This window comes from Ranitomeya variabilis, chromosome 2 (assembly GCF_051348905.1).
Source record: "Ranitomeya variabilis isolate aRanVar5 chromosome 2, aRanVar5.hap1, whole genome shotgun sequence".
NCBI classification, from domain to species: domain Eukaryota; kingdom Metazoa; phylum Chordata; class Amphibia; order Anura; family Dendrobatidae; genus Ranitomeya; species Ranitomeya variabilis.
In genome coordinates, this window is record NC_135233.1 from 506,315,713 (window position 1) to 506,387,801 (window position 72,089).

At 45.9% G+C, this 72,089-nt stretch overlaps 1 protein-coding gene across 1 annotated transcript; it reads right to left on the reverse strand.

Annotated features, from left to right (window-relative positions):
• Positions 1-40,912: 40,912 nt before the first annotated feature.
• LOC143806958 (uncharacterized) lies at positions 40,913-43,175 on the reverse strand. The gene is made up of 6 exons (XM_077288037.1): positions 43,069-43,175; positions 42,905-42,979; positions 42,711-42,797; positions 42,397-42,610; positions 42,144-42,303; positions 40,913-42,032 (listed from the first exon to the last, which is right to left on the reverse strand). The coding sequence occupies exons 1-6, from the start codon at positions 43,111-43,113 to the stop codon at positions 41,015-41,017; spliced, it is 1,599 nt and encodes a 532-aa protein (XP_077144152.1). The 5' UTR covers positions 43,114-43,175; the 3' UTR covers positions 40,913-41,014.
• Positions 43,176-72,089: the final 28,914 nt, after the last annotated feature.

A 72,089-nucleotide genomic window follows, 5' to 3' on the forward strand; every position in this document is an offset into this window, starting at 1 on the left:
TCGGAGGCCTCTCTTACCTGTCCTAGGCGGAAGAGTTTACCGACTGCTCTGGGCGGGAACGGAGCAAATGGGAAGCATCTCCACAGTATAGGCATAAACCTTGCGTGAACCTCTCACAGCAATGTAGTTCCGCCACTTTGAGACGGTCCACTTGCATAGGTTCAGAAGCTGCTGCGGAAGAAGACACCACAGAACGTGGACTAAGGGGCCTGTGGATGGTGGGGGATGAGCGAATAGGTCTCCTATCTCGAGCAACTTCACGGGTACGCTCCTGGAATCGAACATCAATACGCGTAGCGAGAGAAATTTAGTCCTCGAAAGAGGTGGAGGGCCAAGGTTCCTGACCCCTGATCTTGACCAATGAGCCCATCTTTAATCTGACCCAACAAACCACGCCAAAAGACCCCGACCAGCGCCTCGTTATTCCATCCCAACTTAGAGACCAGAGTGCGAAAGCAAATGGCATAATGCCCAACAAAGTGAACCTTGGCAGAGATTAAAGAGGGACTCAGTAGTAGAGGTTAAGCGACCCGGTTCATCAAACACCCTACGGAAGGTTTCCAAAAATTTGCAACTGAGAGACTATGGGGTCGTCACGTTCCCACAAGGGATTTACCCACGCCAACGCCTCACCCTCCAGATGTGAAACCACAAACGCCACCTTAGCTCAATCAGTGGGGTATTGCTGAGGCGACAACTCAAAATGTTGGCGACATTGATTTAAAAAAAAACCTGCAAAGTTTGAGATCGCCATTATACTGGGGCGGTTTACCAAGGCAAGATGGAGGGTGAGGAGTAGAATTGGGAGCCCGAGAAGGAGCCTGCGCCGAGGCAGCAGACTGTAAGGAGAGCAGGCGGTCATCCACTGAGGCCATATAACTCAATATATGGGCCTAAGTGACACGCTGCTGAGCAAGCTCCTGCAGGAGAATAGCAAGCTGGGAAGCATTCCCCGGATCAGCGGCCTGTAAGGCCAACAAACGAGAATCCATGGATTTCATGAAGGACATAATGCGACTCTGATTCTCCTGCAAATATACCAACTCTTTTTGAGTGGTAGTAGAGGCACCAGCGGGATCCATGTCCTGATTATGCTGTTACGACTCCTGGAGTGGACTCTCTGGGTTGCGATACCAACCGACCCTGAGCGAGCTGACCTTGTACAACCACTCCCTATACAGGGAGCATCAAGGGCAGACCCAGGAGGATAAGGTACTGCGACTGCTGGTACCAGGTGGCCGGCTCGAAGGAGACAGAGAAGGTTATGAAAAACACAGGGACACACACAAGATACAGAAGAGCGTAGTGCGCACACTGGGAAGCGCGCTGGATACAAGCGAGTGCAGAGCACACACTGGAAAGCACGCTAGATACAGGAGAACGCAGAACGCACACCGGAAAGCACGCGGGATACAGGAGAGCGTAGAGCCCACACTGGGATACCACACAGAGTACAAGGGAGCGTAGAGCGCACACTGGAAAGCATGAGAAACTGGAAGAGCAGAGTGTGTATAGGAAGGCACACTGGGACCTGAGAATCAGAGAAGCACCCTCGCTGGCACCAAGACTGGCCCAGAGCAGATGCTAAAGTAATAATCAGGCTCTTCCTGTAGCAGAAAGCGGCCTGATACACCTGTTGCAGCCGCACGTGAGGAGAGCTTCTGGGTTATGCCGTGTAAAGAGCAGAGGAGGCGTGTGGCCGCCGCCCAAGCAGCCTGGTGAGTGTGCGCGGCGGACGTGATTCCCGACGCGACCGCCAGGCCGGAAGCAGAAGATAGACCCCAGGAGGAGCCCGGTCAGCGGCACGCCGAGGAGTGAGGTAAGTATCCCGGGAGGCAGGGGGTATCACAATCAGATAGCATACGAATGGTTCATGTGCCGTCTGCTTTTTTTTCTCACACCTATTGACTTGCATTGAGGAGTTTCGTTCCATATAAGCAGTAGCACTGACTCATTCATTAACATTGGTGCGAGTGCAATGTGATTGTGCAGATGTGAGCGAACCCTAAAACTGACGATTTTGTAGTGAAAACTGTATTGTTAACATTACTTTCATGCTGTGGGTTAACAAAAGTGTTCTATGAAACTCAGGCTTGTCAAAATTTTTGGAAATAGTGTGTTCAGTGAGATATTGATTAAAATCTTTGCTTTGAAAGCCGATTCATTTATACTGAGCACTGTATGTACCTCATTTATGTGTATGTGTGTATATATATTTGTATACCCACACATTCTGTGTATATATTACTTTTTGTACCCTTACTAATAAGTGTTTTCTTTAATTCATATATAGCTGTGGACTCAAACCGTCACGATTCCCAATCTACAAGGAAAAAAGTGCGTTTTGAGGAGAACGCCATATGTACATGTATGTATATTATCATTCCACCTTTTATCATTGGGGCCTATCTGCATTCATTCAGCATGCGAAAATAAAAGGCCTATGCATAAAAGGCGCACACCTCAATGTAGGAAAAATATACAAAATATCTTTATTGACCACAAGAAGCACACAGTAGATAAAATCATGAAAAAGTGACAATTCAACAACCCTGGTACCAGTAAAGTCCATATGGCTATAGATATATATAAGATACAATCCAAAAGGAATATACGCAGTATATAAATAACAATGACTCGAGTCCCAATGTATGTATCAAATGAGAAGATTGTCCCCAATGCTGTGAATCACAACCAAACTGAGTGGGAATATACAGCTCAATAAATACACACAATATGATAATCTATATATGTCCAAAGTTGGGCTTCCCCAAAATTTGTAGACAATAATATACAAAAAGACTCAACAAGGTGTAAGCCCTACTGTATAATGGTACTAAATAAGACAAAAGACCCCACGAGTAATGTAGTGAGCCGTGATATCATATAAGGAATGGGAGTCACAATGAAATAAATAATGAAGCCAAAAGATATGATAGTCTAAGGTGAAAAAACTATATAGTCAAAGCCAAAGATGTAATAGCTGAGATTCAGTGTCCGTCACCATATAAGGCAGCCAAGAGCTCCAGGTTAGATAGTCAGTCCCGGGACCACGGAAGTGTGGGAGACCCCACACGTATCTCTGCAGACCTCAGCTTTGTCAGAGGAAGGCGGCACCTGCTGCCTTGATCTGACCAACTGACTGCCCTATATGGTGACGGACACTGAATCTCAGCTATTATCCATCTTTGGCTTTGACTATATAGTTTTTTCACCTTAGACTATCATATCTTTTGGCTTCATTATTTATTTCATTGTGACCCCCATTCCTTATAGGATATCACAGGTCACTATATTACTTGTGTTTTTTTTTGTCTTATTTAGTACCAATATAGGGCTTACACCTTGTTGAGTCTTTTTGTATATTATTGTCTACCAATTTTGGAGACTCAACTTTGGACATATAGATTTTCATATTGTGTGTATTTTTGAGCTGTATATTCCCACTCAATTTGATTGTGATTCACAGCATTGGGGACAATCTTCTTATTTGATGCATACACTGGAGCTTGAGTCATTGTTATTTATATATTGCATATATTCCTTTTGGATTGCATCTTATATATATATATATCTATAGTCATATGGACTTTACTGGTACCAGGGTTGTTGTATTGTCACTTTTTGACTTTTAAATGTTTTTTTCTACTGTGTGCTTCTTGTGGTCAATAAAGATATTTTGTATATTTTTCCTACATTGAGGTGTGCGCCTTTTATGCATAGGCCTTTCTTTTCGCACTTTGATTTATTTACTTTGCATGTCACGGCACCCTCTTTTCTATATTTCCCTTAGAATTTTGTGTAGTGCACCCCACCTTCTAGTCATATATGTCTGCATTCAGCAATGAATTGCTTAGAATCTATGTATGTATATTATATACAGCTCTGGAAAAAATTAAGAGACCACTGCACACTTTTATAAAAATCAGCTTCTCTACTCGGAGGCAGAGGGCAAACCTGGTAGAGGAATAAAGTGAGCCATCTCAGAAAACCGATCCACAATCACCAAGATTACTGTACAACCAGAGGATAGAGGAAGATCGGTGATGAAATCCATGGCTATATGTTGCCATGGGGCCGAAGGTACCGGGTGAGGCTGCAGAGTACCAGTGGGAAGTTGCCTCGGAATCTTGTTCTTGGCGCAGGAGGGACAGGAAGCTATAAAATCTTCAATGTCTTGGTGTAGAGAGGACCACCAATAGTGGCGAGATATGAGAGAGAGAGAGTCTTCTTAATCCCTGCATGACTGGCAATCTTGGATGAATGGCCCCAAAGTAATACCTTCTTTCTGTCATTGTCGGCGACAAACGTCCTCCCTGGGGGTAAGTTAGCGAGACCCAGGGGAGTCCTCATAATAATCCTGGATGGATCGATGATGTGAGAAGGATCCTCGTCAGCATCAGCCGGCTGGAATGACCTGGACAGGACATTTGCTTTGATATTCTTATGGCCTGGTTGGAAGTGAAGCTCAAAATCGAAGCGGGCAAAAAACATGGACCATCTGGCCTGCCGGGGGTTAAGGCCTGAGCCGACCGGATATAGGACAGATTCTTGTGGTCCGAGAAAATAATGAAAGGATGGACCGCCCTCTCAAGAAGGTACCGCCATTCCTTAAGAGCCAGTTTGATGGCCAACAACTCTCTGACTCCGATGGAAGAATTGCGCTCAGCAAAAGAAAACGCCTTGGAGAAACAAACGCAGGTGACTAAGAGACTGGAAGAAGACTTTCGAAGAAGCACTGCTCCAGCACCCGTGTAGGAGGCTTCCACCTCGTGAATGAACTGCTTGTTGGTTTCTGGACGATGAAGCACAGGAGCTGCTGCAAAGGCTTTCTTCAGAGAAAAGAAGGCGTCTTTAGCCTCCGGAGACCAGACGTAGGAGTTGACTCCCTTATGGAGAAGAGCCGAGATAGGTTTAGATAGCGAGGAGAAATGTGGGATGAACTGCCTGTAATAAATCGCGAATCCAAGGAACCGTTGAATGGGTTTTACGCTGAGAGGATGTGGCCAGTAGAGAGTGGCTGATACTTTCTCCGGATCCATCTTCAGACCGAAATCCGAGATAATGTATCCCAAGAACGGTAGAAAGGTCTCCTCAAAAATGCACTTCTCGAACTTGGCATAGAGACAGTTCTCTCTTAAACGTAGCAGTACTTGGCAAATGTCCCACTGATGAAATGACAGATCCGGAGAGAAAACGAGAATGTCGTCCAGATGGACAACAACGCAAGAATACAGGAGGTCTCAAAAAATGTTGCTAACAAACTCCTGAAATACATCGAGGGCGTTGCAGAGGCCGAAGGGCATGACCAGGTACTCGTAATGTCCATCCAGCATATTAAACGCGGTCTTCCACTCCTCCCCAGCGCAGATACGGATCAGATTTTCCTGGATATAGTCGGACATGGCCTGGGTTTCCGCTGGCAAGAGCGGGTATAACCTGCCCCTTAGAGGGGTCGAACTGGGAATGAGTTCAATCGGGGCAGTCGTATGGCCGATGCGGAGGAAGACTCTCTGCCTCCTTCTTGTTGAAGACGTCCGTGAAAGACCAGTAGGCAGTGGGTAATCCAACTGGAACAGAAGAAGGCTGTGATTTCCCAACCGGTCGAAGTGGCAGCAGGCACCTCTCCTGGCAGCCCTGGCCCCAACAAAGTATGTTACCAGAAAGCCAATCGAGAGTTGACTCATGTGTCCTTAACCATGGAAGACCAAGAAGAAGAGCGTGGGACATGTCTGGAAGAACATAGAAAGCAATCCTCTCTCGATGCAGAACCCCAACTTGCAACTCCAGTTCCTCGGTAACCTTAGTGACCGCCTCCAGTAAACGTCTGCCGTCCACAGAAGCGATCCACCGAGGATTCTCCAGAGTCTTAACCGGAATCTGGTTCTTCGCCACCTCTTCAAGCCTAATGAAGTTCCCTGCCATGACCGAATCCACGTAAGCCACCTTGATATAGCGTTCAGAACCTAAAGACAACTGAACAGTCAGGATTATAGGTAGAGAGGAATAACATACACCTTCGGAGGCCTCTCTTACCTGTCCTAGGCGGAAGAGTTTCCCGACTGCTCTGGGCGGGAACGGAGCAAATGGGAAGCATCTCCACAGTATAGGCATAAACCTTGCGTGAACCTCTCACAACAATGTAGTTCCGCCACTTTGAGACGGTCCACTTGCATAGGTTCAGAAGCTGCTGCGGAAGAAGACACCACAGAACGTGGACTAAGGGGCCTGTGGATGGTGGGGGATGAGCGAATAGGTCTCCTATCTCGAGCAACTTCACGGGTACGCTCCTGGAATCGAACATCAATACGCGTAGCGAGAGAAATTTAGTCCTCGAAAGAGGTGGAGGGCCAAGGTTCCTGACCCCTGATCTTGACCAATGAGCCCATCTTTAATCTGACCCAACAAACCACGCCAAAAGACCCCGACCAGCGCCTCGTTATTCCATCCCAACTTAGAGACCAGAGTGCGAAAGCAAATGGCATAATGCCCAACAAAGTGAACCTTGGCAGAGATTAAAGAGGGACTCAGTAGTAGAGGTTAAGCGACCCGGTTCATCAAACACCCTACGGAAGGTTTCCAAAAATTTGCAACTGAGAGACTATGGGGTCGTCACGTTCCCACAAGGGATTTACCCACGCCAACGCCTCACCCTCCAGATGTGAAACCACAAACGCCACCTTAGCTCAATCAGTGGGGTATTGCTGAGGCGACAACTCAAAATGTTGGCGACATTGATTTAAAAAAAAACCTGCAAAGTTTGAGATCGCCATTATACTGGGGCGGTTTACCAAGGCAAGATGGAGGGTGAGGAGTAGAATTGGGAGCCCGAGAAGGAGCCTGCGCCGAGGCAGCAGACTGTAAGGAGAGCAGGCGGTCATCCACTGAGGCCATATAACTCAATATATGGGCCTAAGTGACACGCTGCTGAGCAAGCTCCTGCAGGAGAATAGCAAGCTGGGAAGCATTCCCCGGATCAGCGGCCTGTAAGGCCAACAAACGAGAATCCATGGATTTCATGAAGGACATAATGCGACTCTGATTCTCCTGCAAATATACCAACTCTTTTTGAGTGGTAGTAGAGGCACCAGCGGGATCCATGTCCTGATTATGCTGTTACGACTCCTGGAGTGGACTCTCTGGGTTGCGATACCAACCGACCCTGAGCGAGCTGACCTTGTACAACCACTCCCTATACAGGGAGCATCAAGGGCAGACCCAGGAGGATAAGGTACTGCGACTGCTGGTACCAGGTGGCCGGCTCGAAGGAGACAGAGAAGGTTATGAAAAACACAGGGACACACACAAGATACAGAAGAGCGTAGTGCGGACACTGGGAAGCGCGCTGGATACAAGCGAGTGCAGAGCACACACTGGAAAGCACGCTAGATACAGGAGAACGCAGAACGCACACCGGAAAGCACGTGGGATACAGGAGAGCGTAGAGCCCACACTGGGATACCACACAGAGTACAAGGGAGCGTAGAGCGCACACTGGAAAGCATGAGAAACTGGAAGAGCAGAGTGTGTATAGGAAGGCACACTGGGACCTGAGAATCAGAGAAGCACCCTCGCTGGCACCAAGACTGGCCCAGAGCAGATGCTAAAGTAATAATCAGGCTCTTCCTGTAGCAGAAAGCGGCCTGATACACCTGTTGCAGCCGCACGTGAGGAGAGCTTCTGGGTTATGCCGTGTAAAGAGCAGAGGAGGCGTGTGGCCGCCGCCCAAGCAGCCTGGTGAGTGTGCGCGGCGGACGTGATTCCCGACGCGACCGCCAGGCCGGAAGCAGAAGATAGACCCCAGGAGGAGCCCGGTCAGCGGCACGCCGAGGAGTGAGGTAAGTATCCCGGGAGGCAGGGGGTATCACAATCAGATAGCATACGAATGGTTCATGTGCCGTCTGCTTTTTTTTCTCACACCTATTGACTTGCATTGAGGAGTTTCGTTCCATATAAGCAGTAGCACTGACTCATTCATTAACATTGGTGCGAGTGCAATGTGATTGTGCAGATGTGAGCGAACCCTAAAACTGACGATTTTGTAGTGAAAACTGTATTGTTAACATTACTTTCATGCTGTGGGTTAACAAAAGTGTTCTATGAAACTCAGGCTTGTCAAAATTTTTGGAAATAGTGTGTTCAGTGAGATATTGATTAAAATCTTTGCTTTGAAAGCCGATTCATTTATACTGAGCACTGTATGTACCTCATTTATGTGTATGTGTGTATATATATTTGTATACCCACACATTCTGTGTATATATTACTTTTTGTACCCTTACTAATAAGTGTTTTCTTTAATTCATATATAGCTGTGGACTCAAACCGTCACGATTCCCAATCTACAAGGAAAAAAGTGCGTTTTGAGGAGAACGCCATATGTACATGTATGTATATTATCATTCCACCTTTTATCATTGGGGCCTATCTGCATTCATTCAGCATGCGAAAATAAAAGGCCTATGCATAAAAGGCGCACACCTCAATGTAGGAAAAATATACAAAATATCTTTATTGACCACAAGAAGCACACAGTAGATAAAATCATGAAAAAGTGACAATTCAACAACCCTGGTACCAGTAAAGTTCATATGGCTATAGATATATATAAGATACAATCCAAAAGGAATATATGCAGTATATAAATAACAATGACTCGAGTCCCAATGTATGTATCAAATGAGAAGATTGTCCCCAATGCTGTGAATCACAACCAAACTGAGTGGGAATATACAGCTCAATAAATACACACAATATGATAATCTATATATGTCCAAAGTTGGGCTTCCCCAAAATTGGTAGACAATAATATACAAAAAGACTCAACAAGGTGTAAGCCCTACTGTATAATGGTACTAAATAAGACAAAAGACCCCACGAGTAATGTAGTGAGCCGTGATATCATATAAGGAATGGGAGTCACAATGAAATAAATAATGAAGCCAAAAGATATGATAGTCTAAGGTGAAAAAACTATATAGTCAAAGCCAAAGATGTAATAGCTGAGATTCAGTGTCCGTCACCATATAAGGCAGCCAAGAGCTCCAGGTTAGATAGTCAGTCCCGGGACCACGGAAGTGTGGGAGACCCCACACGTATCTCTGCAGACCTCAGCTTTGTCAGAGGAAGGCGGCACCTGCTGCCTTGATCTGACCAACTGACTGCCCTATATGGTGACGGACACTGAATCTCAGCTATTATCCATCTTTGGCTTTGACTATATAGTTTTTTCACCTTAGACTATCATATCTTTTGGCTTCATTATTTATTTCATTGTGACCCCCATTCCTTATAGGATATCACAGGTCACTATATTACTTGTGTTTTTTTTTGTCTTATTTAGTACCAATATAGGGCTTACACCTTGTTGAGTCTTTTTGTATATTATTGTCTACCAATTTTGGAGACTCAACTTTGGACATATAGATTTTCATATTGTGTGTATTTTTGAGCTGTATATTCCCACTCAATTTGATTGTGATTCACAGCATTGGGGACAATCTTCTTATTTGATGCATACACTGGAGCTTGAGTCATTGTTATTTATATATTGCATATATTCCTTTTGGATTGCATCTTATATATATATATCTATAGTCATATGGACTTTACTGGTACCAGGGTTGTTGTATTGTCACTTTTTGACTTTTAAATGTTTTTTTCTACTGTGTGCTTCTTGTGGTCAATAAAGATATTTTGTATATTTTTCCTACATTGAGGTGTGCGCCTTTTATGCATAGGCCTTTCTTTTCGCACTTTGATTTATTTACTTTGCATGTCACGGCACCCTCTTTTCTATATTTCCCTTAGAATTTTGTGTAGTGCACCCCACCTTCTAGTCATATATGTCTGCATTCAGCAATGAATTGCTTAGAATCTATGTATGTATATTATATACAGCTCTGGAAAAAATTAAGAGACCACTGCACACTTTTATAAAAATCAGCTTCTCTACTCGGAGGCAGAGGGCAAACCTGGTAGAGGAATAAAGTGAGCCATCTCAGAAAACCGATCCACAATCACCAAGATTACTGTACAACCAGAGGATAGAGGAAGATCGGTGATGAAATCCATGGCTATATGTTGCCATGGGGCCGAAGGTACCGGGTGAGGCTGCAGAGTACCAGTGGGAAGTTGACTCGGAATCTTGTTCTTGGCGCAGGAGGGACAGGAAGCTATAAAATCTTCAATGTCTTGGCGTAGAGAGGACCACCAATAGTGGCGAGATATGAGAGAGAGAGAGTCTTCTTAATCCCTGCATGACTGGCAATCTTGGATGAATGGCCCCAAAGTAATACCTTCTTTCGGTCATTGTCGGCGACAAACGTCCTCCCTGGGGGTAAGTTAGCGAGACCCAGGGGAGTCCTCATAATAATCCTGGATGGATCGATGATGTGAGAAGGATCCTCGTCAGCATCAGCCGGCTGGAATGACCTGGACAGGACATTTGCTTTGATATTCTTATGGCCTGGTTGGAAGTGAAGCTCAAAATCGAAGCGGGCAAAAAACATGGACCATCTGGCCTGCCGGGGGTTAAGGCCCTGAGCCGACCGGATATAGGACAGATTCTTGTGGTCCGAGAAAATAATGAAAGGATGGACCGCCCTCTCAAGAAGGTACCGCCATTCCTTAAGAGCCAGTTTGATGGCCAACAACTCTCTGACTCCGATGGAAGAATTGCGCTCAGCAAAAGAAAACGCCTTGGAGAAACAAACGCAGGTGACTAAGAGACTGGAAGAAGACTTTCGAAGAAGCACTGCTCCAGCACCCGTGTAGGAGGCTTCCACCTCGTGAATGAACTGCTTGTTGGTTTCTGGACGATGAAGCACAGGAGCTGCTGCAAAGGCTTTCTTCAGAGAAAAGAAGGCGTCTTTAGCCTCCGGAGACCAGACGTAGGAGTTGACTCCCTTATGGAGAAGAGCCGAGATAGGTTTAGATAGCGAGGAGAAATGTGGGATGAACTGCCTGTAATAAATCGCGAATCCAAGGAACCGTTGAATGGGTTTTACGCTGAGAGGATGTGGCCAGTAGAGAGTGGCTGATACTTTCTCCGGATCCATCTTCAGACCGAAATCCGAGATAATGTATCCCAAGAACGGTAGAAAGGTCTCCTCAAAAATGCACTTCTCGAACTTGGCATAGAGACAGTTCTCTCTTAAACGTAGCAGTACTTGGCAAATGTCCCACTGATGAAATGACAGATCCGGAGAGAAAACGAGAATGTCGTCCAGATGGACAACAACGCAAGAATACAGGAGGTCTCAAAAAATGTTGCTAACAAACTCCTGAAATACATCGAGGGCGTTGCAGAGGCCGAAGGGCATGACCAGGTACTCGTAATGTCCATCCAGCATATTAAACGCGGTCTTCCACTCCTCCCCAGCGCAGATACGGATCAGATTTTCCTGGATATAGTCGGACATGGCCTGGGTTTCCGCTGGCAAGAGCGGGTATAACCTGCCCCTTAGAGGGGTCGAACTGGGAATGAGTTCAATCGGGGCAGTCGTATGGCCGATGCGGAGGAAGACTCTCTGCCTCCTTCTTGTTGAAGACGTCCGTGAAAGACCAGTAGGCAGTGGGTAATCCAACTGGAACAGAAGAAGGCTGTGATTTCCCAACCGGTCGAAGTGGCAGCAGGCACCTCTCCTGGCAGCCCTGGCCCCAACAAAGTATGTTACCAGAAAGCCAATCGAGAGTTGACTCATGTGTCCTTAACCATGGAAGACCAAGAAGAAGAGCGTGGGACATGTCTGGAAGAACATAGAAAGCAATCCTCTCTCGATGCAGAACCCCAACTTGCAACTCCAGTTCCTCGGTAACCTTAGTGACCGCCTCCAGTAAACGTCTGCCGTCCACAGAAGCGATCCACCGAGGATTCTCCAGAGTCTTAACCGGAATCTGGTTCTTCGCCACCTCTTCAAGCCTAATGAAGTTCCCTGCCATGACCGAATCCACGTAAGCCACCTTGATATAGCGTTCAGAACCTAAAGACAACTGAACAGTCAGGATTATAGGTAGAGAGGAATAACATACACCTTCGGAGGCCTCTCTTACCTGTCCTAGGCGGAAGGGTTTACCGACTGCTCTGGGCGGGAACGGAGCAAATGGGAAGCATCTCCAAAGTATAGGCATAAACCTTGCGTGAACCTCTCACAGCAATGTAGTTCCGCCACTTTGAGACGGTCCACTTGCATAGGTTCAGAAGCTGCTGCGGAAGAAGACACCACAGAACGTGGACTAAGGGGCCTGTGGATGGTGGGGGATGAGCGAATAGGTCTCCTATCTCGAGCAACTTCACGGGTACGCTCCTGGAATCGAACATCAATACGCGTAGCGAGAGAAATTTAGTCCTCGAAAGAGGTGGAGGGCCAAGGTTCCTGACCCCTGATCTTGACCAATGAGCCCATCTTTAATCTGACCCAACAAACCACGCCAAAAGACCCCGACCAGCGCCTCGTTATTCCATCCCAACTTAGAGACCAGAGTGCGAAAGCAAATGGCATAATGCCCAACAAAGTGAACCTTGGCAGAGATTAAAGAGGGACTCAGTAGTAGAGGTTAAGCGACCCGGTTCATCAAACACCCTACGGAAGGTTTCCAAAAATTTGCAACTGAGAGACTATGGGGTCGTCACGTTCCCACAAGGGATTTACCCACGCCAACGCCTCACCCTCCAGATGTGAAACCACAAACGCCACCTTAGCTCAATCAGTGGGGTATTGCTGAGGCGACAACTCAAAATGTTGGCGACATTGATTTAAAAAAAAACCTGCAAAGTTTGAGATCGCCATTATACTGGGGCGGTTTACCAAGGCAAGATGGAGGGTGAGGAGTAGAATTGGGAGCCCGAGAAGGAGCCTGCGCCGAGGCAGCAGACTGTAAGGAGAGCAGGCGGTCATCCACTGAGGCCATATAACTCAATATATGGGCCTAAGTGACACGCTGCTGAGCAAGCTCCTGCAGGAGAATAGCAAGCTGGGAAGCATTCCCCGGATCAGCGGCCTGTAAGGCCAACAAACGAGAATCCATGGATTTCATGAAGGACATAATGCGACTCTGATTCTCCTGCAAATATACCAACTCTTTTTGAGTGGTAGTAGAGGCACCAGCGGGATCCATGTCCTGATTATGCTGTTACGACTCCTGGAGTGGACTCTCTGGGTTGCGATACCAACCGACCCTGAGCGAGCTGACCTTGTACAACCACTCCCTATACAGGGAGCATCAAGGGCAGACCCAGGAGGATAAGGTACTGCGACTGCTGGTACCAGGTGGCCGGCTCGAAGGAGACAGAGAAGGTTATGAAAAACACAGGGACACACACAAGATACAGAAGAGCGTAGTGCGGACACTGGGAAGCGCGCTGGATACAAGCGAGTGCAGAGCACACACTGGAAAGCACGCTAGATACAGGAGAACGCAGAACGCACACCGGAAAGCACGTGGGATACAGGAGAGCGTAGAGCCCACACTGGGATACCACACAGAGTACAAGGGAGCGTAGAGCGCACACTGGAAAGCATGAGAAACTGGAAGAGCAGAGTGTGTATAGGAAGGCACACTGGGACCTGAGAATCAGAGAAGCACCCTCGCTGGCACCAAGACTGGCCCAGAGCAGATGCTAAAGTAATAATCAGGCTCTTCCTGTAGCAGAAAGCGGCCTGATACACCTGTTGCAGCCGCACGTGAGGAGAGCTTCTGGGTTATGCCGTGTAAAGAGCAGAGGAGGCGTGTGGCCGCCGCCCAAGCAGCCTGGTGAGTGTGCGCGGTGGACGTGATTCCCGACGCGACCGCCAGGCCGGAAGCAGAAGATAGACCCCAGGAGGAGCCCGGTCAGCGGCACGCCGAGGAGTGAGGTAAGTATCCCGGGAGGCAGGGGGTATCACAATCAGATAGCATACGAATGGTTCATGTGCCGTCTGCTTTTTTTTCTCACACCTATTGACTTGCATTGAGGAGTTTCGTTCCATATAAGCAGTAGCACTGACTCATTCATTAACATTGGTGCGAGTGCAATGTGATTGTGCAGATGTGAGCGAACCCTAAAACTGACGATTTTGTAGTGAAAACTGTATTGTTAACATTACTTTCATGCTGTGGGTTAACAAAAGTGTTCTATGAAACTCAGGCTTGTCAAAATTTTTGGAAATAGTGTGTTCAGTGAGATATTGATTAAAATCTTTGCTTTGAAAGCCGATTCATTTATACTGAGCACTGTATGTACCTCATTTATGTGTATGTGTGTATATATATTTGTATACCCACACATTCTGTGTATATATTACTTTTTGTACCCTTACTAATAAGTGTTTTCTTTAATTCATATATAGCTGTGGACTCAAACCGTCACGATTCCCAATCTACAAGGAAAAAAGTGCGTTTTGAGGAGAACGCCATATGTACATGTATGTATATTATCATTCCACCTTTTATCATTGGGGCCTATCTGCATTCATTCAGCATGCGAAAATAAAAGGCCTATGCATAAAAGGCGCACACCTCAATGTAGGAAAAATATACAAAATATCTTTATTGACCACAAGAAGCACACAGTAGATAAAATCATGAAAAAGTGACAATTCAACAACCCTGGTACCAGTAAAGTCCATATGGCTATAGATATATATAAGATACAATCCAAAAGGAATATATGCAGTATATAAATAACAATGACTCGAGTCCCAATGTATGTATCAAATGAGAAGATTGTCCCCAATGCTGTGAATCACAACCAAACTGAGTGGGAATATACAGCTCAATAAATACACACAATATGATAATCTATATATGTCCAAAGTTGGGCTTCCCCAAAATTGGTAGACAATAATATACAAAAAGACTCAACAAGGTGTAAGCCCTACTGTATAATGGTACTAAATAAGACAAAAGACCCCACAAGTAATGTAGTGAGCCGTGATATCATATAAGGAATGGGAGTCACAATGAAATAAATAATGAAGCCAAAAGATATGATAGTCTAAGGTGAAAAAACTATATAGTCAAAGCCAAAGATGTAATAGCTGAGATTCAGTGTCCGTCACCATATAAGGCAGCCAAGAGCTCCAGGTTAGATAGTCAATCCCGGGACCACGGAAGTGTGGGAGACCTCACACGTATCTCTGCAGACCTCAGCTTTGTCAGAGGAAGGCGGCACCTGCTGCCTTGATCTGACCAACTGACTGCCCTATATGGTGACGGACACTGAATCTCAGCTATTATCCATCTTTGGCTTTGACTATATAGTTTTTTCACCTTAGACTATCATATCTTTTGGCTTCATTATTTATTTCATTGTGACCCCCATTCCTTATAGGATATCACAGGTCACTATATTACTTGTGTTTTTTTTTGTCTTATTTAGTACCAATATAGGGCTTACACCTTGTTGAGTCTTTTTGTATATTATTGTCTACCAATTTTGGAGACTCAACTTTGGACATATAGATTTTCATATTGTGTGTATTTTTGAGCTGTATATTCCCACTCAATTTGATTGTGATTCACAGCATTGGGGACAATCTTCTTATTTGATGCATACACTGGAGCTTGAGTCATTGTTATTTATATATTGCATATATTCCTTTTGGATTGCATCTTATATATATATATATCTATAGTCATATGGACTTTACTGGTACCAGGGTTGTTGTATTGTCACTTTTTGACTTTTAAATGTTTTTTTCTACTGTGTGCTTTTTGTGGTCAATAAAGATATTTTGTATATTTTTCCTACATTGAGGTGTGCGCCTTTTATGCATAGGCCTTTCTTTTCGCACTTTGATTTATTTACTTTGCATGTCACGGCACCCTCTTTTCTATATTTCCCTTAGAATTTTGTGTAGTGCACCCCACCTTCTAGTCATATATGTCTGCATTCAGCAATGAATTGCTTAGAATCTATGTATGTATATTATATACAGCTCTGGAAAAAATTAAGAGACCACTGCACACTTTTATAAAAATCAGCTTCTCTACTCGGAGGCAGAGGGCAAACCTGGTAGAGGAATAAAGTGAGCCATCTCAGAAAACCGATCCACAATCGCCAAGATTACTGTACAACCAGAGGATAGAGGAAGATCGGTGATGAAATCCATGGCTATATGTTGCCATGGGGCCGAAGGTACCGGGTGAGGCTGCAGAGTACCAGTGGGAAGTTGCCTCGGAATCTTGTTCTTGGCGCAGGAGGGACAGGAAGCTATAAAATCTTCAATGTCTTGGCGTAGAGAGGACCACCAATAGTGGCGAGATATGAGAGAGAGAGAGTCTTCTTAATCCCTGCATGACTGGCAATCTTGGATGAATGGCCCCAAAGTAATACCTTCTTTCTGTCATTGTCGGCGACAAACGTCCTCCCTGGGGGTAAGTTAGCGAGACCCAGGGGAGTCCTCATAATAATCCTGGATGGATCGATGATGTGAGAAGGATCCTCGTCAGCATCAGCCGGCTGGAATGACCTGGACAGGACATTTGCTTTGTTATTCTTATTGTCTGGTTCGAAGTGAAGCTCAAAATCGAAGCGGGCAAAAAACATGGACCATCTGGCCTGCCGGGGGTTAAGGCCCTGAGCCGACCGGATATAGGACAGATTCTTGTGGTCCGAGAAAATAATGAAAGGATGGACCGCCCTCTCAAGAAGGTACCTCCATTCCTTAAGAGCCAGTTTGATGGCCAACAACTCTCTGACTCCGATGGAAGAATTGCGCTAAGCAAAAGAAAACGCCTTGGAGAAACAAACGCAGGTGACTGAGACTGGAAGAAGACTTTCGAAGAAGCACTGCTCCAGCACCCGTGTAGGAGGCTTCCACCTCGTGAATGAACTGCTTGTTGGTTTCTGGACGATGAAGCACAGGAGCTGCTGCAAAGGCTTTCTTCAGAGAGAAGAAGGCGTCTTTAGCCTCCGGAGACCAGACGTAGGAGTTGGCTCCCTTATGGACAAGAGCCGAGATAGGTTTAGATAGCGAGGAGAAATGTGGGATGAACTGCCTGTAATAAATCGCGAATCCAAGGAACCGTTGAATGGGTTTTACGCTGAGAGGATGTGGCCAGTAGAGAATGGCTGATACTTTCTCCGGATCCATCTTCAGACCGAAATCCGAGATAATGTATCCCAAGAACGGTAGAAAGGTCTGCTCAAAAATGCACTTCTCGAACTTGGCATAGAGACAGTTCTCTCTTAAACGTAGCAGTACTTGGCAAATGTCCCACTGATGAAATGACAGATCCGGAGAGAAAACGAGAATGTCGTCCAGATGTACAACAACGCAAGAATACAGGAGGTCTCAAAAAATGTTGCTAACAAACTCCTGAAATACATCGAGGGCATTGCAGAGGCCGAAGGGCATGACCAGGTACTCGTAATGTCCATCCAGCATATTAAACGCGGTCTTCCACTCCTCCCCAGCGCAGATACGGATCAGATTTTCCTGGATATAGTCGGACATGGCCTGGGTTTCCGCTGGCAAGAGCGGGTATAACCTGCCCCTTAGAGGGGTCGAACTGGGAATGAGTTCAATCGGGGCAGTCGTATGGCCGATGCGGAGGAAGACTCTCTGCCTCCTTCTTGTTGAAGACGTCCGTGAAAGACCAGTAGGCAGTGGGTAATCCAACTGGAACAGAAGAAGGCTGTGATTTCCCAACCGGTCGAAGTGGCAGCAGGCACCTCTCCTGGCAGCCCTGGCCCCAACAAAGTATGTTACCAGAAAGCCAATCGAGAGTTGACTCATGTGTCCTTAACCATGGAAGACCAAGAAGAAGAGCGTGGGACATGTCTGGAAGAACATAGAAAGCAATCCTCTCTCGATGCAGAACCCCAACTTGCAACTCCAGTTCCTCGGTAACCTTAGTGACCGCCTCCAGTAAACGTCTGCCGTCCACAGAAGCGATCCACCGAGGATTCTCCAGAGTCTTAACCGGAATCTGGTTCTTCGCCACCTCTTCAAGCCTAATGAAGTTCCCTGCCATGACCGAATCCACGTAAGCCACCTTGATATAGCGTTCAGAACCTAAAGACAACTGAACAGTCAGGATTATAGGTAGAGAGGAATAACATACACCTTCGGAGGCCTCTCTTACCTGTCCTAGGCGGAAGAGTTTCCCGACTGCTCTGGGCGGGAACGGAGCAAATGGGAAGCATCTCCACAGTATAGGCATAAACCTTGCGTGAACCTCTCACAGCAATGTAGTTCCGCCACTTTGAGACGGTCCACTTGCATAGGTTCAGAAGCTGCTGCGGAAGAAGACACCACAGAACGTGGACTAAGGGGCCTGTGGATGGTGGGGGATGAGCGAATAGGTCTCCTATCTCGAGCAACTTCACGGGTACGCTCCTGGAATCGAACATCAATACGCGTAGCGAGAGAAATTTAGTCCTCGAAAGAGGTGGAAGTATCTTGACCAATGAGCCCATCTTTAATCTGACCCAACAAACCACGCCAAAAGACCCCGACCAGCGCCTCGTTATTCCATCCCAACTTAGAGACCAGAGTGCGAAAGCAAATGGCATAATGCCCAACAAAGTGAACCTTGGCAGAGATTAAAGAGGGACTCCGTAGTAGAGGTTAAGCGACCCGGTTCATCAAACACCCTACGGAAGGTTTCCAAAAATTTGCAACTGAGAGACTATGGGGTCGTCACGTTCCCACAAGGGATTTACCCACGCCAACGCCTCTCCCTCCAGATGTGAAACCACAAACGCCACCTTAGCTCAATCAGTGGGGTATTGCTGAGGCGACAACTCAAAATGTTGGCGACATTGATTTAAAAAAAAACCTGCAAAGTTTGAGATCGCCATTATACTGGGGCGGTTTACCAAGGCAAGATGGAGGGTGAGGAGTAGAATTGAGAGCCCGAGAAGGAGCCTGCGCCGAGGCAGCAGACTGTAAGGAGAGCAGGCGGTCATCCACTGAGGCCATATAACTCAATATATGGGCCTAAGTGACACGCTGCTGAGCAAGCTCCTGCAGGAGAATAGCAAGCTGGGAAGCATTCCCCGGATCAGCGGCCTGTAAGGCCAACAAACGAGAATCCATGGATTTCATGAAGGACATAATGCGACTCTGATTCTCCTGCAAATATACCAACTCTTTTTGAGTGGTAGTAGAGGCACCAGCGGGATCCATGTCCTGATTATGCTGTTACGACTCCTGGAGTGGACTCTCTGGGTTGCGATACCAACCGACCCTGAGCGAGCTGACCTTGTACAACCACTCCCTATACAGGGAGCATCAAGGGCAGACCCAGGAGGATAAGGTACTGCGACTGCTGGTACCAGGTGGCCGGCTCGAAGGAGACAGAGAAGGTTATGAAAAACACAGGGACACACACAAGATACAGAAGAGCGCAGTGCGCACACTGGGAAGCGCGCTGGATACAAGCGAGTGCAGAGCACACACTGGAAAGCACGCTAGATACAGGAGAACGCAGAACGCACACCGGAAAGCACGTGGGATACAGGAGAGCGTAGAGCCCACACTGGGATACCACACAGAGTACAAGGGAGCGTAGAGCGCACACTGGAAAGCATGAGAAACTGGAAGAGCAGAGTGTGTATAGGAAGGCACACTGGGACCTGAGAATCAGAGAAGCACCCTCGCTGGCACCAAGACTGGCCCAGAGCAGATGCTAAAGTAATAATCAGGCTCTTCCTGTAGCAGAAAGCGGCCTGATACACCTGTTGCAGCCGCACGTGAGGAGAGCTTCTGGGTTATGCCGTGTAAAGAGCAGAGGAGGCGTGTGGCCGCCGCCCAAGCAGCCTGGTGAGTGTGCGCGGCGGACGTGATTCCCGACCCGACCGCCAGGCCGGAAGCAGAAGATAGACCCCAGGAGGAGCCCGGTCAGCGGCACGCCGAGGAGTGAGGTAAGTATCCCGGGAGGCAGGGGGTATCACAATCAGATAGCATACGAATGGTTCATGTGCCGTCTGCTTTTTTTTCTCACACCTATTGACTTGCATTGAGGAGTTTCGTTCCATATAAGCAGTAGCACTGACTCATTCATTAACATTGGTGCGAGTGCAATGTGATTGTGCAGATGTGAGCGAACCCTAAAACTGACGATTTTGTAGTGAAAACTGTATTGTTAACATTACTTTCATGCTGTGGGTTAACAAAAGTGTTCTATGAAACTCAGGCTTGTCAAAATTTTTGGAAATAGTGTGTTCAGTGAGATATTGATTAAAATCTTTGCTTTGAAAGCCGATTCATTTATACTGAGCACTGTATGTACCTCATTTATGTGTATGTGTGTATATATATTTGTATACCCACACATTCTGTGTATATATTACTTTTTGTACCCTTACTAATAAGTGTTTTCTTTAATTCATATATAGCTGTGGACTCAAACCGTCACGATTCCCAATCTACAAGGAAAAAAGTGCGTTTTGAGGAGAACGCCATATGTACATGTATGTATATTATCATTCCACCTTTTATCATTGGGGCCTATCTGCATTCATTCAGCATGCGAAAATAAAAGGCCTATGCATAAAAGGCGCACACCTCAATGTAGGAAAAATGTACAAAATATCTTTATTGACCACAAGAAGCACACAGTAGATAAAATCATGAAAAAGTGACAATTCAACAACCCTGGTACCAATAAAGTCCATATGGCTATAGATATATATAAGATACAATCCAAAAGGAATATATGCAGTATATAAATAACAATGACTCGAGTCCCAATGTATGTATCAAATGAGAAGATTGTCCCCAATGCTGTGAATCACAACCAAACTGAGTGGGAATATACAGCTCAATAAATACACACAATATGATAATCTATATATGTCCAAAGTTGGGCTTCCCCAAAATTGGTAGACAATAATATACAAAAAGACTCAACAAGGTGTAAGCCCTACTGTATAATGGTACTAAATAAGACAAAAGACCCCACAAGTAATGTAGTGAGCCGTGATATCATATAAGGAATGGGAGTCACAATGAAATAAATAATGAAGCCAAAAGATATGATAGTCTAAGGTGAAAAAACTATATAGTCAAAGCCAAAGATGTAATAGCTGAGATTCAGTGTCCGTCACCATATAAGGCAGCCAAGAGCTCCAGGTTAGATAGTCAGTCCCGGGACCACGGAAGTGTGGGAGACCCCACACGTATCTCTGCAGACCTCAGCTTTGTCAGAGGAAGGCGGCACCTGCTGCCTTGATCTGACCAACTGACTGCCCTATATGGTGACGGACACTGAATCTCAGCTATTATCCATCTTTGGCTTTGACTATATAGTTTTTTCACCTTAGACTATCATATCTTTTGGCTTCATTATTTATTTCATTGTGACCCCCATTCCTTATAGGATATCACAGGTCACTATATTACTTGTGTTTTTTTTTGTCTTATTTAGTACCAATATAGGGCTTACACCTTGTTGAGTCTTTTTGTATATTATTGTCTACCAATTTTGGAGACTCAACTTTGGACATATAGATTTTCATATTGTGTGTATTTTTGAGCTGTATATTCCCACTCAATTTGATTGTGATTCACAGCATTGGGGACAATCTTCTTATTTGATGCATACACTGGAGCTTGAGTCATTGTTATTTATATATTGCATATATTCCTTTTGGATTGCATCTTATATATATATATATATATCTATAGTCATATGGACTTTACTGGTACCAGGGTTGTTGTATTGTCACTTTTTGACTTTTAAATGTTTTTTTCTACTGTGTGCTTCTTGTGGTCAATAAAGATATTTTGTATATTTTTCCTACATTGAGGTGTGCGCCTTTTATGCATAGGCCTTTCTTTTCGCACTTTGATTTATTTACTTTGCATGTCACGGCACCCTCTTTTCTATATTTCCCTTAGAATTTTGTGTAGTGCACCCCACCTTCTAGTCATATATGTCTGCATTCAGCAATGAATTGCTTAGAATCTATGTATGTATATTATATACAGCTCTGGAAAAAATTAAGAGACCACTGCACACTTTTATAAAAATCAGCTTCTCTACTCGGAGGCAGAGGGCAAACCTGGTAGAGGAATAAAGTGAGCCATCTCAGAAAACCGATCCACAATTGCCAAGATTACTGTACAACCAGAGGATAGAGGAAGATCGGTGATGAAATCCATGGCTATATGTTGCCATGGGGCCGAAGGTACCGGGTGAGGCTGCAGAGTACCAGTGGGAAGTTGCCTCGGAATCTTGTTCTTGGCGCAGGAGGGACAGGAAGCTATAAAATCTTCAATGTCTTGGCGTAGAGAGGACCACCAATAGTGGCGAGATATGAGAGAGAGAGAGTCTTCTTAATCCCTGCATGACTGGCAATCTTGGATGAATGGCCCCAAAGTAATACCTTCTTTCTGTCATTGTCGGCGACAAACGTCCTCCCTGGGGGTAAGTTAGCGAGACCCAGGGGAGTCCTCATAATAATCCTGGATGGATCGATGATGTGAGAAGGATCCTCGTCAGCATCAGCCGGCTGGAATGACCTGGACAGGACATTTGCTTTGATATTCTTATGGCCTGGTTGGAAGTGAAGCTCAAAATCGAAGCGGGCAAAAAACATGGACCATCTGGCCTGCCGGGGGTTAAGGCCCTGAGCCGACCGGATATAGGACAGATTCTTGTGGTCCGAGAAAATAATGAAAGGATGGACCGCCCTCTCAAGAAGGTACCTCCATTCCTTAAGAGCCAGTTTGATGGCCAACAACTCTCTGACTCCGATGGAAGAATTGCGCTAAGCAAAAGAAAACGCCTTGGAGAAACAAACGCAGGTGACTGAGACTGGAAGAAGACTTTCGAAGAAGCACTGCTCCAGCACCCGTGTAGGAGGCTTCCACCTCGTGAATGAACTGCTTGTTGGTTTCTGGACGATGAAGCACAGGAGCTGCTGCAAAGGCTTTCTTCAGAGAGAAGAAGGCGTCTTTAGCCTCCGGAGACCAGACGTAGGAGTTGGCTCCCTTATGGACAAGAGCCGAGATAGGTTTAGATAGCGAGGAGAAATGTGGGATGAACTGCCTGTAATAAATCGCGAATCCAAGGAACCGTTGAATGGGTTTTACGCTGAGAGGATGTGGCCAGTAGAGAATGGCTGATACTTTCTCCGGATGCATCTTCAGACCGAAATCCGAGATAATGTATCCCAAGAACGGTAGAAAGGTCTGCTCAAAAATGCACTTCTCGAACTTGGCATAGAGACAGTTCTCTCTTAAACGTAGCAGTACTTGGCAAATGTCCCACTGATGAAATGACAGATCCGGAGAGAAAACGAGAATGTCGTCCAGATGTACAACAACGCAAGAATACAGGAGGTCTCAAAAAATGTTGCTAACAAACTCCTGAAATACATCGAGGGCGTTGCAGAGGCCGAAGGGCATGACCAGGTACTCGTAATGTCCATCCAGCATATTAAACGCGGTCTTCCACTCCTCCCCAGCGCAGATACGGATCAGATTTTCCTGGATATAGTCGGACATGGCCTGGGTTTCCGCTGGCAAGAGCGGGTATAACCTGCCCCTTAGAGGGGTCGAACTGGGAATGAGTTCAATCGGGGCAGTCGTATGGCCGATGCGGAGGAAGACTCTCTGCCTCCTTCTTGTTGAAGACGTCCGTGAAAGACCAGTAGGCAGTGGGTAATCCAACTGGAACAGAAGAAGGCTGTGATTTCCCAACCGGTCGAAGTGGCAGCAGGCACCTCTCCTGGCAGCCCTGGCCCCAACAAAGTATGTTACCAGAAAGCCAATCGAGAGTTGACTCATGTGTCCTTAACCATGGAAGACCAAGAAGAAGAGCGTGGGACATGTCTGGAAGAACATAGAAAGCAATCCTCTTTCGATGCAGAACCCCAACTTGCAACTCCAGTTCCTCGGTAACCTTAGTGACCGCCTCCAGTAAACGTCTGCCGTCCACAGAAGCGATCCACCGAGGATTCTCCAGAGTCTTAACCGGAATCTGGTTCTTCGCCACCTCTTCAAGCCTAATGAAGTTCCCTGCCATGACCGAATCCACGTAAGCCACCTTGATATAGCGTTCAGAACCTAAAGACAACTGAACAGTCAGGATTATAGGTAGAGAGGAATAACATACACCTTCGGAGGCCTCTCTTACCTGTCCTAGGCGGAAGAGTTTCCCGACTGCTCTGGGCGGGAACGGAGCAAATGGGAAGCATCTCCACAGTATAGGCATAAACCTTGCGTGAACCTCTCACAACAATGTAGTTCAGCCACTTTGAGACGGTCCACTTGCATAGGTTCAGAAGCTGCTGCGGAAGAAGACACCACAGAACGTGGACTAAGGGGCCTGTGGATGGTGGGGGATGAGCGAATAGGTCTCCTATCTCGAGCAACTTCACGGGTACGCTCCTGGAATCGAACATCAATACGCGTAGCGAGAGAAATTTAGTCCTCGAAAGAGGTGGAAGTATCTTGACCAATGAGCCCATCTTTAATCCGACCCAACAAACCACGCCAAAAGACCCCGACCAGCGCCTCTTTATTCCACCCCAACTCTGAGACCAGAGTGCGAAAGCAAATGGCATATTGCCCAACAAAGTGAACCTTGGCAGAGATTAAAGAGGGACTCAGTAGTAGAGGTTAAGCGACCCGGTTCATCAAACACCCTACGGAAGGTTTCCAAAAATTTGCAACTGAGAGACTATGGGGTCGTCACGTTCCCACAAGGGATTTACCCACGCCAACGCCTCACCCTCCAGATGTGAAACCACAAACGCCACCTTAGCTCAATCAGTGGGGTATTGCTGAGGCGACAACTCAAAATGTTGGCGACATTGATTTAAAAAAAAAACCCTGCAAAGTTTGAGATCGCCATTATACTGGGGCGGTTTACCAAGGCAAGATGGAGGGTGAGGAGTAGAATTGGGAGCCCGAGAAGGAGCCTCCGCCGAGGCAGCAGACTGTAAGGAGAGCAGGCGGTCATCCACTGAGGCCATATAACTCAATATATGGGCCTAAGTGACACGCTGCTGAGCAAGCTCCTGCAGGAGAATAGCAAGCTGGGAAGCATTCCCCGGATCAGCGGCCTGTAAGGCCAACAAACGAGAATCCATGGATTTCATGAAGGACATAATGCGACTCTGATTCTCCTGCAAATATACCAACTCTTTTTGAGTGGTAGTAGAGGCACCAGCGGGATCCATGTCCTGATTATGCTGTTACGACTCCTGGAGTGGACTCTCTGGGTTGCGATACCAACCGACCCTGAGCGACCTGACCTAGTACAACCACATACAGGGATACAGGGAGCATCAAGGGCAGACCCAGGAGGATAAGGTACTGCGACTGCTGGTACCAGGTGGCCGGCTCGAAGGAGACAGAGAAGGTTATGAAAAACACAGGGACACACACAAGATACAGAAGAGCGCAGTGCGCACACTGGGAAGCGCGCTGGATACAAGCGAGTGCAGAGCACACACTGGAAAGCACGCTAGATACAGGAGAACGCAGAACGCAAACCGGAAAGCACGTGGGATACAGGAGAGCGTAGAGCCCACACTGGGATACCACACAGAGTACAGGGGAGCGCAGAACGCACACTGGAAAGCACGAGGAACAGGAAGAGCAGAGTGTGTATAGGAAGGCACACTGGGACCTGAGAATCAGAGAAGCACCCTCGCTGGCACCAAGACTGGCCCAGAGCAGATGCTAAAGTAATAATCAGGCTCTTCCTGTAGCAGAAAGCGGCCTGATACACCTGTTGCAGCCGCACGAGAGGAGAGCTTCTGGGTTGTGCCGTGTAAAGAGCAGAGGAGGCGTGTGGCCGCCGCCCAAGCAGCCTGGTGAGTGTGCGCGGCGGACGTAATTCCCGACGCGACCGCCAGGCCGGAAGCAGAAGATAGACCCCAGGAGGAGCCCGGTCAGCGGCACGCCGAGGAGTGAGGTAAGTATCCCGGGAGGCAGGGGGTATCACAATCAGATAGCATACGAATGGTTCATGTGCCGTCTGCTTTTTTTTCTCACACCTATTGACTTGCATTGAGGAGTTTCGTTCCATATAAGCAGTAGCACTGACTCATTCATTAACATTGGTGCAATGTGATTGTGCAGATGTGAGCGAACCCTAAAACTGACGATTTTGTAGTGAAAACTATTGTTAACATTACTTTCATGCTGTGGGTTAACAAAAGTGTTCTATGAAACTCAGGCTTGTCAAAATTTTTGGAAATTGTGTATTCAGTGAGATATTGATTAAAATCTTTGCTTTGAAAGCCGATTCGTTTATACTGAGCACTGTATGTACCTCATTTATGTGTATGTGTGTATATATATTTGTATACACACACATTCTGTGTATATATTACTTTTTGTACCCTTACTAATAAGTGTTTTCTTTAATTCATATATAGCTGTGGACTCAAACCGTCACGATTCCCAATCTACAAGGAAAAAAGTGCGTTTTGAGGAGAACGCCATATGTACATGTATGTATATTATCATTCCACCTTTTATCATTGGGGCCTATCTGCATTCATTCAGCATGCGAAAATAAAAGGCCTATGCATAAAAGGCGCACACCTCAATGTAGGAAAAATATACAAAATATCTTTATTGACCACAAGAAGCACACAGTAGATAAAATCATGAAAAAGTGACAATTCAACAACCCTGGTACCAGTAAAGTCCATATGGCTATAGATATATATAAGATACAATCCAAAAGGAATATATGCAGTATATAAATAACAATGACTCGAGTCCCAATGTATGTATCAAATGAGAAGATTGTCCCCAATGCTGTGAATCACAACCAAACTGAGTGGGAATATACAGCTCAATAAATACACACAATATGATAATCTATATATGTCCAAAGTTGGGCTTCCCCAAAATTGGTAGACAATAATATACAAAAAGACTCAACAAGGTGTAAGCCCTACTGTATAATGGTACTAAATAAGACAAAAGACCCCACAAGTAATGTAGTGAGCCGTGATATCATATAAGGAATGGGAGTCACAATGAAATAAATAATGAAGCCAAAAGATATGATAGTCTAAGGTGAAAAAACTATATAGTCAAAGCCAAAGATGTAATAGCTGAGATTCAGTGTCCGTCACCATATAAGGCAGCCAAGAGCTCCAGGTTAGATAGTCAATCCCGGGACCACGGAAGTGTGGGAGACCCCACACGTATCTCTGCAGACCTCAGCTTTGTCAGAGGAAGGCGGCACCTGCTGCCTTGATCTGACCAACTGACTGCCCTATATGGTGACGGACACTGAATCTCAGCTATTATCCATCTTTGGCTTTGACTATATAGTTTTTTCACCTTAGACTATCATATCTTTTGGCTTCATTATTTATTTCATTGTGACCCCCATTCCTTATAGGATATCACAGGTCACTATATTACTTGTGTTTTTTATTGTCTTATTTAGTACCAATATAGGGCTTACACCTTGTTGAGTCTTTTTGTATATTATTGTCTACCAGTTTTGGAGACTCAACTTTGGACATATAGATTTTCATATTGTGTGTATTTTTGAGCTGTATATTCCCACTCAATTTGATTGTGATTCACAGCATTGGGGACAATCTTCTTATTTGATGCATACACTGGAGCTTGAGTCATTGTTATTTATGTATTGCATATATTCCTTTTGGATTGCATCTTATATATATATATATATATCTATAGTCATATGGACTTTACTGGTACCAGCGTTGTTGTATTGTCACTTTTTGACTTTTAAATGTTTTTTTCTACTGTGTGCTTCTTGTGGTCAATAAAGATATTTTGTATATTTTTCCTACATTGAGGTGTGCGCCTTTTATGCATAGGCCTTTCTTTTCGCACTTTGATTTATTTACTTTGCATGTCACGGCACCCTCTTTTCTATATTTCCCTTAGAATTTTGTGTAGTGCACCCCACCTTCTAGTCATATATGTCTGCATTCAGCAATGAATTGCTTAGAATCTATGTATGTATATTATATACAGCTCTGGAAAAAATTAAGAGACCACTGCACACTTTTATAAAAATCAGCTTCTCTACTCGGAGGCAGAGGGCAAACCTGGTAGAGGAATAAAGTGAGCCATCTCAGAAAACCGATCCACAATCACCAAGATTACTGTACAACCAGAGGATAGAGGAAGATCGGTGATGAAATCCATGGCTATATGTTGCCATGGGGCCGAAGGTACCGGGTGAGGCTGCAGAGTACCAGTGGGAAGTTGCCTCGGAATCTTGTTCTTGGCGCAGGAGGGACAGGAAGCTATAAAATCTTCAATGTCTTGGCGTAGAGAGGACCACCAATAGTGGCGAGATATGAGAGAGAGAGCCTTCTTAATCCCTGCATGACTGGCAATCTTGGATGAATGGCCCCAAAGTAACACCTTCTTTCTGTCATTGTCGGCGACAAACGTCCTCCCTGGGGGTAAGTTAGCGAGACCCAGGGGAGTCCTCATAATAATCCTGGATGGATCGATGATATGAGAAGGATCCTCGTCAGCATCAGCCGGCTGGAATGACCTGGACAGGACATTTGCTTTGATATTCTTATGGCCTGGTTGGAAGTGAAGCTCAAAATCGAAGCGGGCAAAAAACATGGACCATCTGGCCTGCCAGGGGTTAAGGCCCTGAGCCGACCGGATATAGGACAGATTCTTGTGGTCCGAGAAAATAATGAAAGGATGGACCGCCCTCTCAAGAAGGTACCTCCATTCCTTAAGAGCCAATTTGATGGCCAACAACTCTCTGACTCCGATGGAAGAATTGCGCTCAGCAAAAGAAAACGCCTTGGAGAAACAAACGCAGGTGACTAAGAGACTGGAAGAAGACTTTCGAGGAAGCACTGCTCCAGCACCCGTGTAGGAGGCTTCCACCTCGTGAATGAACTGCTTGTTGGTTTCTGGACGATGAAGCACAGGAGCTGCTGCAAAGGCTTTCTTCAGAGAGAAGAAGGCGTCTTTAGCCTCCGGAGACCAGACGTAGGAGTTGGCTCCCTTATGGACAAGAGCCGAGATAGGTTTAGATAGCGAGGAGAAATGTGGGATGAACTGCCTGTAATAAATCGCGAATCCAAGGAACCGTTGAATGGGTTTTACGCTGAGAGGATGTGGCCAGTAGAGAATGGCTGATACTTTCTCCGGATCCATCTTCAGACCGAAATCCGAGATAATGTATCCCAAGAACGGTAGAAAGGTCTGCTCAAAAATGCACTTCTCGAACTTGGCATAGAGACAGTTCTCTCTTAAACGTAGCAGTACTTGGCAAATGTCCCACTGATGAAATGACAGATCCGGAGAGAAAACGAGAATGTCGTCCAGATGTACAACAACGCAAGAATACAGGAGGTCTCAAAAAATGTTGCTAACAAACTCCTGAAATACATCGAGGGCGTTGCAGAGGCCGAAGGGCATGACCAGGTACTCGTAATGTCCATCCAGCATATTGAACGCGGTCTTCCACTCCTCCCCAGCGCAGATACGGATCAGATTTTCCTGGATATAGTCGGACATGGCCTGGGTTTCCGCTGGCAAGAGCGGGTATAACCTGCCCCTTAGAGGGGTCGAACTGGGAATGAGTTCAATCGGGGCAGTCGTATGGCCGATGCGGAGGAAGACTCTCTGCCTCCTTCTTGTTGAAGACGTCCGTGAAAGACCAGTAGGCAGTGGGTAATCCAACTGGAACAGAAGAAGGCTGTGATTTCCCAACAGGTCGAAGTGGCAGCAGGCACCTCTCCTGGCAGCCCTGGCCCCAACAAAGTATGTTACCAGAAAGCCAATCGAGAGTTGACTCATGTGTCCTTAACCATGGAAGACCAAGAAGAAGAGCGTGGGACATGTCTGGAAGAACATAGAAAGCAATCCTCTCTCGATGCAGAACCCCAACTTGCAACTCCAGTTCCTCGGTAACCTTAGTGACCGCCTCCAGTAAACGTCTGCCGTCCACAGAAGCGATCCACCGAGGATTCTCCAGAGTCTTAACCGGAATCTGGTTCTTCGCCACCTCTTCAAGCCTAATGAAGTTCCCTGCCATGACCGAATCCACGTAAGCCACCTTGATATAGCGTTCAGAACCTAAAGACAACTGAACAGTCAGGATTATAGGTAGAGAGGAATAACATACACCTTCGGAGGCCTCTCTTACCTGTCCTAGGCGGAAGAGTTTCCCGACTGCTCTGGGCGGGAACGGAGCAAATGGGAAGCATCTCCACAGTATAGGCATAAACCTTGCGTGAACCTCTCACAACAATGTAGTTCCGCCACTTTGAGACGGTCCACTTGCATAAGTTCAGAAGCTGCTGCGGAAGAAGACACCACAGAACGTGGACTAAGGGGCCTGTGGATGGTGGGGGATGAGCGAATAGGTCTCCTATCTCGAGCAACTTCACGGGTACGCTCCTGGAATCGAACATCAATACGCGTAGCGAGAGAAATTTAGTCCTCGAAAGAGGTGGAAGTATCTTGACCAATGAGCCCATCTTTAATCCGACCCAACAAACCACGCCAAAAGACCCCGACCAGCGCCTCTTTATTCCACCCCAACTCTGAGACCAGAGTGCGAAAGCAAATGGCATATTGCCCAACAAAGTGAACCTTGGCAGAGATTAAAGAGGGACTCAGTAGTAGAGGTTAAGCGACCCGGTTCATCAAACACCCTACGGAAGGTTTCCAAAAATTTGCAACTGAGAGACTATGGGGTCGTCACGTTCCCACAAGGGATTTACCCACGCCAACGCCTCACCCTCCAGATGTGAAACCACAAACGCCACCTTAGCTCAATCAGTGGGGTATTGCTGAGGCGACAACTCAATATGTTGGCGACATTGATTTAAAAAAAATCCTGCAAAGTTTGAGATCGCCATTATACTGGGGCGGTTTACCAAGGCAAGATGGAGGGTGAGGAGTAGAATTGGGAGCCCGAGAAGGAGCCTCCGCCGAGGCAGCAGACTGTAAGGAGAGCAGGCGGTCATCCACTGAGGCCATATAACTCAATATATGGGCCTAAGTGACACGCTGCTGAGCAAGCTCCTGCAGGAGAATAGCAAGCTGGGAAGCATTCCTCGGATCAGCGGCCTGTAAGGCCAACAAACGAGAATCCATGGATTTCATGAAGGACATAATGCGACTCTGATTCTCCTGCAAATATACCAACTCTTTTTGAGTGGTAGTAGAGGCACCAGCGGGATCCATGTCCTGATTATGCTGTTATGACTCCTGGAGTGGACTCTCTGGGTTGCAATACCAACCGACCCTGAGCGAGCTGACCTAGTACAACCACTCCCTATACAGGGAGCATCAAGGGCAGACCCAGGAGGATAAGGTACTGCGACTGCTGGTACCAGGTGGCCGGCTCGAAGGAGACAGAGAAGGTTATGAAAAACACAGGGACACACACAAGATACAGAAGAGCGCAGTGCGCACACTGGGAAGCGCGCTGGATACAAGCGAGTGCAGAGCACACACTGGAAAGCACGCTAGATACAGGAGAACGCAGAACGCACACCGGAAAGCACGTGGGATACAGGAGAGCGTAGAGCCCACACTGGGATACCACACAGAGTACAAGGGAGCGTAGAGCGCACACTGGAAAGCATGAGAAACTGGAAGAGCAGAGTGCGTATAGGAAGGCACACTGGGACCTGAGAATCAGAGAAGCACCCTCGCTGGCACCAAGACTGGCCCAGAGCAGATGCTAAAGTAATAATCAGGCTCTTCCTGTAGCAGAAAGCGGCCTGATACACCTGTTGCAGCCGCACGTGAGGAGAGCTTCTGGGTTATGCCGTGTAAAGAGCAGAGGAGGCGTGTGGCCGCCGCCCAAGCAGCCTGGTGAGTGTGCGCGGCGGACGTGATTCCCGACGCGACCGCCAGGCCGGAAGCAGAAGATAGACCCCAGGAGGAGCCCGGTCAGCGGCATGCCGAGGAGTGAGGTAAGTATCCCGGGAGGCAGGGGGTATCACAATCAGATAGCATACGAATGGTTCATGTGCCGTCTGCTTTTTTTTCTCACACCTATTGACTTGCATTGAGGAGTTTCGTTCCATATAAGCAGTAGCACTGACTCATTCATTAACATTGGTGCGAGTGCAGTGTGATTGTGCAGATGTGAGCGAACCCTAAAACTGACGATTTTGTAGTGAAAACTGTATTGTTAACATTACTTTCATGCTGTGGGTTAACAAAAGTGTTCTATGAAACTCAGGCTTGTCAAAATTTTTGGAAATTGTGTATTCAGTGAGATATTGATTAAAATCTTTGCTTTGAAAGCCGATTCATTTATACTGAGCACTGTATGTACCTCATTTATGTGTATGTGTGTATATATATTTGTATACCCACACATTCTGTGTATATATTACTTTTTGTACCCTTACTAATAAGTGTTTTCTTTAATTCATATATAGCTGTGGACTCAAACCGTCACGATTCCCAATCTACAAGGAAAAAAGTGCGTTTTGAGGAGAACGCCATATGTACATGTATGTATATTATCATTCCACCTTTTATCATTGGGGCCTATCTGCATTCATTCAGCATGCGAAAATAAAAGGCCTATGCATAAAAGGCGCACACCTCAATGTAGGAAAAATATACAAAATATCTTTATTGACCACAAGAAGCACACAGTAGATAAAATCATGAAAAAGTGACAATTCAACAACCCTGGTACCAGTAAAGTCCATATGGCTATAGATATATATAAGATACAATCCAAAAGGAATATACGCAGTATATAAATAACAATGACTCGAGTCCCAATGTATGTATCAAATGAGAAGATTGTCCCCAATGCTGTGAATCACAACCAAACTGAGTGGGAATATACAGCTCAATAAATACACACAATATGATAATCTATATATGTCCAAAGTTGGGCTTCCCCAAAAGTGGTAGACAATAATATACAAAAAGACTCAACAAGGTGTAAGCCCTACTGTATAATGGTACTAAATAAGACAAAAGACCCCACGAGTAATGTAGTGAGCCGTGATATCATATAAGGAATGGGAGTCACAATGAAATAAATAATGAAGCCAAAAGATATGATAGTCTAAGGTGAAAAAACTATATAGTCAAAGCCAAAGATGTAATAGCTGAGATTCAGTGTCCGTCATCATATAGGGCAGTCAGTTGGTCAGATCAAGGCAGCAAAGAGCTCCAGGTTAGATAGTCAGTCCCGGGACCAGGGAAGTGTGGGAGACCCCACACGTATCTCTGCAGACCTCAGCTTTGTCAGAGGAAGGCGGCACCTGCTGCCTTGATCTGACCAACTGACTGCCCTATATGGTGACGGACACTGAATCTCAGCTATTATCCATCTTTGGCTTTGACTATATAGTTTTTTCACCTTAGACTATCATATCTTTTGGCTTCATTATTTATTTCATTGTGACCCCCATTCCTTATAGGATATCACAGGTCACTATATTACTTGTGTTTTTTTTTGTCTTATTTAGTACCAATATAGGGCTTACACCTTGTTGAGTCTTTTTGTATATTATTGTCTACCAGTTTTGGAGACTCAACTTTGGACATATAGATTTTCATATTGTGTGTATTTTTGAGCTGTATATTCCCACTCAATTTGATTGTGATTCACAGCATTGGGGACAATCTTCTTATTTGATGCATACACTGGAGCTTGAGTCATTGTTATTTATATATTGCATATATTCCTTTTGGATTGCATCTTATATATATATATATATATATCTATAGTCATATGGACTTTACTGGTACCAGGGTTGTTGTATTGTCACTTTTTGACTTTTAAATGTTTTTTTCTACTGTGTGCTTCTTGTGGTCAATAAAGATATTTTGTATATTTTTCCTACATTGAGGTGTGTGCCTTTTATGCATAGGCCTTTCTTTTCGCACTTTGATTTATTTACTTTGCATGTCACGGCACCCTCTTTTCTATATTTCCCTTAGAATTTTGTGTAGTGCACCCCACCTTCTAGTCATATATGTCTGCATTCAGCAATGAATTGCTTAGAATCTATGTATGTATATTATATACAGCTCTGGAAAAAATTAAGAGACCACTGCACACTTTTATAAAAATCAGCTTCTCTACTCGGAGGCAGAGGGCAAACCTGGCAGAGGAATAAAGTGAGCCATCTCAGAAAACCGATCCACAATCACCAAGATTACTGTACAACCAGAGGATAGAGGAAGATCGGTGATGAAATCCATGGCTATATGTTGCCATGGGGCCGAAGGTACCGGGTGAGGCTGCAGAGTACCAGTGGGAAGTTGCCTCGGAATCTTGTTCTTGGCGCAGGAGGGACAGGAAGCTATAAAATCTTCAATGTCTTGGCGTAGAGAGGACCACCAATAGTGGCGAGATATGAGAGAGAGAGTCTTCTTAATCCCTGCATGACTGGCAATCTTGGATGAATGGCCCCAAAGTAATACCTTCTTTCTGTCATTGTCGGCGACAAACGTCCTCCCTGGGGGTAAGTTAGCGAGACCCAGGGGAGTCCTCATAATAATCCTGGATGGATCGATGATGTGAGAAGGATCCTCGTCAGCATCAGCCGGCTGGAATGACCTGGACAGGACATTTGCTTTGATATTCTTATGGCCTGGTTGGAAGTGAAGCTCAAAATCGAAGCGGGCAAAAAACATGGACCATCTGGCCTGCCGGGGGTTAAGGCCCTGAGCCGACCGGATATAGGACAGATTCTTGTGGTCCGAGAAAATAATGAAAGGATGGACCGCCCTCTCAAGAAGGTACCGCCATTCCTTAAGAGCCAGTTTGATGGCCAACAACTCTCTGACTCCGATGGAAGAATTGCGCTCAGCAAAAGAAAACGCCTTGGAGAAACAAACGCAGGTGACTGAGACTGGAAGAAGACTTTCGAAGAAGCACTGCTCCAGCACCCGTGTAGGAGGCTTCCACCTCGTGAATGAACTGCTTGTTGGTTTCTGGACGATGAAGCACAGGAGCTGCTGCAAAGGCTTTCTTCAGAGAGAAGAAGGCGTCTTTAGCCTCCGGAGACCAGACGTAGGAGTTGGCTCCCTTATGGACAAGAGCCGAGATAGGTTTAGATAGCGAGGAGAAATGTGGGATGAACTGCCTGTAATAAATCGCAAATCCAAGGAACCGTTGAATGGGTTTTACACTGAGAGGATGTGGCCAGTAGAGAATGGCTGATACTTTCTCCGGATCCATCTTCAGACCGAAATCCGAGATAATGTATCCCAAGAACGGTAGAAAGGTCTGTTTAAAAATGCACTTCTCGAACTTGGCATAGAGACAGTTCTCTCTTAAACGTAGCAGTACTTGGCAAATGTCCCACTGATGAAATGACAGATCCGGAGAGAAAACGAGAATGTCGTCCAGATGTACAACAACGCAAGAATACAGGAGGTCTCAAAAAATGTTGCTAACAAACTCCTGAAATACATCGAGGGCGTTGCAGAGGCCGAAGGGCATGACCAGGTACTCGTAATGTCCATCCAGCATATTGAACGCGGTCTTCCACTCCTCCCCAGCGCAGATACGGATCAGATTTTCCTGGATATAGTCGGACATGGCCTGGGTTTCCGCTGGCAAGAGCGGGTATAACCTGCCCCTTAGAGGGGTCGAACTGGGAATGAGTTCAATCGGGGCAGTCGTATGGCCAATGCGGAGGAAGACTCTCTGCCTCCTTCTTGTTGAAGACGTCCGTGAAAGACCAGTAGGCAGTGGGTAATCCAACTGGAACAGAAGAAGGCTGTGATTTCCCAACAGGTCGAAGTGGCAGCAGGCACCTCTCCTGGCAGCCCTGGCCCCAACAAAGTATGTTACCAGAAAGCCAATCGAGAGTTGACTCATGTGTCCTTAACCATGGAAGACCAAGAAGAAGAGCGTGGGACATGTCTGGAAGAACATAGAAAGCAATCCTCTCTCGATGCAGAACCCCAACTTGCAACTCCAGTTCCTCGGTAACCTTAGTGACCGCCTCCAGTAAACGTCTGCCGTCCACAGAAGCGATCCACCGAGGATTCTCCAGAGTCTTAACCGGAATCTGGTTCTTCGCCACCTCTTCAAGCCTAATGAAGTTCCCTGCCATGACCGAATCCACGTAAGCCACCTTGATATAGCGTTCAGAACCTAAAGACAACTGAACAGTCAGGATTATAGGTAGAGAGGAATAACATACACCTTCGGAGGCCTCTCTTACCTGTCCTAGGCGGAAGAGTTTCCCGACTGCTCTGGGCGGGAACGGAGCAAATGGGAAGCATCTCCACAGTATAGGCATAAACCTTGCGTGAACCTCTCACAACAATGTAGTTCCGCCACTTTGAGACGGTCCACTTGCATAAGTTCAGAAGCTGCTGCGGAAGAAGACACCACAGAACGTGGACTAAGGGGCCTGTGGATGGTGGGGGATGAGCGAATAGGTCTCCTATCTCGAGCAACTTCACGGGTACGCTCCTGGAATCGAACATCAATACGCGTAGCGAGAGAAATTTAGTCCTCGAAAGAGGTGGAAGTATCTTGACCAATGAGCCCATCTTTAATCCGACCCAACAAACCACGCCAAAAGACCCCGACCAGCGCCTCTTTATTCCACCCCAACTCTGAGACCAGAGTGCGAAAGCAAATGGCATATTGCCCAACAAAGTGAACCTTGGCAGAGATTAAAGAGGGACTCAGTAGTAGAGGTTAAGCGACCCGGTTCATCAAACACCCTACGGAAGGTTTCCAAAAATTTGCAACTGAGAGACTATGGGGTCGTCACGTTCCCACAAGGGATTTACCCACGCCAACGCCTCACCCTCCAGATGTGAAACCACAAACGCCACCTTAGCTCAATCAGTGGGGTATTGCTGAGGCGACAACTCAATATGTTGGCGACATTGATTTAAAAAAAATCCTGCAAAGTTTGAGATCGCCATTATACTGGGGCGGTTTACCAAGGCAAGATGGAGGGTGAGGAGTAGAATTGGGAGCCCGAGAAGGAGCCTCCGCCGAGGCAGCAGACTGTAAGGAGAGCAGGCGGTCATCCACTGAGGCCATATAACTCAATATATGGGCCTAAGTGACACGCTGCTGAGCAAGCTCCTGCAGGAGAATAGCAAGCTGGGAAGCATTCCCCGGATCAGCGGCCTGTAAGGCCAACAAACGAGAATCCATGGATTTCATGAAGGACATAATGCGACTCTGATTCTCCTGCAAATATACCAACTCTTTTGAGTGGTAGTAGAGGCACCAGCGGGATCCATGTCCTGATTATGCTGTTATGACTCCTGGAGTGGACTCACTGGGTTGCAATACCAACCGACCCTGAGCGAGCTGACCTAGTACAACCAATCCCTATACAGGGAGCATCAAGGGCAGACCCAGGAGGATAAGGTACTGCGACTGCTGGTACCAGGTGGCCGGCTCGAAGGAGACAGAGAAGGTTATGAAAAACACAGGGACACACACAAGATACAGAAGAGCGCAGTGCGCACACTGGGAAGCGCGCTGGATACAAGCGAGTGCAGAGCACACACTGGAAAGCACGCTAGATACAGGAGAACGCAGAACGCACACCGGAAAGCACGTGGGATACAGGAGAGCGTAGAGCCCACACTGGGATACCACACAGAGTACAAGGGAGCGTAGAGCGCACACTGGAAAGCATGAGAAACTGGAAGAGCAGAGTGCGTATAGGAAGGCACACTGGGACCTGAGAATCAGAGAAGCACCCTCGCTGGCACCAAGACTGGCCCAGAGCAGATGCTAAAGTAATAATCAGGCTCTTCCTGTAGCAGAAAGCGGCCTGATACACCTGTTGCAGCCGCACGTGAGGAGAGCTTCTGGGTTATGCCGTGTAAAGAGCAGAGGAGGCGTGTGGCCGCCGCCCAAGCAGCCTGGTGAGTGTGCGCGGCGGACGTGATTCCCGACGCGACCGCCAGGCCGGAAGCAGAAGATAGACCCCAGGAGGAGCCCGGTCAGCGGCATGCCGAGGAGTGAGGTAAGTATCCCGGGAGGCAGGGGGTATCACAATCAGATAGCATACGAATGGTTCATGTGCCGTCTGCTTTTTTTTCTCACACCTATTGACTTGCATTGAGGAGTTTCGTTCCATATAAGCAGTAGCACTGACTCATTCATTAACATTGGTGCGAGTGCAGTGTGATTGTGCAGATGTGAGCGAACCCTAAAACTGACGAGTTTGTAGTGAAAACTGTATTGTTAACATTACTTTCATGCTGTGGGTTAACAAAAGTGTTCTATGAAACTCAGGCTTGTCAAAATTTTTGGAAATTGTGTATTCAGTGAGATATTGATTAAAATCTTTGCTTTGAAAGCCGATTCATTTATACTGAGCACTGTATGTACCTCATTTATGTGTATGTGTGTATATATATTTGTATACCCACACATTCTGTGTATATATTACTTTTTGTACCCTTACTAATAAGGCTAGTTTCACACTAGCGTTTACTGCATTACGTCGCAAATCCGTTTTTTTGCCGAAAAAACGGATGCGTCTAAAAATTGAAAAACGGTGACAAACGTATGCCACGCATCCAGCATTTCGACGGATCCGTCGCAAATCCGCTAAACGTTTCCGTCGAAAATACTGGATGCGTTGCATACGTTGTATCCGTTTTACCATCCGTTGTATCCGTTTTTCCGACGGATCCGTTTTTAAAAGGGGAGGCTCCCAAAATTTGATTGGCTACTGGAAAATTTGAAAAACTATATAGTACTGTATTTACAGCCCATCTTTGTGGGTTTTAGTTTTGTGGCAGCGATGGAAGGTGTTCTTGGGAGGATTGCTAGTTTGGTTACCGACGTTATCTTTGAGACAAATCGCCTGGATATCATAGTGCGGGAGAAGGAGGCGGCAGCGGAAAGGCGTAGGATGCTTCTGCAGCAACGGAGACGAAGACGAATGTGGATTCATCCGATTAATCAACTACGGATGACCCGGGGTGTCCAGTCCACTCTGTACCTGGAGTTGCGGCACAATCCACACAAATTCCACAACTACGTGCGGATGAGGATTGAACATTTTGATTTTTTGCTTGCAAAACTGGAGGATGTCATCCGAAGACAGGATACAAGGATGAGGCTTGCCATCACACCGGCGGAGCGGCTGATGGTGACCCTGCGGTAAGCCTCTTTTTTTTATTTCATTGCTGATATTGAATGTTATATTACATGCTGCAGAAAATACTGCGCTGGCATATTGCGCACTATTTTCTGCAGCATGTAGTTTTGGTTTTCTTGGCGGACATTCAACTGCTTTATTTAAATGTCATTGCTGATATTGAATGTTAACAGACTGCAGAAAATACTGTGCTGAAATATTGCGTTGCATTTTCTGCATTTTTTTTTTTTTTTGGTTTTTTTGGGTTTGATGACATGCAACTGCTTTTTTCCTGTCATTGGTCATTTTGAATGTTATATTACATGCTGCAGACAATACTGCGCTGACATATTGCGCACTATTTTCTGCAGCATGTAGTTTGTGTTTTCTTGGCGGACATTCAACTGCTTTATTTAAATGTCATTGCTCATATTGAATGTTAGATAACAGACTGCAGAAAATACTGCGCTGAAATATTGCGTTGCATTTTCTGCAGTTTTTTTTTTTTGGGGTTTTTTGGGTTTGATGACATGCAACTGCTTTTTTCCTGTCATTGGTCATTTTGAATGTTATATTACATGCTGCAGACAATACTGCGCTGACATATTGCGCACTATTTTCTGCAGCATGTAATTTGGGTTTTCTTGGCGGACATTCCACTGTTTTTTTACACCGGATTCATGCTGGTTTAATTGGGTCTCCTGTCATTTTAAAAAAAATTAACAGTGCCATATTATAAAAAATTGCACAGACAAACAATTTTTAACATTTTTTTTTTTTTTTTTTTTATAAAGTTTCCTAGCTACGGGTGAATCTATGACTTCGCTCCATTATCAGTTCAGGCTGGGCATTTCAACTATCTCTGGAATAGTGAAGGACACATGTCGGGCTGTTTGGACCACTTTGCAACCAGAGTATATCCCCCAACCATCCACGGAAATCTGGTTGCGAAGTGCTGAAGAGTTTCAGCAAATTTGCAATTTCCCTAATTGTGTGGGTGCAGTTGACGGGAAACACATAAGGATTGCGAAACCGGCAGGAACAGGATCGGAGTATTATAATTATAAGAAGTATTTCTCCATCGTCCTTATGGCTATTGCAGACGCCAACTGCAGGTTCCTTGCCGTGGACATTGGAGCGTATGGACGGTCCAACGATTCGCAAGTGTTTAAAAACTCTCCGATGGGTCGTTGCCTTTATGGAGAGAGCTACGATTTCCCGCCAGCCAGACCACTGCCAGGAACAAATGACCCAGCCCTGGAATATGTCTTTGTAGGTGATGAAGCCTTTCAACTGTCGCTGCACCTACTGAAACCGTACAGTAGCCGGAACTTAAACCATACCAAGCGGGTCTTTAATTACCGGCTTACTAGAGCACGAAGAGTAGTGGAGTGTTCCTTTGGCATATTGACGGCGAAGTGGCGAGTTCTGCTGACGGCTATCAAGCTGAAAACAACAACTATAGACGAGGTAGTTAAAGCCTGTGTGGTGCTCCACAACTTTGTCCTGTCAAAGGAGCCCGTTTCTTTGGATGATGAAGAGTTGGAGACCACCTTGTGGGACTACCGCAGCAGCTCGGTTCGCTCTACAAGTTCAGTTACAAGGATGAGGGACCAGTTTGCCGATTATTTTGTCTCACCTGTCGGGCGGATCCCGTGGCAAGACATGATTGTGTAACCTGTTTCCCATGTGTAACCTGTTTCCCATGTGTTTTGGTTATGTAAAAAAAGTGTTTCTGCCCCCCCCCCCCAAAAAAAAGGCCCAAAAGCGTGGTTTTCTTGCTAGTAAAACCATTATGTTATACCCTTTACATGTCTGGTGTTTGTTTTTATTAAACCTTTTTTTATTATATTACCTTAATAAATCCACACACACACAAAGAGTAGAATTGTAATCCGAATTTTATTTTAACTTTTTTTTTTTTTGTTTTGCAAAAAAAATATATATATATTTTCCAACATTTTTATAGAAAAATTAGAACATTTTTTAGAATCTTATTTACACACTTTACAAATTTTCAAAGTGTTGGGTGGAGATATGAGAGGAGGATGTGCCGGAAGGTTGGACCACGTCGATAGGTGGGGAAACCCTACTTGTTTGGGGTGCAGTGGAAGTGGGGGTTAAACCAAGAGGCTGACCAGAGGGGGGTGGTGTTGGGGTAGGTGGAAGAGAAAAGTTCAGTAAGGAAAACATTGGGGAAGTAATTTGGTCTAGGGGCCGGGATTGTTGTGGGGACTGGGTCGGGTATTGTGACTGGGTAGGGTAGTGGGAGTGGCGTGGGGTTTGGTAATGGTGCTGGTGTGGGGATTGGAGCTGGGTTTGGTAATGCTGCTGGTGTGGGTATTGGGGCTGGGTTTGGTAATGGGGGGTATGGTGTGGAAATGGGGCCTGGTGTGGAATTGGAGTGGAGGTGCGGTGAGGTGTGTGGGTCGATTCATTAATGGCCTGCAGTGCAGCATTATGGCAGGTATTCATTACCCGCATCTGTTGCTCAAAAGAAAGCTTCTCCATGCTCATGAGCATGGATTGGAAAAAAAGGTTGGCCGGATCGGGACTTACAGCTGAATGCAGCCTATCCAAGCGACTGCTGGTTTCCTGGCTTGTTTCACTGATGCGTGATTGCACCATGTTGAAACCAGCAGTCACTTGCTCTCCCAAAATTTTGAAAGAGCCTTGGAAGGATGCATTCAGGTGTAAGAACTCAGGAGCATAGCTCCTTTCCTGACCCCTCTGGCGCTGCCGCCACGAACCTAATGGTGGTGTCGAGGTGGCAGGATCAGAGGGGTGGGGTAAAGGGAACGCTAACTGTTCAGCATCAGATGCGAGCAATGAAGCCTGCAATAATGCTCCACTGCTTGGGGCGGATGAAGTGGAGGGGACAGAGGGGTCAGAGGAGAGGACAGAGGGGTCAGAGGAGGGGACAGAGGTGTGGGGCCTACCGACGTGGCCCTCAGTGGCGGACTCAGGAGGGATCGCTCCAGAGGGCGCAGAGGAAGATGCAGGCGCCCGGTGGCTGGAGAAGGTGCTGTGAAAGAAAAAACAAATGAAATTAATACATTGGAATGAAAAAGCCCTGACTGAAAGCAAACTAAGTAGACAGGTTAACATGGTTATTAGTGGGCTGTAGAATACTTACACTCTGCTTAGCATTGTTCGCCTCAGGAAGGAGAGGGCCTGGCCATATTTATATTTGCTCCTCTTCCTTCCTGCAGAGCCACTCGGGGCCTTCATCTCATCATTGAATTCCCTCTTAAAGCGATCCCTCAGTGACCGCCACCGCTTCCTAATCTTTCCAACTGTGAAGACAAGAATCAAAAGAAAAAACCAAAAATTGGTAAATGCAATACATTACAGTCAGCTCAAAACATCACTGGAAAGTGAATACTTACCTAGTTTGCTCTGCTGCTGAGGATGAAGGCTCTCCCGCCTTGGAAACAGGTTGCGACACACTTCGTCCCAGAGCCGACGGGTGACACCGGTATCAGCATGCCTGCGGTCAGCCATGTTCCACAGCGGCTCCCGCTCGCGAACCTCCTCGATGAGACAATCGATGTCAATGTCATCATCATCATCCTCCTCTTCTGCGGGAGCACGCTGTGAAGCCTGTGTCAAAAAAAAAAAAAAAAAGGAAAACAAACAAATTAGTACACTGAAATACTAAAGTACCAATAGAATCCCCCTCCCCCTCAAAAAAAAAACTCACTGATGGCCGACCGTGGCGACGAGTCCGCCGACTCTGGGACTGTCTGGGAGAGCCTTCAGCGGCAGCAGCAGGAGCAGCAGCAGCAGCCTGAAATGAAGGAAACAAATTCTCAGTTAAGGTAGGCAGGTGTTTAGTAATCTGTTTTGTGTATGGTGCAGTGTGATGTGCGAAGCAACTGTTTCACCACTACTTACACTTGGTTCCTCCTCCACTTGCATCTCTCCACCCGTCTCGCCCCCTTCTGACAGCTCCTCATCTGATTCAGCTTCCTGTTGAAACATAATGTATGCATGTAGTTATCCATAAAAATTTAATTTAAAGAAATTTAAAAAAAAAAAAAAATTTTGTGTTAACTTACCGATACACGCTGTTGCTGTGGAGGAGGGCTGTCAGAAGAGGACATCGTTTTGTGGTCCTGGTGGGCAGTGGCTGTGTCCTGGTGGGCAGCGGCTGTGTCCTGGTGGGCAGTGGCTGTGTCCTGGTGGGCAGCGGCTGTGTCCTGGTGGGCAGCGGCTGTGTCCTGGTGGGCAGCGGCTGTGTCCTGGTGGTTCTGTAAGTTAAAGACACACTTGCAATCTGCTCGACACATTGAAGTAGCAGATTGGGGTCTTCAAAACTTACTTCTAGCTCTTTAGCTGTGGTCCTGGTGGGCAGCGGCTGTGTCCTGGTGGGCAGTGGCTGTGTCCTGGTGGGCAGCGGCTGTGTCCTGGTGGGCAGCGGCTGTGTCCTGGTGGTTCTGTAAGTTAAAGACACACTTGCAATCTGCTCGACACATTGAAGTAGCAGATTGGGGTCTTCAAAACTTACTTCTAGCTCTTTAGCTGTGGTCCTGGTGGGCAGCGGCTGTGTCCTGGTGGGCAGTGGCTGTGTCCTGGTGGGCAGCGGCTGTGTCCTGGTGGGCAGCGGCTGTGTCCTGGTGGTTCTGTAAGTTAAAGACACACTTGCAATCTGCTCGACACATTGAAGTAGCAGATTGGGGTCTTCAAAACTTACTTCTAGCTCTTTAGCTGTGGTCCTGGTGGGCAGCGGCTGTGTCCTGGTGGGCAGTGGCTGTGTCCTGGTGGGCAGCGGCTGTGTCCTGGTGGGCAGCGGCTGTGTCCTGGTGGTTCTGTAAGTTAAAGACACACTTGCAATCTGCTCGACACATTGAAGTAGCAGATTGGGGTCTTCAAAACTTACTTCTAGCTCTTTAGCTGTGGTCCTGGTGGGCAGCGGCTGTGTCCTGGTGGGCAGTGGCTGTGTCCTGGTGGGCAGCGGCTGTGTCCTGGTGGGCAGCGGCTGTGTCCTGGTGGTTCTGTAAGTTAAAGACACACTTGCAATCTGCTCGACACATTGAAGTAGCAGATTGGGGTCTTCAAAACTTACTTCTAGCTCTTTAGCTGTGGTCCTGGTGGGCAGTGGCTGTGTCCTGGTGGGCAGTGGCTGTGTCCTGGTGGGCAGCGGCTGTGTCCTGGTGGGCAGCGGCTGTGTCCTGGTGGTTCTGTAAGTTAAAGACACACTTGCAATCTGCTCGACACATTGAAGTAGCAGATTGGGGTCTTCAAAACTTACTTCTAGCTCTTTAGCTGTGGTCCTGGTGGGCAGCGGCTGTGTCCTGGTGGGCAGCGGCTGCGGTCCTGGTTTATCTGTTATATGTATAATGGATCTATAGTTAGACCACCCCCTGAACTAGGTAATGTTCAATGATAAACACCCTACTAAAATGATGTCAGAAATGTTCATACAGGTGAACACCAAAACCCCCCCAAAAAGTTGCACGTTATACCATTCATTTCCATGTCCCAAAAAACAAAATTTTTTAATGTTAACACCATGAAAAAATATATTTGACGCATTTTATTTAAAATAAATAACCTCTCCCCCCCCAAAAAAAAAAAAAAAAATACTTTACAGGTTAACCTTTATTAAAAAAAATGAGCCCTCAACCAACCCTGTATTGCATGTGTAACCATTGGTACATACACCAGTTTTAAATTTACCTTTATGAAATAATACTACGGACATTTTTTTAATAAACATTTTATTATAATTTTTTTTTTGCACTTTTTTTTTTAAAAATCACAAGGAGCTGACATGCTCTTTATTTTAAATACAAGTACTTCAACTGCAAATGGTTATAACTGTAATAAAAAAAAATTCAACACTTTTATTAAATAGAAAAACACCACACTCACACATTCAAACCACAAGCTGCACACCGCTAGACTTTTTTAAAAAACACATCAGATTTAAAAAAAAAAAAAAAAAAAAAAAAAAAAAATTAAACCACATGCTGCACAGACCACTATACAGTCAATACATCAGAAAAAGGCAAATAACCAATTATACAGCATGGACAAATGCACATGCCATCAACAAGACGTACCCAAAAAACATGCATGGTATGTGTCCACATTCAGGATCGCATCAGAATTTGGGCAGGATTTCCCATCAGTATTTGTAAGCCAAAACCAGGAGTGTAACAATTAGGTAAAGTATAATACGAAAACAGGCACACTTTTGCTTTTATCACCCACTCCTGGTTTTGGCGTACAAATACTGATGGAAAATCCTGACCACATCCTGATGCAATCCTGCACATGGACACATACCCTCCCACATGAACAGGCATAAAATTGGCAAAGGCATAATATGGTGCAGGCACATGGTACAAAAGCACACAGCCGTCCAAAAATGCACACATACACATGCACGCACATAGCTTTATGCAAATACACATATGTACAACAAAGGCAGAAAGGTGAAACCAATCAGAAGACGCATACACACACACACATACAAAAGGCTGACAATCCTTTGGGTGAAGCAGCAGGTCTTCACAGTGGCTGGCATCATGGTGGATCTGGACTCTAGCATGGCACTGGCTGGTGCAGGACGATGGCAGGCCTCAGGTTCTCTTCAGGTTTTAAGCTCTTGCTGTAGTCAGTAGTACCTCATACACACAGAAATGCACAGGCACACAGATGCACACTAAAATTGCAATACTCACACTGGCTATGGTGGCTGGAGTCTTGTAGCAGGATGTCTGGAGTCTTGTGGCAGGATGGCTGGAGTCTTGTGGCAGGATGGCTGGAGTCTTGTGGCAGGATGGCTGGAGTCTTGTGGCAGGCTGGCTGCAGTCTTGTGACAGGCTGGCTGGGGTCTTGTGCTTGGCTGGGGTCTTGTGGCAGGCTGGCTCTTGCTGGCAGGCTTCTTTGCTTCTCTGTGTCTTGCTGGCATATGTGGGGTTCAAGGCCCAGGCCAGGTTTATATAGATTTGGGGGTGTCTGACCAATTGGCAACAAAATACTTCTTCTGAGCATGCTCAGTGTAAAAAAAACGTATTGCAGCGCTGCATTGCGTCGTACGACGTGTCCCGACGCATCCGTCGCTCATAGGCTTCCATTGCAGCCAACGACGTATGCCGCAGGATGCGTCGCGACACGTTTTTTAGGCGGACACAAAAAACGTTACAATCTACGTTTTTTTGAGACGACGTGTCGCCAAATTTCGACGCATCCGTCGTAAAACGTACACGACGTATGCCAATCCGTCGCCATACGTCGCCAATACAAGTCTATGGGAAAAAAACGCATCCAGCAAAAAGTTTTGCTGGATGCGTTTTTTCTGAAAAAAGACGTTTTGAAACGTAATGCAGTTAACGCTAGTGTGAAAGTAGCCTAAGTGTTTTCTTTAATTCATATATAGCTGTGGACTCAAACCGTCACGATTCCCAATCTACAAGGAAAAAAGTGCGTTTTGAGGAGAACGCCATATGTACATGTATGTATATTATCATTCCACTTTTTATCATTGGGGCCTATCTGCATTCATTCAGCATGCGAAAATAAAAGGCCTATGCATAAAAGGCGCACACCTCAATGTAGGAAAAATATACAAAATATCTTTATTGACCACAAGAAGCACACAGTAGATAAAATCATGAAAAAGTGACAATTCAACAACCCTGGTACCAGTAAAGTCCATATGGCTATAGATATATATAAGATACAATCCAAAAGGAATATATGCAGTATATAAATAACAATGACTCGAGTCCCAATGTATGTATCAAATGAGAAGATTGTCCCCAATGCTGTGAATCACAACCAAACTGAGTGGGAATATACAGCTCAATAAATACACACAATATGATAATCTATATATGTCCAAAGTTGGGCTTCCCCAAAAGTGGTAGACAATAATATACAAAAAGACTCAACAAGGTGTAAGCCCTACTGTATAATGGTACTAAATAAGACAAAAGACCCCACGAGTAATGTAGTGAGCCGTGATATCATATAAGGAATGGGAGTCACAATGAAATAAATAATGAAGCCAAAAGATATGATAGTCTAAGGTGAAAAAACTATATAGTCAAAGCCAAAGATGTAATAGCTGAGATTCAGTGTCCGTCACCATATAGGGCAGTCAGTTGGTCAGATCAAGGCAGCAAAGAGCTCCAGGTTAGATAGTCAGTCCCGGGACCAGGGAAGTGTGGGAGACCCCACACGTATCTCTGCAGACCTCAGCTTTGTCAGAGGAAGGCGGCACCTGCTGCCTTGATCTGACCAACTGACTGCCCTATATGGTGACGGACACTGAATCTCAGCTATTATCCATCTTTGGCTTTGACTATATAGTTTTTTCACCTTAGACTATCATATCTTTTGGCTTCATTATTTATTTCATTGTGACCCCCATTCCTTATAGGATATCACAGGTCACTATATTACTTGTGTTTTTTTTTGTCTTATTTAGTACCAATATAGGGCTTACACCTTGTTGAGTCTTTTTGTATATTATTGTCTACCAGTTTTGGAGACTCAACTTTGGACATATAGATTTTCATATTGTGTGTATTTTTGAGCTGTATATTCCCACTCAATTTGATTGTGATTCACAGCATTGGGGACAATCTTCTTATTTGATGCATACACTGGAGCTTGAGTCATTGTTATTTATATATTGCATATATTCCTTTTGGATTGCATCTTATATATATATATATCTATAGTCATATGGACTTTACTGGTACCAGGGTTGTTGTATTGTCACTTTTTGACTTTTAAATGTTTTTTTCTACTGTGTGCTTCTTGTGGTCAATAAAGTTATTTTGTATATTTTTCCTACATTGAGGTGTGTGCCTTTTATGCATAGGCCTTTCTTTTCGCACTTTGATTTATTTACTTTGCATGTCACGGCACCCTCTTTTCTATATTTCCCTTAGAATTTTGTGTAGTGCACCCCACCTTCTAGTCATATATGTCTGCATTCAGCAATGAATTGCTTAGAATCTATGTATGTATATTATATACAGCTCTGGAAAAAATTAAGAGACCACTGCACACTTTTATAAAAATCAGCTTCTCTACTCGGAGGCAGAGGGCAAACCTGGTAGAGGAATAAAGTGAGCCATCTCAGAAAACCGATCCACAATCACCAAGATTACTGTACAACCAGAGGATAGAGGAAGATCGGTGATGAAATCCATGGCTATATGTTGCCATGGGGCCGAAGGTACCGGGTGAGGCTGCAGAGTACCAGTGGGAAGTTGCCTCGGAATCTTGTTCTTGGCGCAGGAGGGACAGGAAGCTATAAAATCTTCAATGTCTTGGCGTAGAGAGGACCACCAATAGTGGCGAGATATGAGAGAGAGAGTCTTCTTAATCCCTGCATGACTGGCAATCTTGGATGAATGGCCCCAAAGTAATACCTTCTTTCTGTCATTGTCGGCGACAAACGTCCTCCCTGGGGGTAAGTTAGCGAGACCCAGGGGAGTCCTCATAATAATCCTGGATGGATCGATGATGTGAGAAGGATCCTCGTCAGCATCAGCCGGCTGGAATGACCTGGACAGGACATTTGCTTTGATATTCTTATGGCCTGGTTGGAAGTGAAGCTCAAAATCGAAGCGGGCAAAAAACATGGACCATCTGGCCTGCCGGGGGTTAAGGCCCTGAGCCGACCGGATATAGGACAGATTCTTGTGGTCCGAGAAAATAATGAAAGGATGGACCGCCCTCTCAAGAAGGTACCACCATTCCTTAAGAGCCAGTTTGATGGCCAACAACTCTCTGACTCCGATGGAAGAATTGCGCTCAGCAAAAGAAAACGCCTTGGAGAAACAAACGCAGGTGACTGAGACTGGAAGAAGACTTTCGAAGAAGCACTGCTCCAGCACCCGTGTAGGAGGCTTCCACCTCGTGAATGAACTGCTTGTTGGTTTCTGGACGATGAAGCACAGGAGCTGCTGCAAAGGCTTTCTTCAGAGAGAAGAAGGCGTCTTTAGCCTCCGGAGACCAGACGTAGGAGTTGGCTCCCTTATGGACAAGAGCCGAGATAGGTTTAGATAGCGAGGAGAAATGTGGGATGAACTGCCTGTAATAAATCGCAAATCCAAGGAACCGTTGAATGGGTTTTACACTGAGAGGATGTGGCCAGTAGAGAATGGCTGATACTTTCTCCGGATCCATCTTCAGACCGAAATCCGAGATAATGTATCCCAAGAACGGTAGAAAGGTCTGTTTAAAAATGCACTTCTCGAACTTGGCATAGAGACAGTTCTCTCTTAAACGTAGCAGTACTTGGCAAATGTCCCACTGATGAAATGACAGATCCGGAGAGAAAACGAGAATGTCGTCCAGATGTACAACAACGCAAGAATACAGGAGGTCTCAAAAAATGTTGCTAACAAACTCCTGAAATACATCGAGGGCGTTGCAGAGGCCGAAGGGCATGACCAGGTACTCGTAATGTCCATCCAGCACATTGAACGCGGTCTTCCACTCCTCCCCAGCGCAGATACGGATCAGATTTTCCTGGATATAGTCGGACATGGCCTGGGTTTCCGCTGGCAAGAGCGGGTATAACCTGCCCCTTAGAGGGGTCGAACTGGGAATGAGTTCAATCGGGGCAGTCGTATGGCCGATGCGGAGGAAGACTCTCTGCCTCCTTCTTGTTGAAGACGTCCGTGAAAGACCAGTAGGCAGTGGGTAATCCAACTGGAACAGAAGAAGGCTGTGATTTCCCAACAGGTCGAAGTGGCAGCAGGCACCTCTCCTGGCAGCCCTGGCCCCAACAAAGTATGTTACCAGAAAGCCAATCGAGAGTTGACTCATGTGTCCTTAACCATGGAAGACCAAGAAGAAGAGCGTGGGACATGTCTGGAAGAACATAGAAAGCAATCCTCTCTCGATGCAGAACCCCAACTTGCAACTCCAGTTCCTCGGTAACCTTAGTGACCGCCTCCAGTAAACGTCTGCCGTCCACAGAAGCGATCCACCGAGGATTCTCCAGAGTCTTAACCGGAATCTGGTTCTTCGCCACCTCTTCAAGCCTAATGAAGTTCCCTGCCATGACCGAATCCACGTAAGCCACCTTGATATAGCGTTCAGAACCTAAAGACAACTGAACAGTCAGGATTATAGGTAGAGAGGAATAACATACACCTTCGGAGGCCTCTCTTACCTGTCCTAGGCGGAAGAGTTTCCCGACTGCTCTGGGCGGGAACGGAGCAAATGGGAAGCATCTCCACAGTATAGGCATAAACCTTGCGTGAACCTCTCACAACAATGTAGTTCCGCCACTTTGAGACGGTCCACTTGCATAAGTTCAGAAGCTGCTGCGGAAGAAGACACCACAGAACGTGGACTAAGGGGCCTGTGGATGGTGGGGGATGAGCGAATAGGTCTCCTATCTCGAGCAACTTCACGGGTACGCTCCTGGAATCGAACATCAATACGCGTAGCGAGAGAAATTTAGTCCTCGAAAGAGGTGGAAGTATCTTGACCAATGAGCCCATCTTTAATCCGACCCAACAAACCACGCCAAAAGACCCCGACCAGCGCCTCTTTATTCCACCCCAACTCTGAGACCAGAGTGCGAAAGCAAATGGCATATTGCCCAACAAAGTGAACCTTGGCAGAGATTAAAGAGGGACTCAGTAGTAGAGGTTAAGCGACCCGGTTCATCAAACACCCTACGGAAGGTTTCCAAAAATTTGCAACTGAGAGACTATGGGGTCGTCACGTTCCCACAAGGGATTTACCCACGCCAACGCCTCACCCTCCAGATGTGAAACCACAAACGCCACCTTAGCTCAATCAGTGGGGTATTGCTGAGGCGACAACTCAATATGTTGGCGACATTGATTTAAAAAAAATCCTGCAAAGTTTGAGATCGCCATTATACTGGGGCGGTTTACCAAGGCAAGATGGAGGGTGAGGAGTAGAATTGGGAGCCCGAGAAGGAGCCTCCGCCGAGGCAGCAGACTGTAAGGAGAGCAGGCGGTCATCCACTGAGGCCATATAACTCAATATATGGGCCTAAGTGACACGCTGCTGAGCAAGCTCCTGCAGGAGAATAGCAAGCTGGGAAGCATTCCCCGGATCAGCGGCCTGTAAGGCCAACAAACGAGAATCCATGGATTTCATGAAGGACATAATGCGACTCTGATTCTCCTGCAAATATACCAACTCTTTTTGAGTGGTAGTAGAGGCACCAGCGGGATCCATGTCCTGATTATGCTGTTATGACTCCTGGAGTGGACTCTCTGGGTTGCAATACCAACCGACCCTGAGCGAGCTGACCTAGTACAACCAATCCCTATACAGGGAGCATCAAGGGCAGACCCAGGAGGATAAGGTACTGCGACTGCTGGTACCAGGTGGCCGGCTCGAAGGAGACAGAGAAGGTTATGAAAAACACAGGGACACACACAAGATACAGAAGAGCGCAGTGCGCACACTGGGAAGCGCGCTGGATACAAGCGAGTGCAGAGCACACACTGGAAAGCACGCTAGATACAGGAGAACGCAGAACGCACACCGGAAAGCACGTGGGATACAGGAGAGCGTAGAGCCCACACTGGGATACCACACAGAGTACAAGGGAGCGTAGAGCGCACACTGGAAAGCATGAGAAACTGGAAGAGCAGAGTGCGTATAGGAAGGCACACTGGGACCTGAGAATCAGAGAAGCACCCTCGCTGGCACCAAGACTGGCCCAGAGCAGATGCTAAAGTAATAATCAGGCTCTTCCTGTAGCAGAAAGCGGCCTGATACACCTGTTGCAGCCGCACGTGAGGAGAGCTTCTGGGTTATGCCGTGTAAAGAGCAGAGGAGGCGTGTGGCCGCCGCCCAAGCAGCCTGGTGAGTGTGCGCGGCGGACGTGATTCCCGACGCGACCGCCAGGCCGGAAGCAGAAGATAGACCCCAGGAGGAGCCCGGTCAGCGGCATGCCGAGGAGTGAGGTAAGTATCCCGGGAGGCAGGGGGTATCACAATCAGATAGCATACGAATGGTTCATGTGCCGTCTGCTTTTTTTTCTCACACCTATTGACTTGCATTGAGGAGTTTCGTTCCATATAAGCAGTAGCACTGACTCATTCATTAACATTGGTGCGAGTGCAGTGTGATTGTGCAGATGTGAGCGAACCCTAAAACTGACGAGTTTGTAGTGAAAACTGTATTGTTAACATTACTTTCATGCTGTGGGTTAACAAAAGTGTTCTATGAAACTCAGGCTTGTCAAAATTTTTGGAAATTGTGTATTCAGTGAGATATTGATTAAAATCTTTGCTTTGAAAGCCGATTCATTTATACTGAGCACTGTATGTACCTCATTTATGTGTATGTGTGTATATATATTTGTATACCCACACATTCTGTGTATATATTACTTTTTGTACCCTTACTAATAAGTGTTTTCTTTAATTCATATATAGCTGTGGACTCAAACCGTCACGATTCCCAATCTACAAGGAAAAAAGTGCGTTTTGAGGAGAACGCCATATGTACATGTATGTATATTATCATTCCACTTTTTATCATTGGGGCCTATCTGCATTCATTCAGCATGCGAAAATAAAAGGCCTATGCATAAAAGGCGCACACCTCAATGTAGGAAAAATATACAAAATATCTTTATTGACCACAAGAAGCACACAGTAGATAAAATCATGAAAAAGTGACAATTCAACAACCCTGGTACCAGTAAAGTCCATATGGCTATAGATATATATAAGATACAATCCAAAAGGAATATATGCAGTATATAAATAACAATGACTCGAGTCCCAATGTATGTATCAAATGAGAAGATTGTCCCCAATGCTGTGAATCACAACCAAACTGAGTGGGAATATACAGCTCAATAAATACACACAATATGATAATCTATATATGTCCAAAGTTGGGCTTCCCCAAAAGTGGTAGACAATAATATACAAAAAGACTCAACAAGGTGTAAGCCCTACTGTATAATGGTACTAAATAAGACAAAAGACCCCACGAGTAATGTAGTGAGCCGTGATATCATATAAGGAATGGGAGTCACAATGAAATAAATAATGAAGCCAAAAGATATGATAGTCTAAGGTGAAAAAACTATATAGTCAAAGCCAAAGATGTAATAGCTGAGATTCAGTGTCCGTCACCATATAGGGCAGTCAGTTGGTCAGATCAAGGCAGCAAAGAGCTCCAGGTTAGATAGTCAGTCCCGGGACCAGGGAAGTGTGGGAGACCCCACACGTATCTCTGCAGACCTCAGCTTTGTCAGAGGAAGGCGGCACCTGCTGCCTTGATCTGACCAACTGACTGCCCTATATGGTGACGGACACTGAATCTCAGCTATTATCCATCTTTGGCTTTGACTATATAGTTTTTTCACCTTAGACTATCATATCTTTTGGCTTCATTATTTATTTCATTGTGACCCCCATTCCTTATAGGATATCACAGGTCACTATATTACTTGTGTTTTTTTTTGTCTTATTTAGTACCAATATAGGGCTTACACCTTGTTGAGTCTTTTTGTATATTATTGTCTACCAGTTTTGGAGACTCAACTTTGGACATATAGATTTTCATATTGTGTGTATTTTTGAGCTGTATATTCCCACTCAATTTGATTGTGATTCACAGCATTGGGGACAATCTTCTTATTTGATGCATACACTGGAGCTTGAGTCATTGTTATTTATATATTGCATATATTCCTTTTGGATTGCATCTTATATATATATATATCTATAGTCATATGGACTTTACTGGTACCAGGGTTGTTGTATTGTCACTTTTTGACTTTTAAATGTTTTTTTCTACTGTGTGCTTCTTGTGGTCAATAAAGTTATTTTGTATATTTTTCCTACATTGAGGTGTGTGCCTTTTATGCATAGGCCTTTCTTTTCGCACTTTGATTTATTTACTTTGCATGTCACGGCACCCTCTTTTCTATATTTCCCTTAGAATTTTGTGTAGTGCACCCCACCTTCTAGTCATATATGTCTGCATTCAGCAATGAATTGCTTAGAATCTATGTATGTATATTATATACAGCTCTGGAAAAAATTAAGAGACCACTGCACACTTTTATAAAAATCAGCTTCTCTACTCGGAGGCAGAGGGCAAACCTGGTAGAGGAATAAAGTGAGCCATCTCAGAAAACCGATCCACAATCACCAAGATTACTGTACAACCAGAGGATAGAGGAAGATCGGTGATGAAATCCATGGCTATATGTTGCCATGGGGCCGAAGGTACCGGGTGAGGCTGCAGAGTACCAGTGGGAAGTTGCCTCGGAATCTTGTTCTTGGCGCAGGAGGGACAGGAAGCTATAAAATCTTCAATGTCTTGGCGTAGAGAGGACCACCAATAGTGGCGAGATATGAGAGAGAGAGTCTTCTTAATCCCTGCATGACTGGCAATCTTGGATGAATGGCCCCAAAGTAATACCTTCTTTCTGTCATTGTCGGCGACAAACGTCCTCCCTGGGGGTAAGTTAGCGAGACCCAGGGGAGTCCTCATAATAATCCTGGATGGATCGATGATGTGAGAAGGATCCTCGTCAGCATCAGCCGGCTGGAATGACCTGGACAGGACATTTGCTTTGATATTCTTATGGCCTGGTTGGAAGTGAAGCTCAAAATCGAAGCGGGCAAAAAACATGGACCATCTGGCCTGCCGGGGGTTAAGGCCCTGAGCCGACCGGATATAGGACAGATTCTTGTGGTCCGAGAAAATAATGAAAGGATGGACCGCCCTCTCAAGAAGGTACCACCATTCCTTAAGAGCCAGTTTGATGGCCAACAACTCTCTGACTCCGATGGAAGAATTGCGCTCAGCAAAAGAAAACGCCTTGGAGAAACAAACGCAGGTGACTGAGACTGGAAGAAGACTTTCGAAGAAGCACTGCTCCAGCACCCGTGTAGGAGGCTTCCACCTCGTGAATGAACTGCTTGTTGGTTTCTGGACGATGAAGCACAGGAGCTGCTGCAAAGGCTTTCTTCAGAGAGAAGAAGGCGTCTTTAGCCTCCGGAGACCAGACGTAGGAGTTGGCTCCCTTATGGACAAGAGCCGAGATAGGTTTAGATAGCGAGGAGAAATGTGGGATGAACTGCCTGTAATAAATCGCAAATCCAAGGAACCGTTGAATGGGTTTTACACTGAGAGGATGTGGCCAGTAGAGAATGGCTGATACTTTCTCCGGATCCATCTTCAGACCGAAATCCGAGATAATGTATCCCAAGAACGGTAGAAAGGTCTGTTTAAAAATGCACTTCTCGAACTTGGCATAGAGACAGTTCTCTCTTAAACGTAGCAGTACTTGGCAAATGTCCCACTGATGAAATGACAGATCCGGAGAGAAAACGAGAATGTCGTCCAGATGTACAACAACGCAAGAATACAGGAGGTCTCAAAAAATGTTGCTAACAAACTCCTGAAATACATCGAGGGCGTTGCAGAGGCCGAAGGGCATGACCAGGTACTCGTAATGTCCATCCAGCACATTGAACGCGGTCTTCCACTCCTCCCCAGCGCAGATACGGATCAGATTTTCCTGGATATAGTCGGACATGGCCTGGGTTTCCGCTGGCAAGAGCGGGTATAACCTGCCCCTTAGAGGGGTCGAACTGGGAATGAGTTCAATCGGGGCAGTCGTATGGCCGATGCGGAGGAAGACTCTCTGCCTCCTTCTTGTTGAAGACGTCCGTGAAAGACCAGTAGGCAGTGGGTAATCCAACTGGAACAGAAGAAGGCTGTGATTTCCCAACAGGTCGAAGTGGCAGCAGGCACCTCTCCTGGCAGCCCTGGCCCCAACAAAGTATGTTACCAGAAAGCCAATCGAGAGTTGACTCATGTGTCCTTAACCATGGAAGACCAAGAAGAAGAGCGTGGGACATGTCTGGAAGAACATAGAAAGCAATCCTCTCTCGATGCAGAACCCCAACTTGCAACTCCAGTTCCTCGGTAACCTTAGTGACCGCCTCCAGTAAACGTCTGCCGTCCACAGAAGCGATCCACCGAGGATTCTCCAGAGTCTTAACCGGAATCTGGTTCTTCGCCACCTCTTCAAGCCTAATGAAGTTCCCTGCCATGACCGAATCCACGTAAGCCACCTTGATATAGCGTTCAGAACCTAAAGACAACTGAACAGTCAGGATTATAGGTAGAGAGGAATAACATACACCTTCGGAGGCCTCTCTTACCTGTCCTAGGCGGAAGAGTTTCCCGACTGCTCTGGGCGGGAACGGAGCAAATGGGAAGCATCTCCACAGTATAGGCATAAACCTTGCGTGAACCTCTCACAACAATGTAGTTCCGCCACTTTGAGACGGTCCACTTGCATAAGTTCAGAAGCTGCTGCGGAAGAAGACACCACAGAACGTGGACTAAGGGGCCTGTGGATGGTGGGGGATGAGCGAATAGGTCTCCTATCTCGAGCAACTTCACGGGTACGCTCCTGGAATCGAACATCAATACGCGTAGCGAGAGAAATTTAGTCCTCGAAAGAGGTGGAAGTATCTTGACCAATGAGCCCATCTTTAATCCGACCCAACAAACCACGCCAAAAGACCCCGACCAGCGCCTCTTTATTCCACCCCAACTCTGAGACCAGAGTGCGAAAGCAAATGGCATATTGCCCAACAAAGTGAACCTTGGCAGAGATTAAAGAGGGACTCAGTAGTAGAGGTTAAGCGACCCGGTTCATCAAACACCCTACGGAAGGTTTCCAAAAATTTGCAACTGAGAGACTATGGGGTCGTCACGTTCCCACAAGGGATTTACCCACGCCAACGCCTCACCCTCCAGATGTGAAACCACAAACGCCACCTTAGCTCAATCAGTGGGGTATTGCTGAGGCGACAACTCAATATGTTGGCGACATTGATTTAAAAAAAATCCTGCAAAGTTTGAGATCGCCATTATACTGGGGCGGTTTACCAAGGCAAGATGGAGGGTGAGGAGTAGAATTGGGAGCCCGAGAAGGAGCCTCCGCCGAGGCAGCAGACTGTAAGGAGAGCAGGCGGTCATCCACTGAGGCCATATAACTCAATATATGGGCCTAAGTGACACGCTGCTGAGCAAGCTCCTGCAGGAGAATAGCAAGCTGGGAAGCATTCCCCGGATCAGCGGCCTGTAAGGCCAACAAACGAGAATCCATGGATTTCATGAAGGACATAATGCGACTCTGATTCTCCTGCAAATATACCAACTCTTTTTGAGTGGTAGTAGAGGCACCAGCGGGATCCATGTCCTGATTATGCTGTTATGACTCCTGGAGTGGACTCTCTGGGTTGCAATACCAACCGACCCTGAGCGAGCTGACCTAGTACAACCAATCCCTATACAGGGAGCATCAAGGGCAGACCCAGGAGGATAAGGTACTGCGACTGCTGGTACCAGGTGGCCGGCTCGAAGGAGACAGAGAAGGTTATGAAAAACACAGGGACACACACAAGATACAGAAGAGCGCAGTGCGCACACTGGGAAGCGCGCTGGATACAAGCGAGTGCAGAGCACACACTGGAAAGCACGCTAGATACAGGAGAACGCAGAACGCACACCGGAAAGCACGTGGGATACAGGAGAGCGTAGAGCCCACACTGGGATACCACACAGAGTACAAGGGAGCGTAGAGCGCACACTGGAAAGCATGAGAAACTGGAAGAGCAGAGTGCGTATAGGAAGGCACACTGGGACCTGAGAATCAGAGAAGCACCCTCGCTGGCACCAAGACTGGCCCAGAGCAGATGCTAAAGTAATAATCAGGCTCTTCCTGTAGCAGAAAGCGGCCTGATACACCTGTTGCAGCCGCACGTGAGGAGAGCTTCTGGGTTATGCCGTGTAAAGAGCAGAGGAGGCGTGTGGCCGCCGCCCAAGCAGCCTGGTGAGTGTGCGCGGCGGACGTGATTCCCGACGCGACCGCCAGGCCGGAAGCAGAAGATAGACCCCAGGAGGAGCCCGGTCAGCGGCATGCCGAGGAGTGAGGTAAGTATCCCGGGAGGCAGGGGGTATCACAATCAGATAGCATACGAATGGTTCATGTGCCGTCTGCTTTTTTTTCTCACACCTATTGACTTGCATTGAGGAGTTTCGTTCCATATAAGCAGTAGCACTGACTCATTCATTAACATTGGTGCGAGTGCAGTGTGATTGTGCAGATGTGAGCGAACCCTAAAACTGACGAGTTTGTAGTGAAAACTGTATTGTTAACATTACTTTCATGCTGTGGGTTAACAAAAGTGTTCTATGAAACTCAGGCTTGTCAAAATTTTTGGAAATTGTGTATTCAGTGAGATATTGATTAAAATCTTTGCTTTGAAAGCCGATTCATTTATACTGAGCACTGTATGTACCTCATTTATGTGTATGTGTGTATATATATTTGTATACCCACACATTCTGTGTATATATTACTTTTTGTACCCTTACTAATAAGTGTTTTCTTTAATTCATATATAGCTGTGGACTCAAACCGTCACGATTCCCAATCTACAAGGAAAAAAGTGCGTTTTGAGGAGAACGCCATATGTACATGTATGTATATTATCATTCCACTTTTTATCATTGGGGCCTATCTGCATTCATTCAGCATGCGAAAATAAAAGGCCTATGCATAAAAGGCGCACACCTCAATGTAGGAAAAATATACAAAATATCTTTATTGACCACAAGAAGCACACAGTAGATAAAATCATGAAAAAGTGACAATTCAACAACCCTGGTACCAGTAAAGTCCATATGGCTATAGATATATATAAGATACAATCCAAAAGGAATATATGCAGTATATAAATAACAATGACTCGAGTCCCAATGTATGTATCAAATGAGAAGATTGTCCCCAATGCTGTGAATCACAACCAAACTGAGTGGGAATATACAGCTCAATAAATACACACAATATGATAATCTATATATGTCCAAAGTTGGGCTTCCCCAAAAGTGGTAGACAATAATATACAAAAAGACTCAACAAGGTGTAAGCCCTACTGTATAATGGTACTAAATAAGACAAAAGACCCCACGAGTAATGTAGTGAGCCGTGATATCATATAAGGAATGGGAGTCACAATGAAATAAATAATGAAGCCAAAAGATATGATAGTCTAAGGTGAAAAAACTATATAGTCAAAGCCAAAGATGTAATAGCTGAGATTCAGTGTCCGTCACCATATAGGGCAGTCAGTTGGTCAGATCAAGGCAGCAAAGAGCTCCAGGTTAGATAGTCAGTCCCGGGACCAGGGAAGTGTGGGAGACCCCACACGTATCTCTGCAGACCTCAGCTTTGTCAGAGGAAGGCGGCACCTGCTGCCTTGATCTGACCAACTGACTGCCCTATATGGTGACGGACACTGAATCTCAGCTATTATCCATCTTTGGCTTTGACTATATAGTTTTTTCACCTTAGACTATCATATCTTTTGGCTTCATTATTTATTTCATTGTGACCCCCATTCCTTATAGGATATCACAGGTCACTATATTACTTGTGTTTTTTTTTGTCTTATTTAGTACCAATATAGGGCTTACACCTTGTTGAGTCTTTTTGTATATTATTGTCTACCAGTTTTGGAGACTCAACTTTGGACATATAGATTTTCATATTGTGTGTATTTTTGAGCTGTATATTCCCACTCAATTTGATTGTGATTCACAGCATTGGGGACAATCTTCTTATTTGATGCATACACTGGAGCTTGAGTCATTGTTATTTATATATTGCATATATTCCTTTTGGATTGCATCTTATATATATATATATCTATAGTCATATGGACTTTACTGGTACCAGGGTTGTTGTATTGTCACTTTTTGACTTTTAAATGTTTTTTTCTACTGTGTGCTTCTTGTGGTCAATAAAGTTATTTTGTATATTTTTCCTACATTGAGGTGTGTGCCTTTTATGCATAGGCCTTTCTTTTCGCACTTTGATTTATTTACTTTGCATGTCACGGCACCCTCTTTTCTATATTTCCCTTAGAATTTTGTGTAGTGCACCCCACCTTCTAGTCATATATGTCTGCATTCAGCAATGAATTGCTTAGAATCTATGTATGTATATTATATACAGCTCTGGAAAAAATTAAGAGACCACTGCACACTTTTATAAAAATCAGCTTCTCTACTCGGAGGCAGAGGGCAAACCTGGTAGAGGAATAAAGTGAGCCATCTCAGAAAACCGATCCACAATCACCAAGATTACTGTACAACCAGAGGATAGAGGAAGATCGGTGATGAAATCCATGGCTATATGTTGCCATGGGGCCGAAGGTACCGGGTGAGGCTGCAGAGTACCAGTGGGAAGTTGCCTCGGAATCTTGTTCTTGGCGCAGGAGGGACAGGAAGCTATAAAATCTTCAATGTCTTGGCGTAGAGAGGACCACCAATAGTGGCGAGATATGAGAGAGAGAGTCTTCTTAATCCCTGCATGACTGGCAATCTTGGATGAATGGCCCCAAAGTAATACCTTCTTTCTGTCATTGTCGGCGACAAACGTCCTCCCTGGGGGTAAGTTAGCGAGACCCAGGGGAGTCCTCATAATAATCCTGGATGGATCGATGATGTGAGAAGGATCCTCGTCAGCATCAGCCGGCTGGAATGACCTGGACAGGACATTTGCTTTGATATTCTTATGGCCTGGTTGGAAGTGAAGCTCAAAATCGAAGCGGGCAAAAAACATGGACCATCTGGCCTGCCGGGGGTTAAGGCCCTGAGCCGACCGGATATAGGACAGATTCTTGTGGTCCGAGAAAATAATGAAAGGATGGACCGCCCTCTCAAGAAGGTACCACCATTCCTTAAGAGCCAGTTTGATGGCCAACAACTCTCTGACTCCGATGGAAGAATTGCGCTCAGCAAAAGAAAACGCCTTGGAGAAACAAACGCAGGTGACTGAGACTGGAAGAAGACTTTCGAAGAAGCACTGCTCCAGCACCCGTGTAGGAGGCTTCCACCTCGTGAATGAACTGCTTGTTGGTTTCTGGACGATGAAGCACAGGAGCTGCTGCAAAGGCTTTCTTCAGAGAGAAGAAGGCGTCTTTAGCCTCCGGAGACCAGACGTAGGAGTTGGCTCCCTTATGGACAAGAGCCGAGATAGGTTTAGATAGCGAGGAGAAATGTGGGATGAACTGCCTGTAATAAATCGCAAATCCAAGGAACCGTTGAATGGGTTTTACACTGAGAGGATGTGGCCAGTAGAGAATGGCTGATACTTTCTCCGGATCCATCTTCAGACCGAAATCCGAGATAATGTATCCCAAGAACGGTAGAAAGGTCTGTTTAAAAATGCACTTCTCGAACTTGGCATAGAGACAGTTCTCTCTTAAACGTAGCAGTACTTGGCAAATGTCCCACTGATGAAATGACAGATCCGGAGAGAAAACGAGAATGTCGTCCAGATGTACAACAACGCAAGAATACAGGAGGTCTCAAAAAATGTTGCTAACAAACTCCTGAAATACATCGAGGGCGTTGCAGAGGCCGAAGGGCATGACCAGGTACTCGTAATGTCCATCCAGCACATTGAACGCGGTCTTCCACTCCTCCCCAGCGCAGATACGGATCAGATTTTCCTGGATATAGTCGGACATGGCCTGGGTTTCCGCTGGCAAGAGCGGGTATAACCTGCCCCTTAGAGGGGTCGAACTGGGAATGAGTTCAATCGGGGCAGTCGTATGGCCGATGCGGAGGAAGACTCTCTGCCTCCTTCTTGTTGAAGACGTCCGTGAAAGACCAGTAGGCAGTGGGTAATCCAACTGGAACAGAAGAAGGCTGTGATTTCCCAACAGGTCGAAGTGGCAGCAGGCACCTCTCCTGGCAGCCCTGGCCCCAACAAAGTATGTTACCAGAAAGCCAATCGAGAGTTGACTCATGTGTCCTTAACCATGGAAGACCAAGAAGAAGAGCGTGGGACATGTCTGGAAGAACATAGAAAGCAATCCTCTCTCGATGCAGAACCCCAACTTGCAACTCCAGTTCCTCGGTAACCTTAGTGACCGCCTCCAGTAAACGTCTGCCGTCCACAGAAGCGATCCACCGAGGATTCTCCAGAGTCTTAACCGGAATCTGGTTCTTCGCCACCTCTTCAAGCCTAATGAAGTTCCCTGCCATGACCGAATCCACGTAAGCCACCTTGATATAGCGTTCAGAACCTAAAGACAACTGAACAGTCAGGATTATAGGTAGAGAGGAATAACATACACCTTCGGAGGCCTCTCTTACCTGTCCTAGGCGGAAGAGTTTCCCGACTGCTCTGGGCGGGAACGGAGCAAATGGGAAGCATCTCCACAGTATAGGCATAAACCTTGCGTGAACCTCTCACAACAATGTAGTTCCGCCACTTTGAGACGGTCCACTTGCATAAGTTCAGAAGCTGCTGCGGAAGAAGACACCACAGAACGTGGACTAAGGGGCCTGTGGATGGTGGGGGATGAGCGAATAGGTCTCCTATCTCGAGCAACTTCACGGGTACGCTCCTGGAATCGAACATCAATACGCGTAGCGAGAGAAATTTAGTCCTCGAAAGAGGTGGAAGTATCTTGACCAATGAGCCCATCTTTAATCCGACCCAACAAACCACGCCAAAAGACCCCGACCAGCGCCTCTTTATTCCACCCCAACTCTGAGACCAGAGTGCGAAAGCAAATGGCATATTGCCCAACAAAGTGAACCTTGGCAGAGATTAAAGAGGGACTCAGTAGTAGAGGTTAAGCGACCCGGTTCATCAAACACCCTACGGAAGGTTTCCAAAAATTTGCAACTGAGAGACTATGGGGTCGTCACGTTCCCACAAGGGATTTACCCACGCCAACGCCTCACCCTCCAGATGTGAAACCACAAACGCCACCTTAGCTCAATCAGTGGGGTATTGCTGAGGCGACAACTCAATATGTTGGCGACATTGATTTAAAAAAAATCCTGCAAAGTTTGAGATCGCCATTATACTGGGGCGGTTTACCAAGGCAAGATGGAGGGTGAGGAGTAGAATTGGGAGCCCGAGAAGGAGCCTCCGCCGAGGCAGCAGACTGTAAGGAGAGCAGGCGGTCATCCACTGAGGCCATATAACTCAATATATGGGCCTAAGTGACACGCTGCTGAGCAAGCTCCTGCAGGAGAATAGCAAGCTGGGAAGCATTCCCCGGATCAGCGGCCTGTAAGGCCAACAAACGAGAATCCATGGATTTCATGAAGGACATAATGCGACTCTGATTCTCCTGCAAATATACCAACTCTTTTTGAGTGGTAGTAGAGGCACCAGCGGGATCCATGTCCTGATTATGCTGTTATGACTCCTGGAGTGGACTCTCTGGGTTGCAATACCAACCGACCCTGAGCGAGCTGACCTAGTACAACCAATCCCTATACAGGGAGCATCAAGGGCAGACCCAGGAGGATAAGGTACTGCGACTGCTGGTACCAGGTGGCCGGCTCGAAGGAGACAGAGAAGGTTATGAAAAACACAGGGACACACACAAGATACAGAAGAGCGCAGTGCGCACACTGGGAAGCGCGCTGGATACAAGCGAGTGCAGAGCACACACTGGAAAGCACGCTAGATACAGGAGAACGCAGAACGCACACCGGAAAGCACGTGGGATACAGGAGAGCGTAGAGCCCACACTGGGATACCACACAGAGTACAAGGGAGCGTAGAGCGCACACTGGAAAGCATGAGAAACTGGAAGAGCAGAGTGCGTATAGGAAGGCACACTGGGACCTGAGAATCAGAGAAGCACCCTCGCTGGCACCAAGACTGGCCCAGAGCAGATGCTAAAGTAATAATCAGGCTCTTCCTGTAGCAGAAAGCGGCCTGATACACCTGTTGCAGCCGCACGTGAGGAGAGCTTCTGGGTTATGCCGTGTAAAGAGCAGAGGAGGCGTGTGGCCGCCGCCCAAGCAGCCTGGTGAGTGTGCGCGGCGGACGTGATTCCCGACGCGACCGCCAGGCCGGAAGCAGAAGATAGACCCCAGGAGGAGCCCGGTCAGCGGCATGCCGAGGAGTGAGGTAAGTATCCCGGGAGGCAGGGGGTATCACAATCAGATAGCATACGAATGGTTCATGTGCCGTCTGCTTTTTTTTCTCACACCTATTGACTTGCATTGAGGAGTTTCGTTCCATATAAGCAGTAGCACTGACTCATTCATTAACATTGGTGCGAGTGCAGTGTGATTGTGCAGATGTGAGCGAACCCTAAAACTGACGAGTTTGTAGTGAAAACTGTATTGTTAACATTACTTTCATGCTGTGGGTTAACAAAAGTGTTCTATGAAACTCAGGCTTGTCAAAATTTTTGGAAATTGTGTATTCAGTGAGATATTGATTAAAATCTTTGCTTTGAAAGCCGATTCATTTATACTGAGCACTGTATGTACCTCATTTATGTGTATGTGTGTATATATATTTGTATACCCACACATTCTGTGTATATATTACTTTTTGTACCCTTACTAATAAGTGTTTTCTTTAATTCATATATAGCTGTGGACTCAAACCGTCACGATTCCCAATCTACAAGGAAAAAAGTGCGTTTTGAGGAGAACGCCATATGTACATGTATGTATATTATCATTCCACTTTTTATCATTGGGGCCTATCTGCATTCATTCAGCATGCGAAAATAAAAGGCCTATGCATAAAAGGCACACACCTCAATGTAGGAAAAATATACAAAATATCTTTATTGACCACAAGAAGCACACAGTAGATAAAATCATGAAAAAGTGACAATTCAACAACCCTGGTACCAGTAAAGTCCATATGGCTATAGATATATATAAGATACAATCCAAAAGGAATATATGCAGTATATAAATAACAATGACTCGAGTCCCAATGTATGTATCAAATGAGAAGATTGTCCCCAATGCTGTGAATCACAACCAAACTGAGTGGGAATATACAGCTCAATAAATACACACAATATGATAATCTATATATGTCCAAAGTTGGGCTTCCCCAAAAGTGGTAGACAATAATATACAAAAAGACTCAACAAGGTGTAAGCCCTACTGTATAATGGTACTAAATAAGACAAAAGACCCCACGAGTAATGTAGTGAGCCGTGATATCATATAAGGAATGGGAGTCACAATGAAATAAATAATGAAGCCAAAAGATATGATAGTCTAAGGTGAAAAAACTATATAGTCAAAGCCAAAGATGTAATAGCTGAGATTCAGTGTCCGTCACCATATAGGGCAGTCAGTTGGTCAGATCAAGGCAGCAAAGAGCTCCAGGTTAGATAGTCAGTCCCGGGACCAGGGAAGTGTGGGAGACCCCACACGTATCTCTGCAGACCTCAGCTTTGTCAGAGGAAGGCGGCACCTGCTGCCTTGATCTGACCAACTGACTGCCCTATATGGTGACGGACACTGAATCTCAGCTATTATCCATCTTTGGCTTTGACTATATAGTTTTTTCACCTTAGACTATCATATCTTTTGGCTTCATTATTTATTTCATTGTGACCCCCATTCCTTATAGGATATCACAGGTCACTATATTACTTGTGTTTTTTTTTTGTCTTATTTAGTACCAATATAGGGCTTACACCTTGTTGAGTCTTTTTGTATATTATTGTCTACCAGTTTTGGAGACTCAACTTTGGACATATAGATTTTCATATTGTGTGTATTTTTGAGCTGTATATTCCCACTCAATTTGATTGTGATTCACAGCATTGGGGACAATCTTCTTATTTGATGCATACACTGGAGCTTGAGTCATTGTTATTTATATATTGCATATATTCCTTTTGGATTGCATCTTATATATATATATATCTATAGTCATATGGACTTTACTGGTACCAGGGTTGTTGTATTGTCACTTTTTGACTTTTAAATGTTTTTTTCTACTGTGTGCTTCTTGTGGTCAATAAAGTTATTTTGTATATTTTTCCTACATTGAGGTGTGTGCCTTTTATGCATAGGCCTTTCTTTTCGCACTTTGATTTATTTACTTTGCATGTCACGGCACCCTCTTTTCTATATTTCCCTTAGAATTTTGTGTAGTGCACCCCACCTTCTAGTCATATATGTCTGCATTCAGCAATGAATTGCTTAGAATCTATGTATGTATATTATATACAGCTCTGGAAAAAATTAAGAGACCACTGCACACTTTTATAAAAATCAGCTTCTCTACTCGGAGGCAGAGGGCAAACCTGGTAGAGGAATAAAGTGAGCCATCTCAGAAAACCGATCCACAATCACCAAGATTACTGTACAACCAGAGGATAGAGGAAGATCGGTGATGAAATCCATGGCTATATGTTGCCATGGGGCCGAAGGTACCGGGTGAGGCTGCAGAGTACCAGTGGGAAGTTGCCTCGGAATCTTGTTCTTGGCGCAGGAGGGACAGGAAGCTATAAAATCTTCAATGTCTTGGCGTAGAGAGGACCACCAATAGTGGCGAGATATGAGAGAGAGAGTCTTCTTAATCCCTGCATGACTGGCAATCTTGGATGAATGGCCCCAAAGTAATACCTTCTTTCTGTCATTGTCGGCGACAAACGTCCTCCCTGGGGGTAAGTTAGCGAGACCCAGGGGAGTCCTCATAATAATCCTGGATGGATCGATGATGTGAGAAGGATCCTCGTCAGCATCAGCCGGCTGGAATGACCTGGACAGGACATTTGCTTTGATATTCTTATGGCCTGGTTGGAAGTGAAGCTCAAAATCGAAGCGGGCAAAAAACATGGACCATCTGGCCTGCCGGGGGTTAAGGCCCTGAGCCGACCGGATATAGGACAGATTCTTGTGGTCCGAGAAAATAATGAAAGGATGGACCGCCCTCTCAAGAAGGTACCACCATTCCTTAAGAGCCAGTTTGATGGCCAACAACTCTCTGACTCCGATGGAAGAATTGCGCTCAGCAAAAGAAAACGCCTTGGAGAAACAAACGCAGGTGACTGAGACTGGAAGAAGACTTTCGAAGAAGCACTGCTCCAGCACCCGTGTAGGAGGCTTCCACCTCGTGAATGAACTGCTTGTTGGTTTCTGGACGATGAAGCACAGGAGCTGCTGCAAAGGCTTTCTTCAGAGAGAAGAAGGCGTCTTTAGCCTCCGGAGACCAGACGTAGGAGTTGGCTCCCTTATGGACAAGAGCCGAGATAGGTTTAGATAGCGAGGAGAAATGTGGGATGAACTGCCTGTAATAAATCGCAAATCCAAGGAACCGTTGAATGGGTTTTACACTGAGAGGATGTGGCCAGTAGAGAATGGCTGATACTTTCTCCGGATCCATCTTCAGACCGAAATCCGAGATAATGTATCCCAAGAACGGTAGAAAGGTCTGTTTAAAAATGCACTTCTCGAACTTGGCATAGAGACAGTTCTCTCTTAAACGTAGCAGTACTTGGCAAATGTCCCACTGATGAAATGACAGATCCGGAGAGAAAACGAGAATGTCGTCCAGATGTACAACAACGCAAGAATACAGGAGGTCTCAAAAAATGTTGCTAACAAACTCCTGAAATACATCGAGGGCGTTGCAGAGGCCGAAGGGCATGACCAGGTACTCGTAATGTCCATCCAGCACATTGAACGCGGTCTTCCACTCCTCCCCAGCGCAGATACGGATCAGATTTTCCTGGATATAGTCGGACATGGCCTGGGTTTCCGCTGGCAAGAGCGGGTATAACCTGCCCCTTAGAGGGGTCGAACTGGGAATGAGTTCAATCGGGGCAGTCGTATGGCCGATGCGGAGGAAGACTCTCTGCCTCCTTCTTGTTGAAGACGTCCGTGAAAGACCAGTAGGCAGTGGGTAATCCAACTGGAACAGAAGAAGGCTGTGATTTCCCAACAGGTCGAAGTGGCAGCAGGCACCTCTCCTGGCAGCCCTGGCCCCAACAAAGTATGTTACCAGAAAGCCAATCGAGAGTTGACTCATGTGTCCTTAACCATGGAAGACCAAGAAGAAGAGCGTGGGACATGTCTGGAAGAACATAGAAAGCAATCCTCTCTCGATGCAGAACCCCAACTTGCAACTCCAGTTCCTCGGTAACCTTAGTGACCGCCTCCAGTAAACGTCTGCCGTCCACAGAAGCGATCCACCGAGGATTCTCCAGAGTCTTAACCGGAATCTGGTTCTTCGCCACCTCTTCAAGCCTAATGAAGTTCCCTGCCATGACCGAATCCACGTAAGCCACCTTGATATAGCGTTCAGAACCTAAAGACAACTGAACAGTCAGGATTATAGGTAGAGAGGAATAACATACACCTTCGGAGGCCTCTCTTACCTGTCCTAGGCGGAAGAGTTTCCCGACTGCTCTGGGCGGGAACGGAGCAAATGGGAAGCATCTCCACAGTATAGGCATAAACCTTGCGTGAACCTCTCACAACAATGTAGTTCCGCCACTTTGAGACGGTCCACTTGCATAAGTTCAGAAGCTGCTGCGGAAGAAGACACCACAGAACGTGGACTAAGGGGCCTGTGGATGGTGGGGGATGAGCGAATAGGTCTCCTATCTCGAGCAACTTCACGGGTACGCTCCTGGAATCGAACATCAATACGCGTAGCGAGAGAAATTTAGTCCTCGAAAGAGGTGGAAGTATCTTGACCAATGAGCCCATCTTTAATCCGACCCAACAAACCACGCCAAAAGACCCCGACCAGCGCCTCTTTATTCCACCCCAACTCTGAGACCAGAGTGCGAAAGCAAATGGCATATTGCCCAACAAAGTGAACCTTGGCAGAGATTAAAGAGGGACTCAGTAGTAGAGGTTAAGCGACCCGGTTCATCAAACACCCTACGGAAGGTTTCCAAAAATTTGCAACTGAGAGACTATGGGGTCGTCACGTTCCCACAAGGGATTTACCCACGCCAACGCCTCACCCTCCAGATGTGAAACCACAAACGCCACCTTAGCTCAATCAGTGGGGTATTGCTGAGGCGACAACTCAATATGTTGGCGACATTGATTTAAAAAAAATCCTGCAAAGTTTGAGATCGCCATTATACTGGGGCGGTTTACCAAGGCAAGATGGAGGGTGAGGAGTAGAATTGGGAGCCCGAGAAGGAGCCTCCGCCGAGGCAGCAGACTGTAAGGAGAGCAGGCGGTCATCCACTGAGGCCATATAACTCAATATATGGGCCTAAGTGACACGCTGCTGAGCAAGCTCCTGCAGGAGAATAGCAAGCTGGGAAGCATTCCCCGGATCAGCGGCCTGTAAGGCCAACAAACGAGAATCCATGGATTTCATGAAGGACATAATGCGACTCTGATTCTCCTGCAAATATACCAACTCTTTTTGAGTGGTAGTAGAGGCACCAGCGGGATCCATGTCCTGATTATGCTGTTATGACTCCTGGAGTGGACTCTCTGGGTTGCAATACCAACCGACCCTGAGCGAGCTGACCTAGTACAACCAATCCCTATACAGGGAGCATCAAGGGCAGACCCAGGAGGATAAGGTACTGCGACTGCTGGTACCAGGTGGCCGGCTCGAAGGAGACAGAGAAGGTTATGAAAAACACAGGGACACACACAAGATACAGAAGAGCGCAGTGCGCACACTGGGAAGCGCGCTGGATACAAGCGAGTGCAGAGCACACACTGGAAAGCACGCTAGATACAGGAGAACGCAGAACGCACACCGGAAAGCACGTGGGATACAGGAGAGCGTAGAGCCCACACTGGGATACCACACAGAGTACAAGGGAGCGTAGAGCGCACACTGGAAAGCATGAGAAACTGGAAGAGCAGAGTGCGTATAGGAAGGCACACTGGGACCTGAGAATCAGAGAAGCACCCTCGCTGGCACCAAGACTGGCCCAGAGCAGATGCTAAAGTAATAATCAGGCTCTTCCTGTAGCAGAAAGCGGCCTGATACACCTGTTGCAGCCGCACGTGAGGAGAGCTTCTGGGTTATGCCGTGTAAAGAGCAGAGGAGGCGTGTGGCCGCCGCCCAAGCAGCCTGGTGAGTGTGCGCGGCGGACGTGATTCCCGACGCGACCGCCAGGCCGGAAGCAGAAGATAGACCCCAGGAGGAGCCCGGTCAGCGGCATGCCGAGGAGTGAGGTAAGTATCCCGGGAGGCAGGGGGTATCACAATCAGATAGCATACGAATGGTTCATGTGCCGTCTGCTTTTTTTTCTCACACCTATTGACTTGCATTGAGGAGTTTCGTTCCATATAAGCAGTAGCACTGACTCATTCATTAACATTGGTGCGAGTGCAGTGTGATTGTGCAGATGTGAGCGAACCCTAAAACTGACGAGTTTGTAGTGAAAACTGTATTGTTAACATTACTTTCATGCTGTGGGTTAACAAAAGTGTTCTATGAAACTCAGGCTTGTCAAAATTTTTGGAAATTGTGTATTCAGTGAGATATTGATTAAAATCTTTGCTTTGAAAGCCGATTCATTTATACTGAGCACTGTATGTACCTCATTTATGTGTATGTGTGTATATATATTTGTATACCCACACATTCTGTGTATATATTACTTTTTGTACCCTTACTAATAAGTGTTTTCTTTAATTCATATATAGCTGTGGACTCAAACCGTCACGATTCCCAATCTACAAGGAAAAAAGTGCGTTTTGAGGAGAACGCCATATGTACATGTATGTATATTATCATTCCACTTTTTATCATTGGGGCCTATCTGCATTCATTCAGCATGCGAAAATAAAAGGCCTATGCATAAAAGGCACACACCTCAATGTAGGAAAAATATACAAAATATCTTTATTGACCACAAGAAGCACACAGTAGATAAAATCATGAAAAAGTGACAATTCAACAACCCTGGTACCAGTAAAGTCCATATGGCTATAGATATATATAAGATACAATCCAAAAGGAATATATGCAGTATATAAATAACAATGACTCGAGTCCCAATGTATGTATCAAATGAGAAGATTGTCCCCAATGCTGTGAATCACAACCAAACTGAGTGGGAATATACAGCTCAATAAATACACACAATATGATAATCTATATATGTCCAAAGTTGGGCTTCCCCAAAAGTGGTAGACAATAATATACAAAAAGACTCAACAAGGTGTAAGCCCTACTGTATAATGGTACTAAATAAGACAAAAGACCCCACGAGTAATGTAGTGAGCCGTGATATCATATAAGGAATGGGAGTCACAATGAAATAAATAATGAAGCCAAAAGATATGATAGTCTAAGGTGAAAAAACTATATAGTCAAAGCCAAAGATGTAATAGCTGAGATTCAGTGTCCGTCACCATATAGGGCAGTCAGTTGGTCAGATCAAGGCAGCAAAGAGCTCCAGGTTAGATAGTCAGTCCCGGGACCAGGGAAGTGTGGGAGACCCCACACGTATCTCTGCAGACCTCAGCTTTGTCAGAGGAAGGCGGCACCTGCTGCCTTGATCTGACCAACTGACTGCCCTATATGGTGACGGACACTGAATCTCAGCTATTATCCATCTTTGGCTTTGACTATATAGTTTTTTCACCTTAGACTATCATATCTTTTGGCTTCATTATTTATTTCATTGTGACCCCCATTCCTTATAGGATATCACAGGTCACTATATTACTTGTGTTTTTTTTTTGTCTTATTTAGTACCAATATAGGGCTTACACCTTGTTGAGTCTTTTTGTATATTATTGTCTACCAGTTTTGGAGACTCAACTTTGGACATATAGATTTTCATATTGTGTGTATTTTTGAGCTGTATATTCCCACTCAATTTGATTGTGATTCACAGCATTGGGGACAATCTTCTTATTTGATGCATACACTGGAGCTTGAGTCATTGTTATTTATATATTGCATATATTCCTTTTGGATTGCATCTTATATATATATATATCTATAGTCATATGGACTTTACTGGTACCAGGGTTGTTGTATTGTCACTTTTTGACTTTTAAATGTTTTTTTCTACTGTGTGCTTCTTGTGGTCAATAAAGTTATTTTGTATATTTTTCCTACATTGAGGTGTGTGCCTTTTATGCATAGGCCTTTCTTTTCGCACTTTGATTTATTTACTTTGCATGTCACGGCACCCTCTTTTCTATATTTCCCTTAGAATTTTGTGTAGTGCACCCCACCTTCTAGTCATATATGTCTGCATTCAGCAATGAATTGCTTAGAATCTATGTATGTATATTATATACAGCT

Bases quoted from the DNA above. Each gene is read 5' to 3' on its own strand.
- LOC143806958 (XM_077288037.1), bottom strand. From the start codon at position 43,113: ATGTCCTCTTCTGACAGCCCTCCTCCACAGCAACAGCGTGTATCG. The intron at 42,980-43,068 runs GTAAGTTAACAC...ATGTTTCAACAG, and splicing joins CACAGCAACAGCGTGTATCG to GAAGCTGAATCAGATGAGGA. The intron at 42,033-42,143 runs GTAAGTATTCTA...TTTCTTTCACAG, and splicing joins CGAACAATGCTAAGCAGAGT to CACCTTCTCCAGCCACCGGG.